This window comes from Delphinus delphis, chromosome 9, assembly GCF_949987515.2.
Source record: "Delphinus delphis chromosome 9, mDelDel1.2, whole genome shotgun sequence".
Classification (NCBI taxonomy): Eukaryota; Metazoa; Chordata; class Mammalia; order Artiodactyla; family Delphinidae; genus Delphinus; species Delphinus delphis.
This window is the reverse complement of record NC_082691.1, coordinates 100,110,675-100,168,465: the sequence shown is the minus strand read 5'-3', so window position 1 is coordinate 100,168,465 and position 57,791 is coordinate 100,110,675. Positions and strand designations below refer to the sequence as shown.

General features: G+C 44.0%; 2 protein-coding genes across 2 annotated transcripts; one reads left to right on the top strand and one right to left on the bottom strand.

The window, feature by feature from the left end:
* Nucleotides 1-1,995: 1,995 nt before the first annotated feature.
* ZNF398 (zinc finger protein 398) lies at nucleotides 1,996-26,752 on the bottom strand. Its single transcript, XM_060021062.1, has 6 exons — nucleotides 26,484-26,752; nucleotides 22,912-23,307; nucleotides 16,392-16,518; nucleotides 15,730-15,843; nucleotides 5,789-5,902; nucleotides 1,996-4,389 (listed from the first exon to the last, which is right to left on the bottom strand). Exons 1-6 carry the CDS (start codon nucleotides 26,505-26,507, stop codon nucleotides 3,245-3,247), a joined length of 1,920 nt encoding a protein of 639 aa, XP_059877045.1. The 5' UTR covers nucleotides 26,508-26,752; the 3' UTR covers nucleotides 1,996-3,244.
* A 15,164-nt stretch (nucleotides 26,753-41,916) lies between these two features.
* On the top strand, nucleotides 41,917-53,581 carry ZNF425 (zinc finger protein 425). Its single transcript, XM_060021061.1, is given in 6 exon segments — nucleotides 41,917-42,005; nucleotides 45,783-45,909; nucleotides 49,061-49,171; nucleotides 51,399-51,752; nucleotides 51,755-52,671; nucleotides 52,673-53,581. Coding segments are annotated over 6 exon segments (2,148 nt in total). The 5' UTR covers nucleotides 41,917-41,987; the 3' UTR covers nucleotides 53,294-53,581.
* Nucleotides 53,582-57,791: the final 4,210 nt, after the last annotated feature.

The window sequence follows — 57,791 nt, the reverse complement described above, 5'->3', positions numbered from 1 at the left end:
AGGAACTCGGGCCCTCTTTCATCATCAACAAGACCGTTGCCAACTGAGACAGTGAACGTTTATTACTCCCTAGTAAGCCATAAGGTCTGGTCCTGGTTGAGATAGGCATGGACACCCAAATATTTAAAAATGCTCCAAAGAGAAGCCCAGCAGAGTCCCCCAACAGAAAGTCCGCAGACTGTTACTAATGATGAGGGAAGTTATGTAAAGCACTGCTGGGAAGTTACGTAAAGTAGCTAGAGCCCAGCCATGGTGTTCCAGTAACAAATATCCAGCAGAAAAGGTCAGAGTCTTCTTTCACTTTCTGGACAATCAACTCCATTTATGTTCACATCTGTGGCTGAGCCAGAGGTTCATCTTACGGTGATAATGAAAAATCTAGTAAGCAAAGAGTGAATCTGGTTACAGTCAACAGCTGGATCCACTCCAAGGAGATGCTGCCTATTTATGTGATAGTACAGACTTCCCAGCCCAGCGGGCAGACTGATGAAGGGCACGTTTCTAGGTTTTCCTCTTTCCCACTGTGTCTGGTCAGGAAGACCAATCCTCAGTTACTGTTAAGTGTATGGTTTGTCTCAGGAGCCCTTGATGGACCACGTTTCTCCACACACTGGAACCCCTCTGTTGGACTTATCTTTTCCACTGGTCTATTTTACTTATCCACTTTTGAATCTTAAGCAAACAAACTCGAATTAAGAGCTGGCCTGGAGTTCTACCTGGTAGAGGACTGGTGGAGGGAAAGGAGACCAGAATGTACAGTAGCTGAACCCCAAGTTTGTTCAAGGGCTGAGGACTGGATAACATCTACTTCCATCTTTCTGGCATGATGCTGCCCATTCTTCCCTCTCATTCAGCTTCACGGCTCTTGCCTCACTGGTATTTGAACTCTGTTCACTTCTTGCCAAAGTACGGGCCCCTGCTGGCTACAGTTCCTTGCAAAAGGGACTGTGGGACCTATCTGCAGCATTTTAATCCACAGGTCTCTTTCATTAATAAGCTCTGTGTCCTCAGTAAACCTCTGAGTAAAGAATTTCCATCTCATCCGTCATCACACCTAGTGTAGGAGTGCCTTCTCCAGCAAACCCTGGCGAATGCTCAAATCCATCTGTTCAGAAAAGGGACCTCACCACATAGAGATCTGACTCTTCTTCCTTTTCATTAGGAAGATCAGGATACAAACCAGAGCTGGATCTCACACTCAGGTTCCTAGTGGGTCACCAGGAAAGCTGGAACCCTGGTTTTGGGACCCCCAGAACCCCCCAATTTCCCATGGTATGGGTCCAGATTCTAGCTAGAAAACTCTTAGTCCCATATGCCAGGGTTCTGTTTATCATCTCTCTTGGTTTGTCCCATACCCTTGCCTTTAGACTATAAGTTATGACAGTGGAATAGGTCTCATACACATTTCTTAGGCCTCCCATGATGCTTGGTGTTGAGAATGTCACAGATGTTCTGTAAATGTGATTATCCTAAGGAGCAGCATGTTCAGACAGAGCATTCCCAGGAGCAAAGCTAGCTGGGGGTGACACTTTTTTCCTAGTGTAGTTACACATAACTAGGCAGGGTGAGGTTTGGGCTGGGTGATAAGGGAAAAAATGGGTCCTTCCCTTATCATTTCATCAAGAAAGTGTCTTGTCTAAATACTCGCAGACCCTGTCACAGCCATCTCAGGAAGATTCAGGGGAAACAGGAGAGTACAGGTACAAACAACTTTTCTGCCCAAGACTTAGGACTTCTGCATTCTCTGTCTTCTACCTCAGTCTCCAAGCAAGAGTAAAACAACAAATCAAACTGATTTCAGTCAAGTTTCAGCAAGAATGTCGCTTTGATTTTGCTGTCTTATTTTGCTTTGCCTGGATAAAAGCCAGAGATAGAGATAGGATTTTGGCAGGAGAAGGAATGCACAAATTTTTTTTTTTTAATTCTAAAGGTTCACTTTTTTTCCTTTCACCAGCCTCATTTTGCAGATGAAAATCTGAGATCTGTAAAGGGAAAGGGGCCCAACTGCAAAGCCACTTGGGAATGGGACCAGGCTCAGATGCTCCCAGGTGACTGACTGACCCTGACAAAAGAACACACGGCAGCCAAGGTCCCCAGAAGCAAAACCAGCAGGAAGAGGCTGTCCTCACCCACGCCTCGTGCTTAGCTCTCAGGGGCCTACGAAGTCCCTCGATCTGCCCATCGCCGGGGGGGGAGAACAGACACTCTGCTGGCTCAAGAAAGCGGCATTGCAACTATCATCTCACTACTGAGGAAGTGAAAGGTGACAGTCCATTGGCACTTTCCAAAACTCTGTAATGCTTCTGGAAAGTGCTGTGACCTTTCCTGCTGATGACTGTCAGAATATCAGACACCGGGAATGGAAAAGCCAGCTTGCTTGCTTGGAAACAATAAGGAAGAATATGACATAAGTGACTCTAAGAAACATGGTTCAGGCACAAACTCTAGGCTCTTCTGTCACTTCTCGGGGATCTCTAGCTTTTAAAGCTGGGGCTGAGAATCCTGCTCCCAAATTTTTAACCAGGACCCCGGCAAAAGTTTCTAGCAGTTTAAATGACAGTAAAAGCCTGAATGCTTCAAATTAAGCTAGTGAAAGAACTGTTCTCCTTAAGAAGGTTTTAAAGTCAAATTTTTTGCTCATCCAGTATTAAACAAAATATATTAGAAGAATTAATCTAGGAGACCTAGGAAGGCAGTCTTGAGTCATCATTTCGGGAGAGACAGTACCCAAGCACGTGAGCCAACTGGAGCCACTGTCTGGGAGGAACAGGAGTGGTGCCCAGGCTTGGGCACTTTCTTCCAGAACCATCCTACCATCAAGGAGGTGATGAAAGGCTCAGTTAAACATTCTCTGCCGCAGAATGGGCTTCAAGCCTTGGAGGCTCTTCCACGCACCTGACTCTACCTACTGATGGATCACCAGAGGCCGAATTACCCTGTGATGGACCACCAGAGGCCGAATCTTGCTTTCCAACCTCTCTGCAACATTCTTATAACTTCTGCTTAGGTAATGTTTTTGAAAAGATGAGGAAGCTGGGCTCTCCTCCAGGTCTTCCTGGGTTTCACAATGTGCTGCTCTTGTGAAGTTCCGAAACTCAAGCACGCCTCTAGCCAAGTGCACAGGACCCCAAATTCACTGACGTGCCAGGCAGGCATTACCACCGGGTTAGCGGGGTGCAGGAGCTTCTGGGCTTGCCTCTTGCCCCGCTGCCAGCACGGCTAACCCTGAAAGGAGAGAGATTTACTAAACCCCGCCTCCAGTCCCTTCCCCATACCACTGATTGGCCTCTAGACCTTCGGTGTTAACGCCCAGGCCAGCGGTTTCGAGCCCAGTTAGGAGGGGGCCCGGGGGGTCCGGCGGCTGTCCAGAGGGGTCACTATGCCCACCACAGCCGCCACCGTGGCCCGAGCGCAGGTGGTCCTTGAGCGTCTGCTTGTAGCGGAAGCTCCTGCCGCACTCGGCGCAGGGGTAGGGCCGCTCGCCCGTGTGGATGCGCTGGTGCTTCATGAGGTGGTGCTTGCGGATGAAGCTCTTGCCGCAGTGCGCGCAGCTGAAGGGCCGCTCGCCCGTGTGCAGCCGCCGGTGGTTGAGCAGGTGCTCCTTGCGCATGAAGCTCTTGCTGCAGTCAGGGCAGGGGTACGGCCGCTCGCCCGTGTGGATCATCTGGTGGCGGATCAGGGCCGAGTGGCCGTTGAAGTCGATGCCACACTGAGGGCAGGAGAAGGGCCGCTCCTGCGCGTGGCCCCGCTGGTGGAGCAGCAGGCTGATCTTCAGGCTGAAGCTCCGGCCGCACTGCGCGCACCGGAAGGGCCGCTCGCTGGCGTGGGCTCGCCGGTGGCTGGCCAGGCGCGCCTGGTCGGCGAAGCGCTTGGGGCAGTCGGGGCAGGGGAAGGGGCGCTCGGTGCTGTTGTGGACCCGAAGGTGGTAGGTGAGTCTGGACGGGTGAGTGAAAGTCCTGGCGCAGTGCGGGCAGGTGGGTGGCGTCTCGCTGGCGGGCGGCTGCGGGCCGCGGTCGGCGTGCGGGGGAAAGTGCCTGGGGCACTGGGCACAGGGGGCCGGGCGCTCCCCCGCGGGGCCGCATTGGTGGGTCAGCAGCATGTCCTGGCTGAGGCTCTTGCCACAGTGGTGGCACGAGAACACCTGCTCCCCGGCCGGAGGCGGGAGGGGGTAGCTGCCCAGCTGAGTGAAAGTCACTTGTCCCTCAGAAGCTTCGGCCAGCTCGGTGGCTGGACGTCCAAACGGCGCCATGGGCGCAGACTGCGGGCTTTTGAAGGCCACGTCCGGAAACGTATCCTTAGCTGCTGCTGGTGGAGAAGAGAAGGTGACGGGCACCTCGGGGCACAGGGAGGCTCTGGCGAGGCCTTCAGCTTTGATGACAAGCTCTTCGTCTGAAAGAAAGGACTCAGAGTCACACCTGTCGACAACAGGTGTCCCAGCAACTCTCCTGTGTCCCTGCCCAGCTCTGACAGGCTGCTCTGAGCTCCCATTGGCCCAGATAAGGAAGTCAGTGGAGGGCTGAGATAATAACCAGGGTGTCTGTAGTCCCTGAGGCCAATGTCGGAGAATTTACTACCGAACCTCTTCAGCGCTCCCCGTTTGGACAGGAAGAACCCTGGCATCAATCTTCCCAGCATTACTTTCATTATGATTCACCTCTGCTCACAGGCTCTGAAATGCTCTCTGTTGCCTATTGTGATTAGGCCTAAAATCATGTATTTATCTAATCTTGTTCCTTTGTATTCTGCCAGGTAAGTCCTTCACTATAGTTAGCTGTCTCTTTACTTTCCTGGAAAATAAAGTACACATTTCTGCTCATATGTCTTTAATCATTCTGCCCTCCCTTTTGTAGAATGCATCTCCTCTCTTCCCATCTTCCCAGATTATACCCAACCACACAGTACCAATTTTCTAAGGCCAATTCTAGCTTCACATCCTAGCTTGCGGGGATCTTAGTTCCCCAACCAGGGATGGAACCCAAGCCCCCTGCAGTGGAAGCGCAGAGTCCTAATCACTGGACCGCCATGGAAGTCCCTTTGCATCCTTCTTTAGGCCTTATCTAAATACCTAAACTAAAACTGATGTGATGTTCTCCAAACTTCTTATTTCTTGTATACAAGTCATCCATCCCACTCACCCTTGACATTTAATAATAGGCATGCCTAGCACTGATATGTGTGTCCCCAATATAAACTTCTTGAAGAGCAGAAACTGTCTTTTTTTTTTTTCCCCAGGGTCTAAGCACAGAGCATAGAAGTTAAACAGGTTGCATTAAGTTGCATAAACGATCATGTCTCTTCTGACCTTGAGATTCTCTTCTGGTTCAGATGGCAAAATATAGATGGTGCTAAATGTCTCAGAAGACGCGTGTTTCTTCTCATGTCACTGTTCTTCCTGAGGGAGAGCTCTTCATTAACATTCCCATTTGTGCCTCTCCCAAGACACTGCTGTCTCCACTGCTTGTCTCCCCCACCCCCTAGCTTTGTTCTGTCCTTTCTGCATGCTCTTCAAATGTTCTGTCCTTCCCCATCCTCATATTTCTGGTGCATCTGTATGCACTTGTTTTTCTTCCTCGGACACTTCTAATTTGTCTTTACACTTAAGAGTATGTTTTCTCACTTAAAATGTATCTTGGTTTGATTTCCGTTTCATTTCTAACTTACTTGAACATGCTTTTTTCCCCCTTTTCCTCATTCCTCACCCACTTCCTTGCATCCACAACCCGACTTCCTCTGCCGTTTCTTCTCAGTGGTCCTGGCATGAGCTGGGTCTGGGCGCCTCAGTACTCACCGGCATAGGTGCTTTTGCACACGTCACTCTCCTTGGGCTCCTGTGGGGTGCCGACCTGGGTCTCTTCCTCTTGTTTAATCCAAGACAGAATATCCGATGTTGAAATGCCAGGCTCTGTTTGTGGGGAAGAGAATGGCCTTCAGGGCTTGACTCAGAAAGTGGAAATAATCATGTTGGTTTGCTGAATATTACATTTTGCCCAAATATTTATCTCTAATTAACTATAACAACAAAATGAAACTAGCCTTTTAAAAAATGCATATAACATCTAGAGAACCAGTTCAAAATGAAACCAAATTTATGAATCTTTACATGATAGACTCACCTTGATTCACTATTTTCGGTGAGCCCATTTCAAAACAAATCAAAATTTTTATAGTAGAGATGACACTCTGAAATAATCTAGATTCAATAGTACCTTTCATTTCATTAGCACACTTTCAAAGTATTTTCACCTTTTTCTCTCACAGCTTTTTTACGAAATAATGAAGCAGGGAATATTTTCTCCATTTAAGTAGGGGGGGCCCTCAGGGGTTAAGTAAACTGCCAGTAAGGAAGTATTTACAGTGAAAAGCTATATTATCAAAGATTTGCTTTAGGGGCTTCCCTGGTGGCACAGTGGTTGAGTCTGCCTGCCGATGCAGGGGACACGGGTTCGTGCCCCGGTCCGGGAGGATCGCGGCTGGGCCTGTGAGCCATGGCCGCTGGGCATGTGTGTCCAGAGCCTATGCTCCGCAACAGGAGAGGCCACAGCAGTGAGAGGCCCGCGTACCACAAAAAAAAAAAAAAAAAAAAAAAAAAAAAAAGATTTGCTTTAAAATACACACACACACACACACACACACAAAGATGAACCGAAAACTTTAAAACAATGTTAATTTGAAAACAAATACAGGGACTTCCCTGGTGGCACAGTGGTTAAGAATCCGCCTGCCAATGCAGGGAACACCTACAGCCCGTGCTCCACAACAAGAAAAGCCATCACGATGAGAAGCCTGCGCGCCACAACAAAGAGTAGCCCCCGCTCGATGCAACTAGAGAAAGCCCGTGCACAGCAACGAAGACCCAACACAACCAAAAATAAATAAATAAAATTGATCCTTTAAAAAAAAATACATTTCCAGAATTACAAAGTTAGGTTTAAGCACAGATCTGACTGCTCAGAAACATTTTTCAGGTTCCCAATTCTGGGTTCTTTCCAAGAGATCATATTACTTCTACTTATTAATGATATAGATTATTGTTTCCTGAACACTGGGAGTGGAGAGAATAGTATTTGCAAGGCCCTCAGGCCTTGGAGATTCTTCTGGAAAGAAAAAAAGAACAGCCTCTAAAGGCTTTGCACATAACATGCCTCATTTGGTCAGTACAGAAACAGCTGTGCTTGCTATTCCAGCCGAGGTCTATATAGCCTTTTTTGGCCTAAAAGGACAAGCTGGCACGCTGACAGGGTCCAGAGAATAAATTCAAGCTCTCTATATTATTTATGAAAAAAGCCTTGTAGGAAGGTTATGGTTTTATTCCTAGCAAATGAACAGAAGTCAGTGTTTTGTTTATTTTTAGAACTCAGTGTTTTGCTCAATGCCTTTCAAATCTGTTAGAGACCACTGAAATCTAAAGTCACCCCCAAAGGAGAAATAAGAGGTTGGACAAGACTAAGGCCCAAAAGACTGTCAGCTTATGCAGAGAGACGGAAAAATACAGGTTTTTGCACACGTGGCAGTCTGTCTTTCCAACTTCCTACTTTGAGCTACAAGGCTGAAGTGTATTAACCATAATCCAACCTTATCTTTTTTTCTCCAAGATTTTATAAACACACACATATATAAACAGGCAGTGAGAGACTGAGTGTAAGGAAGTGGATCTTTTAACAGACATCCGAATGATGAACTGTCTATTCATCAAAAATATGAGACTTTTAAAATGCTTAATTGCTTCATTTGTCAATTTTCTGAATAATGAGTTAGTGCTCTAGAACCTCCAAATGTGATTCAAGTGGTTTTGACTTTTTTCTTTAGTTTATCATTATGAACTCACAGAATGCTATACACTGGATGAGTTTCAATCCATTGCAGCCATTATTTTTTTAACCATTTTTTAAATTGAAGTACAATTAATTTACAATGTTGTGTTCGTTTCAGGTGTACAGCAAAGTGATTCAGTTATACATATATATGTATATATTTTCAGATTGTTTTCCATTATAGTTATTACTGAATATAGTTCCCTGTGCTATACAGTAGATCCCTGTTGTTTATCTGTTTTATATATAGTAGTGTGTATATGTTAATCCCAAACTCCAAATTTATCTCCTCCTCCTCTCCCCCTGCTATCCGTTTGGTAACCTTAAGTCTGTCCGTGAGTCTATTTCCATTTTGTAAATAAGTTCAAGTCATTATTCTTTTTAACACTCAAATTGTCCCTTTTTTGGCCAGCGGGAGCCCCTTCAGATCAGTTCTGTATCTTTTCACATCATCAAACATCTAGTTTCCTTTATTTCTAGTATGACAAACTAGAGCAGGTTCATCTTGTACATTTCCTGCTCCAAGCACACAATCAATAATCTCTCTGAGAAACGGGATTTAGAGACAACAATCTGGATGATAAGGATGCTAACTGCTAATAGGTTGTCACTGCTTCTAGGTCTTTTCAATGGGCAAAGCTATAAAATACATACCTTTTAGAAAAAGGAAAGGAGTTTATATTAATATTTATGATTCATATTTAAGATTACAGGGCTTTAATTAAATCCTTTGATTTCATGCTTGTATCTTTTCCCTCTTATCCTGAGAATCTGGGTTCCTAACGACACTACATAATCTTTGCTTTATCTGAATGTACATTTCAAAATAATACTAATATTATTAACAAAAATATGGACTCAATTTAAGATTTTTTTGTGGTATACAGTTTAGTTATTTCAGTGTGTGTTTGATTTTTACTTTTTTTAATGTAAAATATTTACAAAGTTCCAAAATCAAAACTATAAAATAAGGTACATTCAGAGAGGTCTAGCTTCCATCTCTAATCTCTCCCTCCCTGTATAGGCAGCCATTCTCATTAGTTTTTGTTTTAATCTTGCATTGTTTCTTGGAAAAATATAAGCAAACATATGTACATCTTTGTATTTTCCCTCTCCATGAGGTATACTACACAAACTGCCCTGTACCTTCATTTTTTACTTACCAATATATTGTGGACATCTGTCTGTAGCCGTATACAGAGAGCTTTCTCATTCCTTTTTGTAGCTGTACCATTGTTTATTCAAGAGTCTCCTACTGATAGGCATTTGGATTCCTTCCAATCTTTTGTTACAATATTAGTCAGCAGCCAACCATAAAAGCTATGGAGGACTAAAAGAACAAGCCAGTTCTCCAGAAATGCGAGTGGCTATTGTTATTACAGCCACTGGCTCAGTATGTCTTCACTGAACTTGGGGAACCCCAGGAAGGTAACCCTTCTTTTTGAATAATGATGCTAAAGTTCCTCTGGTCATTTAGCTTACTAGATCAGTAAAACTAAGTAAATATTTATTTTATCAAATAATTGGGTCTTAGCACTGTTGTAACTGAATGCATATAATATGGTTGTGTCTACTACATTTGGTGGGGGTGGTGGAGGTGTATAACTGAGGACCTTTTGGAAGTGAAATAAAAGGAGCAGGAGTACTGGAATACTCAGGTGGCCTCATGCAGTCACCTGCCTGGTGACGGTAGGGCAACTACTGGCCCAGTCACCACAACAGCACTCAGAGCACATCTGCACAGGCCTGAGGAATCCCAACAGTGGATACTTAAAGAGACACAAATGAAAGTAAAATCATTGGTTCCTGCAAGCAGCAGGCTCTGGAGAAAGCCACAGAAGAGAGAAAAACTGAAAATAGTGATCAGGTAAGAGGAAGTCGATAAATGCTGAGGTTTTAGGTTTGAGGGGTAGTTCAAATAGAAAGGCTGATCCCAAGAAAACATAAAATTTTAATATCTACACTGGTTGAATGTCATTTTAGCTATGAGAAAATCTTATTGTATGTGTGTGTGTGTGCGTATGTTTTAAACAGGTAAGGCCCCACACTGTCTGAAAAGCAGCTGGAACCTTGAGGTTCTGGGATGTATACAAAGGCATTATGAACTAAGTGAGTTAAAACAAGTGCTGAGGGACTTCCCTGGTGGCACAGTGGTTAAGAATCCACCTGCCAATGCAGGGAACATGGGTTCGAACCCTGGTCCAGGAAGATCCCACACGCCGCAGAGCAACTAAGCCTGTGCGCCACAACTACTGAAGCCCGCACGTCTAGAGTCCATGCTCTGCAACAAGAGAAGCCACCGCAATGAGGAGCACGCTCATGGCAATGAACAGTAGCCCCCACTCACTGCAACTAGAGGAAAGCCCACGCGCAGCAACTAAGACTCAATGCAGCCAATAAATAAACAAATAAATAAAATTAAAAGAACAAAAAAAAAACTGGTGCTGAGATTTGCAGCAACATGTATGCAACCAGAGATTATCATGCTAAATGAAATAAGTCAGAAAGAGAAAGACAAATACCATATGATATCACTTATACGTGGAATCTAAAATATGGCACAAATGAACCTATCTAGAAAACAGAAACAGACTCAGACATAGAGAGCAGACTTGTGGTTGCCAGGGGTGGGGTGGGGGAGGGGAGGGGGAGGGGGAGGGGAGGGGGGAGGGGAGGGGAGGGGAAGGGATGGGGGAGGGGAGGGGAGGGGGAGGGATAGAGTGGGAGTTTGGGGTTGGTAGATGCAAACTATTACATTTAGAATGGATAAACAACAAGGTCCTACTGTATAGCACAGGAAACTATATTCAATATCCTGTGATAAACCTAATGGAAAAGGATATATAAAAAGAATGTCTGTATCTGTATAACTAAGTCACTTTGCTGTGCAACAGAGACTGGCACAACATCGTAATTCAACTATACTTCAGTTAAAACAAAAACTGGTGCTGAGATTTGAATTCTTAAGCAGAAAATAAAAATACTTGACAGGGCCTTCCCTGGTGGCGCAGTGGTTAAGAATCCACCTGCCAATGCAGGAGACACGGGTTCGAGCCCTGGCCCAGGAAGATCCCACATGCTGCGGAGCAACTAAGCCCATGAGCCACAGTTACTGAGCCTGCGCTCTAGAGCCCGTGAGCCACAACTACTGAGCCCACGAGCCACAACTACTGAAGCCCACGCGCCTAGAGCCCGTGCTCTGCAACAAGAGAAGCCACCACAATGAGAAGCCCGCGCACCGCAATGAAGACTAGCCCCCGCTCACCGCAACTAGAGAAAGCCCAAGCGCAGCAACAAAGACCCAATGCAGCCAAAAATCAATCAATCAATAAATAAAATTATGAAAAAAAATACTTGACACATGAAACTACCATTGGTAAAGATATAAAAACTTTTTTGCACCTTTTGTGAAATAGGTATAGAACTGTAACATAGCAGGTGAATATATTGAGTATTTGTGTAATAAGTTAAAACCTCTAAGTTTTATTTCCAGGATAATTCTTGTTTGCAAATAGGCTAAAATAAAATAAAATAAAAGGACTATCATATTTGGATGTGCTTTAGTCGCTGATTTTGTTTAGGAAAAGGTGGCCTTGCTGGATTAGAGTGAACGGTGATAAAGGAGATAAGGGTGATGCACCCAAAACAATGATGATCAAAGAAGTCTCCTCAGGACTACAAGGTTTGAGAATGAATTTATTTTACTTATAGGTCATTCTAGAATCTTGGCTCTAGTCCATGGCTTCCAAACTAGAAGAAGCGCTAGATAATGAGCTTTTGGTAATTATTCCATCTGAACTTCTTAGTTAAGGCTTTTCTCCAAAGAATTCTAAAATATTGGAGTTCAATATTAAAACTATCAGCAACCAAATAATGGCCACACGCACACAGAGCTGGTCTGTATTCTGGCCCTAGTAACAGAGTCAAAGACGAATTTCAGAAATCTCAGGTTTAGATCTCTGTATTCTCCCATTCATTACTATTTTCTACTAACTGTAAGCAGTTTTATCTAAGATACTAGATAGCAATGACTGTTCCCTAGGAGGAATAATAATTTCTCTTTTCCTTCATCAGATTCAGATGATGGCGATGGAGACAGAGCATAAAATTAATTCTAAGATATCTGGACATAAAAAGGAGGGGGTGCCACATGGCACTATTGCTATCCCCAAATCTAGTCTACCTATGCATATTTTTTATTTAATTACAATGCATAGTTCTTCCTAAAGCTCTAAAATGGAATACGATAATAAATTATGGGTGTTATTTTATAAGAAATATGGATAAATCCAAACATAATTTTAGAAAATTGTTTCTAAACGTTCATCAAAATTTTAATGTAAACACACTGGTCTAATAAAAATTACAAGGTGTATTAAAATTAAACAAAGATGGGGAGTTCCCTGGCGGTCCAGTGGTTAGGACTCCAAGCTTCCACTGCTGGGGGCCCAGGATCGATCCCCGGTCAGGGAACTAAGACCCTGCATGCCCCGCAGACGGCCAAAAAAAAAAAAAAAAAAAAATTAAACAAACATGATGATGTTAAAGAAGAGAGAAGCTGCTTGCTCAAAAATGAAAAGTTTTGAATCTTTTTTTATAATAACAAGATGTTAAAAATGATATAAACGGTTAAAGTGAAGAATAATCTATGAAAAAAATACTTTATTAGTTCTGTCACTAAAGTGGCCCAGCATTAGTATCTACCTGGCATCCGTGTGGACAGTCTGTTATGCACCTTGATGACCAGACAATTAATACTATTCTCTGCCGAAAGGAACCAAGACTTTTTTAATGTGTTGGGGGAAGGAAAATCTAAAATAAGCTCCTGTTAACACAGCAGTCCTGAGACTGCCTATCCTCAGGAGGCCTGCTTGCAAGGTTGTCGCGTGGCTGGCAAATAGCTCCCTATGCTGATATCAAACTTTCCTATATGTTGAGTGCTTCACTGGACCTAAGCTGTTTGTACAAACAGTGTGGTTTATGTTGAACATCCACTTTCCTTCTGGGAGTCTGGAATCTTGGTACATGCCAGACAGAGGGTGCCTACGTGACCAGCCTTGGGTGCTGAGTCCCCAGAGAGCTTCTCTGGGAGACAACACACTGCACGTGTTGTCACAACTCATCGCTGGAGGAATTAAGTGTGTCCTATGAGACTCTACGGAAAGGGGACTCTGGAAGCTGGCCCCTGGTTCCCTCCAGACTTTGCCTTGAGTGCCTTTAACCTTTGCTGATTTTGCTTTGTGTCCTTTCACTGTAATAAATCTCAGCCCTGAGCGTGACTATATGCCGGGTCCTGTGTGTCCTCCCAGCAAACTACTGGGCCTAGGAGAAGTCTTGGAAATCCCAACACAGCCTGGAACATATTTTTTTAAGAAAACGAGTACTGAGGCCGTACTAGAAGGACACAGGAGACACAGCAGATAGTTTAGAAGTCCTCTCACTTGTTGACAATTTGAGCAACCAAAAGAAAACAACTGAATTAAATGAATAAAAAGGCATTAAAATATAATCAAACCTAAAAGGAGGAAAATACTAAGGGTTCTAAAGGTTAGAAACATATGAATTTTTTAAAGGCTATATACTGATCAGTCCAAATTATATGACTTCTATCCTCAAGTTCTAGTAAATATCTAGGTTGGTAATCACCAATGCAGGCTAAAACTCTAAATAATAAAACCAGAGTACTAAATAAATGCAATGCTTACACTGTTAACTCTAAATAAAAATGTATTAAAGTATAAAGGGTGACTACCCACAAATAGAGTCTTTTTTTTTTAAGATTTTTTTTTTGATGTGGACCACTTTTAAAGTCTTTATTGAAATTGTTACAATATTGCTTCTGTTTTATGTTTTGGTTTTTTGGCCCCGAGGCATGTGGGATCTCAGCTCCTCAACCAGGGATCGAACCCACACCCCTGCACTGGAAGGCAAAGTCTCAACCACTGGACCACCAAGGAAGTCCCCCACAAACAGAGTCTTAAAAACCAAGGTAAAAATAAATTGACAAGATGAAAGCTAAATCAAACTTTCATATATAACCTCAAAACCAAATTATTTATACCTTTTCCATTCATCCCCAAACAATAAAATGATACACTCATTCTTTCTCACTGAGGACTATGTCATGTACCTAACAAAGGTGACCAAGGAGCCATTTCCAATAATGAATTTTTCTGCAATCAAATAACCCACCTTTACTTGTGATATGATTTTAGACTCATTATTTATATCCATGATATAGAGATTAATAAAATTCAACCTGTTACATTGCCTAAATACAATCACCTACACATTCTTAAAAATAGTGGGTAGCAGATATATACATTCCTCAAAACTCAGAGAATGGGACTTCCCTGGTGGCACAGTGGTTAAAAATCTGCCTGCCAATGCACGGGACACAGGTTCGAGCCCTGGTCCAGGAAGATCCCACATGCCGCGAAGCAACTAAGCCCGTGTGCCACAACTACTGAGCCTGTGTTCTAGAGCCCGCGAGCCACAACTACTGAGCCCGCAGGCCACAACTACTGAGCCTGCGCTCTAGAGCTCATGTGCCACAACTACTGAACCCCGCGTACCTAGAGCCCGTGCTCCACAACAAGATAAGCCACCACAATGAGAAGCCCACGCACCACGATGTAGAGTAGCCCCCACTCACCGCAACTAGAGGAAGCCCACGCACAGTAACGAAGACCCAACGCAGCCATAAATAAATAAATAAAATTAAAAAGAAAAATTTACATCAAAAGAAAAAATATAGGGCTTCCCTGGTGGCACAGTGGTTGAGAATCTGCCTGCCAATGCAGGGGACACGGGTTCGAGCCCTGGTCCGGGAAGATCCCACATACCGTGGAGCAACTAAGCCCGTGAGCCACAACTACTGAGCCTGCGCGTCTGGAGCCCGTGCTCCGCAACAAGAGAGGCCGCGACAGTGAGAGGCCCGCGCACCGCGATGAAGAGTGGCCCCCACTTGCCACAACTAGAGAAAGCCCTCGCACAGAAACGAAGACCCAACACAGCCAAAAATAAAAATAAATAAATAAATTTATTTAATAAAAAGAAAAAATATAAACAAATATTGAACTCTAGGTAAATGATATTCATGCTGAACTAATTAGGGGGAAATGTATTGATATCTGTACTGATTTTAAAATACATGAAAAATAAGATGTATTGATGCAGGGATACAGGGATGCAGGGATGGATATATATGTAATAGGGAAGTACAGTAAAATGTTAGTGATAGAATCTAGGTGATAGGTATCTAGGTGTTCATTGTAAAATTATTTCAACTTTTCTGACTGTTTGAAAATTTTCATAATAAAATGTTAGAAAAAATAACAGTGTATGGGGCGGGGGTGGGTTGTCAGAGAAGTTCATCTAATAGACACGTCTGGAGGATGAATTCTCTGTGAGCTTTCTATCTATCAAAGAACAAAAATTGCATGAGATTTTTCTGATAACAGAGGTGGGACTTGAGAGAAATAATACAACTGGACTTTGACTAGCAGTCTTCCCCACACAATATCAAGGAGCTGCCAACCGAAAAAACTAGGGAGAGTTAACTAATGATAGCTGGCTCCCAAATTGGGCAAAATCCACTTTGCCCAGGCGGATGCCATCAGGGTCTGCCAGTTAAGTGCGTCCCCGAGGGACCAGGCAGACTCCCAGCCCCTTAGCACTTCTGAACAGCTGGGCACACATTCCCTCGATAGCCCTTAGGTGTGTGGTACTGATGAGCGAAGGCCTTGGACAAGGTTATCTCTAAGCTCTATTTAAATGCCTGACGACCCATTCGCAGTCTACTTGCTTTAGGACTGAGAGGCTCTAGAAGGCCCAAGCCCTGCTTACCTTAGTTCTGAGCCATCATCTCTGACCAGGAAAGGGAGACAGGGAGTGGATACTCTCTTCTCTCACTCACCTTCAGTGGGATCTGTGGGAATCTCACTTTCCTCTGGCCCTGCTTGGTCCTCTGTATTATGGTCCCCTTCTGGCTGAATCTGAGATAAGACATCAGGTTGATTCATGGCATAATCTAGGAGAGGAAAATGGGAAAGAGGGTATGACAAAGTGATAAATGAGGATGACAACTGATGGCCATAAAAGCTGAACTGAAGGCTGTGAGGTGCAGGCCCAGGGAATTTCTTTCAGAGTCTAGATCACCTCCCCCCATCCATTCACCTCCAACTATGGACGCTATCTATTAGGAAACAAGTAAGAGGAGAGGTGAGGTGTGGGAAAGGCACATGTGCTACCTGGGCACCGCCTGCTACTTCCATGGAGTAAGAGTGAGTGTGCCTCAAGGAGGAGAGGCAAGGCCCTTTCAAAGTGAGGGATACCATGGAAGCCACTGCAGCTGGCACACCCATAACCCATAACCTTGAACTTCATTCTCTGTCCCATGATTTGGCAGAAGGAGAGATCACGATTGCCTATTTAGCAAGGGTGAACTGGAAATCTTTCGCTTGGAACCAGAAGTGTGTGAGGACAGAGTGAAAATGAGGACACTGGAGGAAAAGGGACCATTCTGAGACTTCATGGAGCTGCTGTCACCTCATTCAAAAGATGCCAACTTAGCCTCACCCATGGAAATGAGCGACTCGTAGTTGCCCTTCATGATATTCTTATAAAGTTCCTTTTGCCATTCTTCTAATTTTTCCCACTCTGGAGTGGAAAAGTAGATGGAGATGTCATCAAATGTCACAGGCACCTGAAATTACAACACTGGGGTTAGTTTCTCTCACTGCAATTTAACCATTCAATAAATCTCTACTAAATGCCTACTAGTTACAAAAAAACCTAGGTGAGATGCTGAAAGGATACAGGCAATATTTAAGACACAGATCTAACCTCCAAGAGTTGACAGTGTTTTCACTGTGATAAACTTTAGGGCTATGAGTTCTAGGAGAGTGTAAACAGTCACTCATAGAGGTAGGTACAAATGCAAAGCAGGATTTCATTCACAGAACTCTACATATTGTGAATATCCGTCAAGTACAAGGCTTATCCTAAGCACCAAGATTATAAATATATCGTTTCTGCCTAAAAGGAGCATATGACTATACTCAAATTAATGACATGGACAAGAAATTTTGGAAACAGAGCTATAATGCGGTTGGGATGAGTCTAGAAAAGATGGGACTTTGGCCAGTCCTAAAAGATAGGTTATAAACAGGCCTAATGTGAATGGGAAAAACATTTAAGCATGGAACACTGGAGAGTGCATTCAGAGAACAGTTATAGATTCTGCCTAGTTGGAGTCAAGGTTTCATGAAGGAAATGGTCATATACAGGACAGAATCCTCCCACCTTCCACCACAATTCTGTCTAAAGCTAGGAGCTTATCCGCAGGCAAATGGATATGTTTCTCTGGAAAGAAATACAAGAGTTGCCTGGGGAATTCAGGCACCAAGTATGGGCACTATCGCCTAGTGTGAAGCTCTTCTCCTTCTGCCATCGTCATAATGGCTAGCTCTTCCTTTTCCTGCCTGACAGCTTTCAGCAGTTTTATTCTTAAATATGAGCTTATTTCTAAGTATCAGTGACCATTTAGAGAAATCCTGCCACATGATCAAGAAAGACTAAAATAAAAGGAGGGAAAAAATAACTGTGGAAAAAATAGAAATACCTAGGCAACAGAATTTTTTAAAAAACCTTAATTAGTAATCCCATAAAGAATCGAGAGATATTAAACCCATAAAATAAAAACAGGATGCTACGGGAAAAGAAATAACCAAGAGCAAGAAAGACTCCGTGTAACTAATATATACACATATACTTTTTTCCCCAAATTAAAAAATTCAATAAAAAGATACTCATCTTCATAAACTTAACATATCCTTTAAAATACAAAGGTCTGTACAATTCTATGAGGCAATTAATTTCTCTCTAATTGCTTCATTTGTGCCATCTTTTCTTCCCCAACCATAAATTTTGTTCCGTAGGAGCTAGAACCATAAATTACTCATTTTACATCCTGCTCAGCATCTAAAACCAACTGAGGCAAACGTAGATGCTCAATAGTTAATTTTTTATCTAATCTCACTACACAAAAGATTTGTGATCGCTTACAACAGAAACACATGTGATAAAATAATGACAAAAATAAAGGATTGAGATGGGCTTCTGGTTCAAGATTGTGAACTAAACACACATGTACTTCCCTTTCCACCCAGAGTTCCATTGAAATGACAGTAAATAAGAGCAGGAGGGACTCAATACCAGTACCAAGAATGAGAAGGAGAGGCCGTCACTAGATCAGAATTTCTGATGAGTTTCTCACTGAGACCTAGAGGATGCGCCTGTGCTGGGGTCTAAGCTATGAGGAAGCTGCATCTCTGACAACACACAGGAAAAGACTGCAGTAAGGAATCCAGAGAATTCCAAGCTCAAAGCTGGCAGAGATGCTGAGTAGGGGTTACTGGTTATAAACTGCAGTCTGGAGGTCGACCTCTGGAATAGCGGGGCCCCCTGCCTTGTCCTCATCAGCCCTGGGAAAGCAGCATTTACCCCAAAGCTGAAACCCAGACCTCAACTCTAAAGAAATTAAAAAACCCGCTTGGAGGGCTTCCGTGGTGGCACAGTGGTTAGGAATCCACCTGCCAATGCAGGGGACACGGGTTCGAGCCCTGGTCCGGGAAGATCCCACATGCCGCGGATCAACTAAGCCCGTGTGCCACAAGTACTGAGCCTGCGCGCTAGAGCCCTCGAGCCACAACTACTGAAGCCCGCGCTCCTAGAACCCGTGCTCCGCAACGAGAAGCCACCGCAATGAGAAGCCTGCGCACCACAACGAAGAGTAGCCCCCGCTCGCCACAACTAGAGAAAGCCCGTGCGCAGCAAAGAAGACCCAACGCAGCCATTAAATATTTTTAAAAAAACAAAAAAACCTGCCTGGAGACAGCACCCGGTCCCAGTGCGGTGCTGACAACTTAGAGTACCACCTTACTCCTGGCCTCTGGGTGGCCCCCCGCACTGCCTGTTTGCTCCTTGCACAGCACCTTAAAGTGAAGCCCACCTATATCAGGCACCTATGGAGAGAGCCTCTCCTGCAAAGCAAAGATCCTTTGGTTAAACAGACTTACATGGTGGCAGAGAAAACACGCCAGCTTCCTCAAATTAACCTCTTAATTAACCTACTAGCAACCAAGGATTACTCGATATTGAAAAAGTAAAACTAACAGCATCAAGATGAGCACACACTACAAACAATCCTAGAGAATTAAAAAAAAAAAAAGCTCCAATACATATTCTCAGAGACATTCAAGTAGATACTGCATCCATTAAAAAAAAATTCAGGCTGCTTTAAAAAAGGAGAAAATAAATATTCTGGAAAATTAAATATATACTTGTTAAAATAAAAGAAAGGCTGGAAGGAAACGTCAGAGAACTCTAGTTTAAAAGGTGAAAAATATGAAGGAAAAGTTAAAGACACAAAGACAATAATCCATCATCTGTCAAACAGTAATTCCAGAAAGAGAACAGAAAAAAATGTGAAAGGGGGAAAAGAAAAATTATAAAAATAGAATCACAGAAGAAAATTTTCCAGAGTGGAAAACATATCAGCCTTCTGACTGAAAGGTCACACCGAGTGCCCAACAAAAAGTTTAAAAGACCTACACCCAGATACATCCTCAACAAATTTTAGAAAAACCAAGTACAAATAGAAGATAAAATCTTCCAGAGAGGGAAAAAAAAAAAAAAGAGATTTCTTACAAACGAATGAGAATTGATTTGTTATTAAACTTTTCATCAATGGCATTTGATGTTATGAGACAAAGAACCAACGCCTTTAAAATTGTGAGAGAAATGGAATATTATTCAGCCTTAAGAAGGAAATTCTGACACCTGCTCCAACATGGATGAACCTGGGAGAGGTCATGCTCAGTGAAATAAGCCAGTCGTACGGGGACAGATGTCATACTGCATGACCCTACCTAGATGAGGACCTAGAGCAGACAGATTCACAGAGACAGAAAGCAGAAGCGGGGTTGCCAGGGGCTGGGGGAGGGGGGAATGGAGGGGTTCTATAGGTGCAGCATTAAAGTTTTGCAAAATGAAGAAGTTCTGAAGATGGTTGGTGGTGACAGCTGCATAACAACGTGAATGTACTTAATGCCACTGGACTGTACACTTAAAATGGTAAATATTTTTTCTTTTTTTCTCTCCCCCACAAAATGGTAAATTTTATGTCATATATATTTTACCACAATTTTTAAAATTAAGAAAAAAATTCTGAGGGAAAATTATTTTGAGTTTGGCATTCAAAAGTAAGGGCAGAATAAGAGCATTTTCAACAAATCAAGGACACAAAATTTCTACCTGTGTGGCCCATGTTTCAATCTAGTAAATCTTCGATATATTTCAATTTCATGAAGAAATCTTTGAGAGAAATCACATTATTTTACATATGACTTTGGAGTTTAAGATGGACAGTTTAGGGCTTCCCTGGTGGTGCAGTGGTTGAGAGTCCACCTGCAGATGCAGAGGACACGGGTTCGTGCCCCGGTCTGGGAAGATCCCACATGCTGCGGGGCGGCTGGGCCCATGAGCCATAGCCGCTGAGCCTGCGCGTGCTGAGCCTGCGCGTGCGGAGCCTGCGCGTCCGGAGCCTGTGCTCCGCAACGGGAAAGGCCACAACAGTGAGAGGCCCGCGTACCACACACACACAAAAAAAAAGATGGACAGTTTCAATGTTATCCACTCATCCAGGTAAGACAGTAAGTAACTTTATGGCAAATATTATGTTTAAATTACCCAAAAACCCTTCTGGAGGTGCTCCAGATACACAAACAAAACACACTGTGGGGAAGGTTCTCTCTAAGAAGCTGACTCTGAGCCCTCCGCCGCCTGCTCACCTCTGCTCCCCGCCCCCGCCAGCCTTAAAGGAGCCTCCATCGCCTCTCTTCCCGTTCGCCCTTCAGCCTGCTCCACCCAGTCTTCTATCCCCGCCCCTGCACTAAAACAACTCTTGCAAGGTCCCCAGCGAGGCTGTGTTGCCAAGTTGTATTCACCATCCTCATCCTTCTAGCCCGCTCAGTAACACGTTAACCCACACGACCACTGTCCCTTGACCCTGTGACCCACACACTCACTGGCCACCACTCCCACTTATGGCGCTTGGTCCTTGGGCTCTTTCTGCTGCTTCTCCACATTCTCTCCCGAAGTAATCACCTCCAGCCTCATGACTTAACAATACAATCTGTACGTCAGTGATTTCCAAATATTTCTCACCTTTGGGCTTCGAAGATCACTTAACATCTCTCCTGAACGTATCCCAGTCATCTCAAACCAATGCTGCCAAAGGAGAACTAATTCTTTCCCACCCTGAGGCATCCCCACCTCTGTAAGTGCCAATACCATCCATCCAGTCCTTCAAGTCAAAAGCCTAAGAGCCCGTGGTTAAGAGCATACTCTCTGGAGCCAACTGGGTCACAGTACAACTCCAGCATTTATACTTACTGACTGTATGAGCTTGGGCAAGTTAGGAGTCTTATTAAAGCAACTAAAGCACTTACAACAGTAAGTGCTCAGTAAATTATCACAGTTAATTTACAGCTCTTGTTCTTAATTCCTCATTCCCTAATTCCCATTAGTAAGTCCTACCGTCAATTTTACCACCAAAACAGCCTGAATCTGTCCACTTGTCTCCATCTCCACTACTGCCACCCTCACTCAAGCCACTCTCGGCCCTCCTACCATTACAGTTGCCTTATTGTTTTCTCCTTGCTTCTGTTCTTACCCCCATGACCCATTCGGCCCAGAGCGGCCAAAGAGATTCTTTCAAAATACAGACCAGATATAACTCCTCATCTAAAAAATCCCCCAGTCTTCCCATTACACCCAAGATAAAGTCAACATTCCTTACCTCGGTCTCCAATGCCCTATGTCAGTGGTTCACAACCGTAGTTGCATATTAGAATTATCTATGGAGTTTTAAGATTAATGATTAGGCCCCATCCTGAACCTGTTACATCAGAACCTCTAGATGTGATGCCCATCAAAATTTTAAAAGCCCCCCAGGTGATTCCTGTACAGCTAGGGCTGAAAAACACTGCCCTAAATGAGCTGCCCCCTGCTTCTCTAGCCGTGCTCCACTTACTCACTGCACACCAGCCAACTGGTCTTTTTCCTTCCCCTCAGTGTTTCAAGGTTGTTTGTGCCTTTGGGACATTGCACCAGGTATTCTTTACACCTGGGAAGCTCTTCCTCAGATCTTCTCCCAGTAGGTTCCTTCCTGTCATTTAGTCTCAGCCTAAAAATTAGCTACTTTATGAGAACTTCTGTGACATCCAATCTAAAAAATAAATCACCAGATAGCACTTTTATTTTTATCAAAGTACTTAAATGGATTTATTTTGTTTGTTTATATTATCTTTCCCCCTAAAATTTAAGCTCCAGGGGAGCTTACAAGAATTGTTCACTGCTGTGCCTTCAGGAAGTAGATATCAAGCAAATACTAAGTGTTCAAGAAGTATTTGTTGAATGAATGAATAAATAAACGGGCATGTTTGGAAACTAGCTGCCTCCAGGCTGTCTTCCATAGCTCAAGAATGATGTTTATTTCCTGTTGTTTTAGGGACTATTCCCTTCAGAAAGGCCGGGCCCTAGCACTGTGGCGCACTCTGTAAAGGATGCGGAAGGACAGGATCCATGTGGATCCTAGACCCACAGACAGCCCCAAACCTTATATTAACCACTTAACTCCACACCCCTTCCTCTGTCCTCCTCTTTTTTTTTTTTTACCAGAATTGCCAACAAATTCAAATTCAAATTCAAAATTCAATATTTACTTTTGTTTCCAAACAAGACTGTAGCAGACAGGTTAATAAAGAAAAAAGTGACTTGGGGGGTAATGGGCGGGAGAAAGCAAAAGAGAAAAAAATCCATCTGCCGGATAGCCAACTTTGGATTGGGAAGAGTTTTCCAATCTGAAGTCTGACACTTCACATGATCACTAAATTGAACGTGGAATGCTTCCAAAATAGATAAAACACAAAACAACTTCTTGGTTCCTTCAGCCAAACTGATTGACCAAGACTACCCCTTGCTAATAGTCTAAGGTCTAGTGGTAGCACTGCGCACGCAGAAGTGGAGGTGTTACCTTTGGGATATCTCCTTTAATACCGGGGGGCAGCCGCAGGATCCAGAAGTTCCTGTTCCTCAGCAGGTTCTCCAAGTTCTCCAGCCGCCTCTGCAGCAGCCCGTACTCCTGCAGCAGGGTCCCCAGCACTGCCCACTTGCCCTCCAGCTGGTTCCCGAGATCAGCCACTGTCTTTTCGCAGCTGGCCAGCTTCTTTTCGGCTGTCCCTGTCCGTCCTTCCAGGTGCAGGAGTCGCCGGCTGTGGACCTCCACCTTTCTCTCGATAGCCTGCACGGCCGCCACTACTGTCCACAAGGAGATGGCCGCAGTCTGCAGGTGTGCTTCATTTGCTGCTGGGGGTGTGGGAAGAGGAAGCGCCTGCAGGGATGTAAGGCATTCGGAGTCCCATTCAGAAGTCTGTGTGCAGTGGAAAGAGGAGATGAGACATTGAGTGTTAGAAGGAGCCCTGATCCGAACTAAAATGAGATAAGCGCTGCTTAAGTGGCCAGCGGAGATTAATCTAAATATAGTATTAGTAGTGCCTGCATAAGCCTCATCTTTATGGAGCTCATTGACATCAAAAGCCAAGAGAATTGCTTTGGTGGTTGAGGGATGGAGTAGGTAAGACAGTGAACAGGTGAAACTGGATCAAGAAGCAGCCTGGCACAGAGCCAGCCACCCAGAGGCCAGGTTGCTGCTGCATCCTCTGGCTCTGGAAAAGCTCTAAGTGCATCAGGATCTTTCCAGGTTTCAGTGAGCTCGGTGCCCTTCTGATAAACCCCTTATTTATTGACTTAGGCTCTGGCCCCATCCATCACCCTGCTGACAAGCCACAACCATATCATTCAGTAGCAGCTGAAAAAGCTGAGAATGTCAAGTGTGGAGAAAGCATGACAGCTATTTTCAAATATTTGAGGGTTATAAAACAGAAGGCAGGACAGACTTGTTTACTCCTATACTGTGTTACTCCAGAGGGCAGAACTAGAACCAACATGAAATTTTCAGGAACGTAAACTCTGGCCTATTTGAACTAGATCTTTCCAAGAACATAACAGGCTGCCTCCTCACTGAACATACCTTGGAACAAAGAGTGTATAGAAAATGAAACTCCTACAAGAAACGGGAGGTTGGGTGAGGATGACCTCTGCAAAGCCTTCTGACTCTACGAGTTTGATAACCGGCTCTTTGGCCGTAACCTCCGGTCTCTGCAGCTCTCCCACCACCTTTTTCTCCTTTCACCTGCTCTGCGATCCCACTGAACCCTTAACTGTTCCATTTGCTCCTGGTTTACCGGCCTGCTCCGGGCTTTGCTTTCTTCCTTAGGTGATCATTTCAGCTAACTTCAACCCCTTCACTCGTCTGCCTTTCTGCCTCACCTGCTCCGCTAACCTCCGGCTTTGAATCAGTTCAATTGTTCTCATTCTCTGTTCCTGGAAGCAGGCTGGTAAGCCCTACGAAATGAAGTCACACAACCAGGTAAACTGGTGTCACCACACACCCACGGTCTCTAAGCTCAGCAGGGACTCAGCACTGTCCTGTGCCCCACACTCCGCTTCCCATTCCACAGCGTGGCCACCACAAGCCCCTGGCCCTCTCCAGCTTTTAGGCTCAAACTAATGAGCCTAAGTATCATCTGGAGGCCCTGCTAAAATGCAAGACTCTGCTTCAGTAGGTCGGGTAGGAAAACTGGGAGTTTGCATTGAAAACAAGGTGATGTTGCTGTTGCTGCTTCAGGGAGCGCAGGCTGAGCGGGAAGACTCCTGTCCGCTGCGGGCCCCTCACTCTCAGGAGATGACGCGGCCTCCTACTTTGAGAAGAGGGTTAGAATTATTAGACCTCAACTCTCTCAACGTTCTCCTCTTTCTCTTCTTTTTCTTCACCCTCCTTCCCACTTCAAACTCATCAGTAGCTTAGTCCATGCTTTTTTCTTTCCTTCCCTCAGGAAAAAGGTGCATCCTATTTAAAATGAATCTCTCCACTTAATGCTCTGAATGCCACCTCCTTCCACATTTTTAGGTACACAAATCTTTCCTCTTGTTTATGGTCAATGTTTCAATCTCTCCCGGGTCTTCTCCATGGGACAGACCTGCACTGTTCAATATGGTAGCCACGTGTGGCTACTGAACACTTGAGATGCATTTATTTCCATTGAGATGTGCCGTGAGTAAAAAATACACACCAGATTTTGAAGACTGAGTGTGGGGAGAAAATGTAAAACCTCATCGATAATTTCTTAATACTAATCACACACTGAAATATTTTGTAAGCCTTGGGTTAAATAGAACATATCATTAAAGATCATTTCATCTATTTCTCTTTACTTCTAAAATGTGACTACTGGGAATTCCCCAGCATCCAGTGGTTAGGACTCCCCCCTTTCACTGCCGAGGGCTCAGCAGGCCACTGGGCATAAATAAATAAATAAATAAATAAATAAATAAATAAATAAAAATAATAAAATGTGACTGCTAGAAAGTTTAAGGTTATATACGTGGCTTCTATTATGTTTCTATTGGACAGGGCTGGCATACAGACACATGATCATCTCTACCATATTGAAAAACAAGATCCAAAAGGGAAAAATAGGTCTGAGGGCACAGATGACATTCCCTCTGCTCGATCCCCCACCCCCACTGCTGCTGCTCCCTTTTTCCTCCTCTTCTTCCCCCCTCTCACTTTCGGGTCACTACTCTGTAGGCCAGTCTGGCTCCTGATCCACTACAATGACTCTCTTTGGGGTGAGCAGAGGCTTCTTAGCTGGCAAATCCAAGGCATCGTTTCCGGTCCTGTTACTTGACTAGTCCCTGCTGGTTCTGCACGGCTCTTGTGTGCAGCGACTGTCTTGGTCAGCTCTGCAGGCTTAGCAACTGCCGGAGCGGGCTTGGCACGCGGCAGGCCTGCAGTAAACATCCGCGTAACGAATAAAACACGCAGAAGGTAATCCCGCCCTCCGAACCTGCACCGCTAGTTCACTCTGCAATCCCGACAGAGGGCCTCCTGCGTGTCCGGCATCGTCACGGGCTGGGCACTGGGGATCCCTGTCCTCCGGCGGTCCTTCAACACACCTAAGTGTTGCCGTCACCACGGCATCTGTGGCTGCGCGAGGCTCACGGAGGCGGCAGCGAGGGTGACTGTGGGGTCGGCTCCCAGGGCTGGAGAATGGCTGATGAAAACCCCAAACCAAGCCAACTCCACTGCCCCGCGTCCGGCAGGCAGGAGCGGGGCTGGCACCAGGCGAGGATCGCTTCACTCATTCCTCTTCCATTGGTGTAAGAGGCTCTCTCCGCTGGAAACCTCCAAACGGGATGGGCGAGCCGGAGCCTCACACCCAGGCGCAGGGACCCAACGATGGGGGAGGGCGAGCTGTCCCAGACCCGCGCTCGGCGTCGGGGTCCCCCCCCCAGGCCCCTCCCCTGCCGGCGGGACCCCGGTGGGTGTCTGTGCTCGGCCGTCCGGGCTGCGCCCCGCTCCGGGGCCCCGAGCCTGACAGGCCGGGCTCCCCGCCCTCCTCCCTTCCCTCGGGTCCGACCGCAGAGCCCGAGGCGCCCCGACCCTCCCGGGCTCACTGAGCTCGGCGCGCAGGCCGCCCTTACCGGAGCCGGGGCTGCCTCGGCCATGGTCCTGCGCTGTCCGGCCCGGGCCGGAGTCGCCGCCGCTGCCGCCGCCTCCGCGCTGCCCCACGCAGGCCGACCCCCGGCCTCTCCGTAGGCGGCACCCGCCCGGCCCTGCCTTCCCGACCCGGCTCTCGCACTGCCGTCGGGCCCGGCTGCTCGGGGCGCGGCGACGCGGCAGAGGCGCGGGGCAGCCGGCCGGTGGAACTCGGGTGGCGGGCAGGCTCAGCCGCGCTCAGCCCGCAGCGGCCCCTCAGCTGGCGCTTTGTGGGCACCGAGCGCACCCCAGGGACCGCTCGGGCCTAGACGCGCCGCCCGCCCGCCCGCCGCGGCAGCGCGCCCCCTGCCGGCCCCGGCGGCCACTTGCGCCCCACCGGCTGGCCAGGCTTCGCTTGGCTCCGCTCGCGAACGGTTTGTTCTACGGAACTAGGTGGGTCTTGTTTTCTCACAAACCCCGAGAGTGCTCAACAGATTGGTGCTTAGGCCCCAGCCACAAACCAGGACTCATTCTGGGAAGCGTTTTTCTTTCTGGAGGCCCAATCAGCAGGCCCCGTCTGAAGGGAGGCGCCAGGGGGAGGGCAGCCCGATGCAGGAAGGTGGAAATGGGCGGAGTGCGAGGTCCAGGTGCCGGACAGGGCGTAGGGAGACAGTGGGTTAGAATCAGAGACCATGAGGCACAGATATGTGATGAAGACGACGTTCATCACTTGCTGAAATTGCAAATGTGGCTCCCAAGGGGAAGCGGTTCACATCCCACGTGGCCGGTGTTAGGACCAAAACTACAGTCGTCCTTATATCTCGGATTATTGAAGTTGGGGTTTGCTGGGTCTGTACTAACGGACAGCAAAGAACCAAGTGCTATCTACGGAGGTTGTGTATCTAAGGCTGACAGAGCGTATGTTACAGTAAGACAACCACATAACCCTGAGTTTCCAGCAAGGCCCTCCTTTCAAACAGGCTGAACGTGACCCAAAGTCCTCCCAAACCTGTATTTCAGCAAATGAATCGTCAATGCCCATAACAGTTAAAGAAGCTATAAATCACAAAAGTATGAGAACCGTCCTGTTGGGCCTGCTCTTGAGCCTACTAAGCTATTTTTAGACTGTAGCTACACCTGCAGTATGTAATTTGAGGTCTACCTCAAATTAATATATATTTTGGTCAAATGGTGAATGATGGTAAAAAATTGTCATTGTAAAGCAATTATACTCCAATAAAGATGTTAAAAAAATTGCTATTCTCTGAATCAGAATATCACCATAATCGAATGAACTTCTAGAAAAGAGGGGGGAAATCTGAATTTTCTTGGAAAGGAAATTCATTTTTGTAATTTTATTATTAAAATGTAGTAATTAAAACTTTAAAAAATTTAAAGTTTGAACTTATAAGGCAAGAACAGCAACTGCTGGACACTCCTATGACCATTAAATAGAAACAATTGTATTACTAAATAAGATACTTTCAACTGAGCTTCTTGGGGCATAGGTCTAGTTCTGCCAGTATAATATGGTAACATTACCATTAAATATTCTTTCTTCTAATAGGAGCTTATTAAGGTAAAGATTTTCTCTTTTTTAATTCTTAGCCTTGAAAATTTGGGGGGATGGTGATAGCATTTCATCGAAGCAATTTTGCTGACTGAAGTTTTGTGCACTGTTTCAAGAAAATACATATTTTCAGAAGCAGATTTAAGATGGCCATCCTCATATTTTTAATTTCTAATTCCTTTTTTTAATATCTTTTTATTTTATTTTTAATTTTTGGCTGCATTGGGTCTTCGTTGCTGTGCATGGGCTTTCTCTAGTTGCTGCGAGAGGGGGCTACTCTTCCTTGCGGTACGTGGGCTTCTCATTGTGGTGGCTTCTCTTGCTGCGGAGCACGGGGCTCCAGTAACTGTGGCGTACAGGCTTAGTTGCTCCGCGGCATGTGGGATCTTCCCGGACCAGAGCGCGAACCCGTGTCGCCTGTATTGGCAGGTGGATTCTTAACCACTGTGCCACCAGGGAAGTCCCTAATTTCTAATATTTTAGCCTGTTCTTGCCACTATACATACTCACTGGAGAAAAATTTGTTCTTAAACTTTGGATCTAGAAATGGGACAATGGAGCAATTTAACTGGTTTTCAAGTTAAGAAAATAATTGAAGTTTCCACCTGCATCTTGGCTTTCCTTGTATGCACATCAATTTCAGCATCTTCCTTAGAGTAGAATCAAAAGGAAATCTTTTTTCAGCAGCAATGATGTAGGAAATACTTGCATTCTCAAGGGACATCAATTTATTCAGCAAGTTCCAGCAAACAAACTGCTTTCCATGTAAATCACCATCGGTTATTAGTAAGTCTTGCTACGTTGGTAACGTTCTCTGGAAAATACAGAATTAAGGCCTTCTTTATTCTATAAGCCTTTGACGGATGTAATAGCTGTTGTTCTATCTTGTTGAAAAATTTTGCATATGTACACGACAAGACAATTTCAAAGGTTCTTGTTTAACAAAATTTGTTATTGGTTGAAGAAAAATTGTGGAAGTAGTCTACAATCTTTCTGCTTGAAGCCACTCATTTTCTATTACATCTTTTTAAGCTATAACCATTTTCTAAACATAGAACTGAAGGGAGTAAACAAATTATATGCTTGTACCCATAGCCTTTACCATATTTGCTCCGTAGTCAATAATTTTGTGCATTTCTCTTTACAGATTTTACATTCCATAAATGTTTCTGAAAGTCAAATTCACTATGTGTGTGAGACCCGGGAATCGTTCATCAAGTAAGGAAAGAGGAAACAGTTGAATTAATCATTAATCCTCTATGTTGTCAAACCTAAAAAAATTAAGGTTGATTCTTCATGTCCAAATGTCACACATACCATATACGTACTGTGGTAGCATATTTCATAATTTCAATCACCTTTTTGTGTACAACAAAATATAAATCAGGAAAAAGTTTTTAGGAATGTTTTCTAAAATAAATCAATATTTGGAATTCATAGCTTGGGCAAATCTAAAAAAAATCCTTTCTCTTCAACAGCTTAAAATGGTTATAAGTCTACAGTAATTATTTCTACAAGCTTTAAAAAATATTACCCTTCACAGATCCCAAACCACAAGGCATTGTCTAATTAAAAGCATTCTTGTAAAGTCCGTTGTTTAGAGAGAAGAAATGTATTTTGGGTGTCTCATTTTATCTCCTTTCTCCTTTTTTTCCAGGCTCTCTCTATATTTTTAATCATGTCTCAATCAAAGATGATTAATCATATATGTCTTGTACATGACTTTTTTTGTCCTTGTGAAATTTTGAGATAGCCATGTTGACATTCTGCATTTAATTTTACCCTCCTAATATGCGAAAAATTACCAAATAGGGCTTTTTCTTTTTTAGGATTAACAGACCAAATGGAATTTAATTAAACATTAGTTTCTAAAGATTACTTAGTGTTATGAATGCAATTGCACCAAATAATTCTACAGTAATTAGAATTGTGATACAATCTAATCTTTGTTAGTTTTGCCCTGTGGTCATATTTATATTTTTATGAACATCTGTAGGTTCAAAAAGGATATATTGTTTTTTTTAAGTTATCTGGATGACGTTCTCTCAATATTCACATTAACTGTTAATATTTAACTATCTGAAAGTTCTCATTTATTACATAAAATCAGCACCTTTCATAATCCGCAATAATTATTGTAGCATTTTACTATTGCAATATTAAAAATGCATTCATATATACCTCAATTGTTAGCATTTCAACATATAAAGCACATCATCGGATTTTGCACTTCTAGTTACATCTAGAATTTCAAATATTTAAATTTGAGAGCAAATATTCATATACTAACAATGACTGATATGCCATGTTCTTTTTAAATTACGTTTTATTTTAGTATAGTTGCTTTACAATGTTGTATTAGTTTCTGCTGTACAGCAAAATGAATCAGTTATACCTATACATATATCCACTTTTTTTAGGTTTCCTTCCCATTTAGGTCACCACAGAGCAATGAGTAGAGTTCCCTGTGTTATACAGTAGGTTCTCATTAGTTATCTATTTTATACATAGTAGTGTATATATGTCAAACCCAATCTCTCAGTTGGTCCCATCCCCCCCTTCCCCCCTTGGTAACTGTAAGTTTTTTCTCTACATCTGTGACTCTATTTCTGCTTTGCAAATAAGTTCATCTGTACCATTTTTCTAGATTCCACATATAAGCGATAGTATACAATATTTGTTTTTCTCCTTCTGACTTACTTCACTCTGTAGGACAGGCTCTAGGTCCATGACATGCCATGTTTATGTTACTGAAGATTGGTGCACTGATGGGATATGATGGAAATCTACCCAACAGCACAGTCTTACTCATGTACAAGTTTAAGGATGCCAGAAATGGCATTGAGTAAGCATTCAACTATTCCACTTTGCAGTGGCCAAGGCTGAACACCACAGCTGAACAGCAGAATTTGGCCAAACACTGAACTTGAAGCCAAATAGAAAATAGTGCACCCCCAGTACATGTGCATGTAGTTCTCATCTGGGCATATGTGAAAGGCCTGGCAGTTGTGCAGTGACCAGATTACTGTGATTGTAGATGGAAATTTCCAAGTCTATTATCCATCTCGATTGGAAGTATGGATGTTATTTTTTATTTAAATATTTTTATATTTATATGATGTAAATAGGTTGAAAATATTTTCTATTTTTACTACCAGTGGCCACCAGAATTCTGAGGCTGACGCCTTTACCTTTTCTTTTTGTCTTTCTCCATTCACGTTTATTATTCTTTTTCTGTGCTTTGCAGAATATTTGAAGTATACAGCGATTATAAAGAAGACAAAAGCCACCTATAACTGCACTATTCAGAGAAAATCACTCAGCATTTTGGTGTCTATCCTTCCAGGCCTCTTTCTTCTATGTATATTTGTTTGTTTATTTAACATAGTTGGAACCGTAAGTACTGTTTTGCAAGCTGCCTTTATTACTTAATACACTTGAATATCTTCCCTAGCATTAAATATTCTTCTAAAACATAAATGAAATGTTTACATATTACTTCACTGTACAGGTGTTTAATAATTTATTTATACATGTAGGTTCTAATTTTTGCTACAACATAAATTTAAGATGATTCTGCTTATCCATAATTTTTATAAGCTTTTTTGATTGTTTTCTTAGATGCAGTTGCCAGGAGTGAGAGATTACTGGGCAAGGGCATGATTATTTTAGACTCTTGAGATACGTGGCTATCCAGAGAAGTTATGCCAATTTACATTCCCACCAGCAATACATAACTCTCACTTTTGTTTTTGTTGCTGTTGTTGTGTCTTTTAATGTTCCAAAGTTTAGCTTTTATTCATTTATTATTTTAAATTTTTTATTTTATTTTTTATTTTTTGGCCACGCCACGCAGCTTGTGGGATCTTAATTCCCTGACCAGGGGTTGAACCTGGCCCCTCAGCAGTGACAGCATGGAGTCCTAACCACTGGACCACCAGGAAATTCCCCAAGTTTATTTTTATGTAGTCAAATCTGTCAGTGTGTTTCCCTTTATGCCTTCTAAATTTGTGTTTTGCCATGTTACTCCAAAACTACAAAAATAGTTTTACATTTTCTTCTAGTTGTGGGAAAAATTATATTAACGTCTTTCCCTTTCATGATCTCTTTATAGCAATAACAACTAACATTTATTGAGTACCAAATGTCAGGGGCCATGCTATGCTCTTTACATGTATTATATGATCTAATCTTCTCAACTATTCTATAATAGAGATAACATGCCTTAAAAGTCAAATAATTTGCCCAAGGTCACAGGACTAAGAAGTGGACAAGTAGGGATTCAAATACAAGTTCCTTTGACTTCCCAGTCCAAGTTGTTTTTTTTCTTTTAATTTTATTGAAATATAGTTGATTTACAATGTTGTGTTTAATGTCTGCTGTACAGCAAAGTGACTCAGCTATACATCTATATATTCTTTTCCATATTCTTTTCCATTATGGTTTATAAAAGTATAGTGAATACAGTTCCCTGTACTATACAGTAGGGCCTTATTGTTTATCCACAGCCCAAGTTCTTGACTACTCTACTGCACTACTTCCCCACGTATTTTTTTTTTAATATTTACTTATTTGTTTATTTGGCTGTGCAGGGTCTTAGTTGCGGCCTGTGGGATCTAGTTCCCTGACCAGGGATCGAACCCAGGCCCCCTGCATTGGGAGCGTGGAGTCTTAGCCACTGGACCACCAGGGAACTCCCCATATTGCCTTTAAACCAAATATTAATGTGAAATTTTTACCTGAATGAGGTAAGAAGAGAGAGCCCACCAATCAGAGATGGCTGAGGATGGTTATAGATTTTTCACTGAGAAGACATTACAATTTGAAACATTCAATGATATGCAAGATTGTCTTTTCACTGCCAAGTGTAAACTGATTAAGAACTTTTGGGTTTTGGAAAAGTCAACAAGGATCATTGACACTATAACGTTTCTTTCACGTTTTACAATCATTTATGAGTGCCTCCATGTGCCAGATATTGTACAGGGGATAAAGAGTGGAATAAGGTAAACTTTCCTCATGGGGCTGTAGCTTTACTTAGCAGTGGGAGGTGGCAAGAAAGTAAATAATTTCAACTCAATGCATATTGTGTAATTATGTGACGTCGTATTCATTTCCTAGGATTGCCATAACAAAGTACTACAAGCTGGGTGGCTTCAAACAACAGAAATTTAGTTTCCCACAGTTCTGGAGGCTACAATTCTGAAATCAAGGTGTTAGCAGGGCCATGTTCCCTCTGAGGCTCTAGGGAGAGTCGTTCCTTGCTTCTACCTAGCTTCTGGGATTTGCTGGCAATCCTTGTGTTCCCTGACTTGCAGAGGCATCACTATCACTCCAATCTCTGCCCCCATCAACTCATAGTGTCCTCCCTGTGCCTCTGTGTTTCTGCTTCGCTTCTTATATGGACACCAGTCATATTGGATTAAGGGCCCACCCTACTCCCATATGACCTCATCTTTTTGTTTGTTTGTTTTTTGTTTTTTTTGTGGTATGCGGGCCTCTCACTGTTGTGGCCCCTCCCATTGCAGAGCACAGGCTCCGGACACGCAGGCTCAGGGGCCATGGCTCACGGGCCCAGCCGCTCCGCGGCATGTGGGATCTTCCCTGACCAGGGCACGAACCCGCGTCCCCTGCGTCGGCAGGCGGACTCTCAACCACTGCTCCACTAGGGAAGCCCGGGAAGCCCCCATACAACCTCATCTTAACTAACATCTTAATCACATCTGCAAAGAACCTATTTCCAAATAAGGTCACGTTCACAGATACCAGGGGTTAGGACTTCAACATGTCTTTTGTGTGTGTGGGGGATATAGTCCAGCCCACAACAGATATAAACATGAAATAAAAGCAGCTATAGTAAGTAGCATATAGGAAAGAAACTTTTTCTGTGTCCTGGGAGTTTCAGGGAAGGTTTCCTGGAGAAGTTGACATGATAGCTGAGTCTTGAAGGAAAATAGAAGTTATCAGCTGTCCCGGGAATGGGAGATGGTCATTCCAATCAGAGTGAAGAGCCATGCAAAGTCCCAGAGGTGTGCTCAGCATGGGATATTCAGAAAAGTACATGAGGGGCAGTGCTGTTGGGTCTTAAAATGTGGTAAAGTGGGGAGCAGAGCGCCGATGCAGAAAGTTAGGTTGGCAAGCTAAATGAAATCATAAAAGAAGCTTGCCAAAAATTTAAAACAGCAATTAGGTAAGGAAACTGAAAGTGAACTAGTGATTATTATTTGTTTACACAACCATCAGGTTTAATCCCTACGTCAACCATATGACATACATGTTTTTTACTCCATAGTTTATGTGAATTTTTGGTGGGCAATTCTCCATTGTGTTTCTACATGTCTTGTAACAGTTTTTATCCTGGACTGGATAAAACTGTTTCATTTCAAGGGAATGTGTATGCAAACAACCTGGGAGGACAGAGACCATGTCTCCCCCTGGGGGAGAAGGCAGATTTTTTTCTTGACAAAGATAGTAAAGATATTGTCTTCCTCCAGGTCAGAGGTTGGACAAGTCAACTAACATCCCCCTTACAAGATTAACATAGGATTGCTAGATTAAATATAAGATGCCCAATTAAATTTGAATTTCAAATAAACCACACGTAATTTTTAGTGTCACTGTGCCCTGTGAAACATTTATATTAAAAATTATTTGGGGGGACTTCCCTGGTGGCGCAGTGGTTAAGAATCCACCTGCCAATGCAGGGGACACTGGTTCGAGCCCTGGTCCAGGAAGATCCCACATGCTACGGAGCAACTAAACCCATGTGCCACCACTACAAAGCCGGAGCTCTAGAGCCCATGAGCCACAACTACTGAGCCTGCGTGCCTAGAGACTGTGCTCTGCAACAAGCGAAGCCCCTGCAATGAGAAGCCCGCGCACTGCAATGAAGAGTAGCCCCTGCTCGCTGCAACTAGAGAAAGCCCGCATGCAGCAACGAAGACCCAACACAGCCAAAAATAAATTTTAAAAAATTATTTTTTGTTTATTTGAAACTCAAATTTAACTGGACATCTGTGTTTCTTCTTGTTAAATCTGGCAGCCCCAGCTGGGGGCTCCTAGGCTCGCTGTTCCTTGGCACAGGTCCGTTGTGTGTGCCTTAGCCACCTGGGCCATATTGTGTCACCCCCAGGAGTGAATTGACTGGAACACGAAGCTCACACTGCCTCCTGCTCTGTGAGTAACAGAGTCCTTTGTCTCTGACCCAGGAATCTCCTGTCTTGTCCAGCATCCATGGAAACTATGGCAGGCTAACTTGGGAACTTGCAAATAGGGTAAAACCCTGTGTAGTTCCTTACTTGACACCAATCCCCTATTGAGGCACACTTAGATTATTTCTAGTCTAAATAGATAATATTGCTTTTATAAGCAATATAGTAACAGATATCCTGGAACATAATTCTCTGTGCATAGGTACAAAACCATCTGTTGGAAAAATTCCTAGAAGTGGAATTGCTGGATTAAAAGGTGTGTACATTTAAAATGTTGGAGTAGGGACTTCCCTGTGGTTCAGTGGTTAAGACTCTGCACTTCCAATGCAAGGGGTGCTGGTTCGATCCCTGGTTGGGGAACTAAGAGCCCAAATGCTGTGCGGTGCAGCCAAAAATAATTAGAAAATAAGACAAAATGTTGACATCTATCAATAAATTGTCCTTCATAGAGGTCATGTTCACAAATTCTCACCAAGATGTATGAGAGTGCTTTTTTCTTCCATATTTGTAGCCCAATGTATTATGAACTTTTTTGATCTTTGCCAACCTAAGTAAAAAGTGGAATCTCATTTAATTTAACTTTGTATTTCTCTTATTATGAGTAAAGTTGAACATCTTAAGCTTAAAAGCCTTGGGAATTTCCTTTTCTGTGAACTGTTCACATTTAAAATATTTTTCTGTTGAGTTGTTGATGTTTTCTTGTTGAGTTGCACAAACTCTTTATATAACACAGCAATTTTTTATGTGTTATATATACTTTCCCTAGTTTGACATCTGCCATTTGGCATCTTGCAAAACAGAAATTTTTTAGTTTTATGTAATTGACATTTTCAGTCTTTTATGATTTTGGGGTTTGGTACCTTGCTTAGCAAGGCCCTCCCCGCTCTTGAGTTTTTTCTTTCTTTCTTTCTTTTTAATCCCTCACATTTTTGGAAGAAGTCTTCATGAAAGAAACAATAACTCAGAGACTTCCCTGGTGGTCCAGTGGGTAAGACTCTGTGCCCCCAGTACAGGAGGCCAGGGTTCAATCCCTGGTCGGGGAACTAGATTCCACATGCATGCCACAACTGAGAGTCCAAATGCTGCAACTAAGACCTGGAGCAGCCTAAATAAATAAATAAATATTAAAAAAAAAAATAACTCAAAACTTCAACCTCGCTTTCGGTGCATTTTGCTATCATCTCTGGGGGACTTCTGGTTCATTGACACTTTCTTTCTTTCTTTTTTACGTAGGTGGTATGACTTTATTTTCTTTATACTTTTGCATTTCTTTACAGAGACCTTCTTTTTTTTTTTGCGGTACACGGGCCTCTCACTGTTGTGGCCTCTCCCATCGCGGAGCACAGGCTCCGGACGTGCAGGCTCAGCGGCCATGACTCACGGGCCCAGCCGCTCCACGGCATGTGGGATCTTCCCAGACCGGGGCACGAACCCGTGTCCCCTGCATCGGCAGGCGGACTCTCAACCACTGCGCCACCAGGGAAGCCCGAGACCTTCTTTTTTATGATAAAAAATTATATTTTTGTTTGTGTAGGTTATACAGAGTTTTCTGACACTCAAAAAACTTTCCTTCTTATATTGTTCTCAAGCAAATTTTCAGACAATTGCAATGCTCTCAGATTAAAGCTTTTGGTAAAACTCATTATGGAAAGTGATCCAGATCCCAAGTCATTTAAAGAGAAGAGTTTTACTTGTTCTTTCTAGTCTTGCTTAAAGTGGCAACATATTTTGATTTTAATATTCTTTCATACAACAAAGATGTGTTTATCTACTCTGTATCAGATTTTGTACCCTGGCAATACAGCAGGGAACAAAACAAATTCCTGTCCCTATGAAGAAGGACATCTACATTGATCTCTCTCTTTTTTTTTTAATTGGGGTATAGTTGTTTTACAATGTTGTGTTAGTTTCTACCGTACAGCGAAGTGAAGTAGCATTCCCTGTGCTATACAGCAGGTTGACACTTTCACAGCACAAAGCACTCACTAACTTGGCACACTTGTGGGATTCCTCAGCATGGACACTGCAGAGACTACCTTGAGATGCATCAGAGGAAACTCTTGACGTATGTCTGGGGTGCTGCAAGTCCCAGGGGAGCTCGCTCTATCATTTCCAAAGTGAGACTATGACACTGGATTTCTCCAGGTTTCATTCCCGAAGAGATAGAAATGGTCACCATCACCAAAACACAGTATAACTGCAACCACAGAACATTTAATTTTGACAAGACAATGAGTAAGCAACAGGGTCCCAAGTCTTCCCCATGGCTACTTCCCCTGAATCCACATTTTATAAATTTATAGATGCCTCCTGGGGATTTATTTCAGGAACTCCCCATCTGTGTCATTGTTACACTTTCTCCAGCTCTTACGGGGGTAGAGAGCCTCGAACATATATTTTTTCCTCAGTTCACTACAGCTCATGGAAACGTTTCCTCAATGTAAGACTAGGAGGGCCAGATCTTTAGAATGGAAAGGGTGGACTTCCCTGGTGGCACAGTGGTTAAAAATCCGCCTGCCAATGCAGGGCACATGGGTTCGAGCCCTGGTCCGGGAAGATCCCACATGCCATGGAGCAACTAAGCCCATGAGCCACAACTACTGAGCCTGCGCTCTAGAGCCTGTGAACCACAACTACTGAGCCCGCGTGCTACAACTACTGGAGCCTGCACCCCTAGAGCCCGTGCTCCGCAACAAGAGAAGCCAATGCAATGAGAAGCCTGCGCACCTCAAAGAACAGTAGCCCCTGCTCGCTGCAACCAGAAAAAAGCCCGCGTGCAGCAACGAAGACCCAATGCAGCCAAAAATAAAATAAAATAAGTAAATTTAAAAAAAAAAGAAGGGAAAGGGTAATCTGTTAGGTGATGCATTTTGCCCCATACGGCAGGTGGGAGTGGCTAATACGATTCCTAAACAAAATTCTATGCCAGGCATCTGTTAATATGCAGCTGGGGACCAGACTGCCACATTCTTCCAGAATTCCTAGATTCAATACAGCCTCCCCCATTCATTCCTGCTTAAAAAACAAGAATTTTTCTCCTGCTAATTGAGGAGGAAACATCAGCGTTTGCTTGTAAATAGTGATTCAAATCAGAGTTCAAACTTGACAAATGCAACTTTACAATCTAAGCTGCAGGTTAGGATATGGTTTCTCTTTGGGGGTTGACAGGCACCTTCCTCCTCATTTCCAGCACCATACCAGAAAAAGAGCAGTGAACAGTGAATCCCAGTAATTTAAACAGATCCTGGCTTAGCCCCAGAAAAGAAAAAATAAAACAGAATATTATAGGTAACGTTCTTCCTCCGTGTGTGTGTGTGTGTGTGTGTGTGTGTGTGTGTGTGTGTGTATGTGTGTGTATAATTTTTCAGAATCTTGGGTTTCTCTAACCAGATATTTTAAAAGAACTGGTTCATGTATTTTCATTTAAGTGTATATGATGCTTCTCAGTGAAATGAGAAAGGGAGTTTTCCATCTGGTTCTGGGATTTTTAGATCTTTTATCTGCTCCTTTTAAAGAAGGTAATAACAACAGCTGACTTACGTTGAGCGCTTACTATACACCAAGCGCTGCTGGAATAAGCACATTGTAGCTTTTAGTTCTCATAGCGCCCCCATGTGGCAGATACTTCACATCTTGTGTGCCTCCAGTATGTGCTTAGTGGAATGATGGCACTCAAGTCTACTGACTGTGGAAAGCTTATAGAGGTTTAATATTAAAGAGGACTAGAGGAGTCCCAACAGTCACGCAGCAACACTTTCCATTTCCCCACTCGTTGCTTCTCCACCTCCAGAGATTCGATGATTATCTCAGAGGCAGGATGGTTTGAATGTGCAGACATCTATAACTGGACTTTCATTTCCTTCCTGCCTCTGGTCTAAGTTACTGGTTCTGAAACATTTGTGTGTGTAAGAACTGCTGTACATGGGCTTCCCTGGTGGCGCAGTGGTTGAGAGTCCGCCTGCCAATGCAGCGAACACGGGTTCGCGACCCGGTCCGCGAGGATCCCCCATGCTGTGGAGCTGCTGGGCCCATGAGCCATGGCCGCTGAGCCTGCGCGTCCGGAGCCTGTGCTCCACAACGGGAGAGGCCACAACAGTGAGAGGCCCGCGTACCGCCAAAAAGAACTGCTGTACAGAGTTGTATGAAACCATTAGGAGCAAATTGGAAGATGTTTGGGGTAATTTTGACTGTATCTGATTTTTGCCTAATATGCTGGATTTTATGCTGAATTCTTAGCAGGGAAATAACACAGGACTGGGAGATTCAGGCTAGGAGAGAAAATAAGACTCGAGAGAAGAAAGCCAAGGAGACTTCCAGGTAGGGTGAAGGATGTGCCTCTCCGCATACCAGACAATCTGAGGCCGAGGGAGGTGGGAGAGGGGCGAGGCCAGGAGGAATGAATGCCAGGTACTGTGATAAAACTGCTTTATCTATGTTCTCTCACTTAGTTTTTATTTTTATTTTTTATTTTTTGCTTACATATATTTTATTTTTAATTTTATTGAAGTGTAGTTGATTTACAATGTTGTGTTAGTTTCAGGTGTACAGCAAAGTGATTCAGTTATACATATACATATATTCATTCTTTTTCAGATTCTTTTCCCATATAAGTTGTTACAGAATATTGAGTAAAATTCCCTGTGCTATACAGTACTTCCTTGTTGGTTACCTTTTTTATATATAGTAGTGTGTGTATGTTAATCCCAAACTCATAATTTATTCCTATCCACCCCTCCCCCACCAACATTTCCCCTTTGGTAACCATAAGTTTGTTTTTGAAATCTGTGAGTCTGTTTCTGTTTTGTAAATAAGTTCATTTATATCATTTTTAAAATTAGATTCCATATATGAGTGATATCATATGATATTTGTCTTTCTCTGACTTACTTTACGTAGTATGGTAATCTTGAGGTCCATCCATGTTGCTGCAAACGGCATTATTTCATTCTTTTTTATGGCTGAGTAATATTCGATTTTATGTATGTACCACATTTTCTTTATACATTCCTCTGTCAATGAACATTTAAGTTGCTTCCCACTTAATTATTACAGTGACCCTTCAGATATGGAAACTAAGGTTCCAAGTGTCAAGTGACTTGCTTGGTGTCACAAAGATGGCGGACGGTATAGCCTATATCCAAAGCCAGGTCTTTCTCACATTAAACTCAAGCTCTTTCCACCATAGGTGGCTTCCTTGTGTAATAGGACTCCCTGAAGTCAGCCAGAAAGAACTCTGGGGAAAATGGAGATGTGCAAAGTTGGTTTGGGGTGGCCTAAAACTTGGGACAGGATAGTTGTGAGGCCGTGTAGGGAAACACCTTCCTCATTCATGGAGAACAGAAGGGCTGACCTGTACAGATGGTTTAGGAAGCTAAGCAGAATTTTACAAAAATAGCTGTATTCATGCCTATTTGTGATTTCTTTCCTTCTGTGTAAGAGACATCCGGAGACTGGGCAGCCACTTACACACCAAGTGTATAATAGGTAGGGGTGTCCTTCAGGTGCTCACCTTTCTGGTCTCCTGGGAATATCATTTGAATGTCCCAGTAAAAGACATTGTAAGCCCAGAAACTTAATTAGGCTGAAAACTGTAATCATTTGAGGAAAATCCATACCCCCAACTTTGAGGCCCCAGCAGCAGCTTTAGGAGAAATAATCACTGGCTACCACAACAACAGTGACATGCTCATTGGCAGCAGCAGAGGGACAACAGTGGAGACACTACAAGAGTCACTAAGGAAGTCACTCCAGACACGCATAAAGAGGAAGGGGTTTCAGTGGCTTTGAAGTCTCAGGAACACTACTAGTTAAGGGCATAAAGCAAATTTCACTGTGATAGAGCAAAGGCTGTCCAAGTAGTACAGATGGATATTAGAATAATAAGAACTACTTTAGATCCATATCTAACACCATAAACTGGATAGTTTTACATAGTTAAATGGTTTATCAGAGAAAATAAATTTGTATTTACTACTCACTGTATATACAGAGAAATTCTAAATACTTAAGTATCAGATTGCATCAAAGACAAAAATAAGTGAATTTGAAAATATACATTTGAAAAATCTTATAAGTCAAGCTACTGAATAAGAAATGTATGAGAAACATCACTGGATTATGTGATGTGACCGTGATGTGATATGGAATTTATATAAATATGTAAGATCATTTTCTAGGATCAAATAGGGAATGAAGAAAAACAAATGAGGAAAAACAAATTAATGCATAGAAAAGCCTAAAGCCTCATGGAACTAAATACCCACACACACAAATTAATAGAAGTGAAACATGGGACCTCTCTGCATTATTTCTTATAACTGCATATAAAACTACAATTATTTCAATAAAATTTTTAACTTAAAAAAGTCTATAGCGTCAATAGTAATTAAAGAAAGGTAAATCAGAACAAAGTTAAAATAAGACTATTTGACGTGAAGAGATATTTCACCGAAGAGGGTCTGTGGGTGAGAATTAGGCACATGAAAATGTGCTCGAGGTCCACTCCTGCGGCCGGCACAGCGCGGGCAGCTCCCGCGGCCGGCGTTCGCGCCTCCTAGCCGCAGGGGGCGCTGTGGGGGCGGAGCGGCCGCCTGTCCCAGCGTGCACCGCGCCCGGGCCGGCCCGGCTGGTCTGGGCGGAGCGCGGGACCGCCGTAGGGGAGGTGCCGCGGCGTCGCCTGGATTCCCGGGTAGCTGGGGGGCCGGGGTCGGGCGGGACCGCGAGGGGACATGGCCGAGCCGGCTCCGGTAAGAGGGGCCGTGGACGATGCGGGCCCCGTCGCGATCTGGAGTGGGCTCCCGGTTCAGAGAGTGAGGCGGTGGGAGCCCCGGCCGGGGATTGTCTGTAAGCAGGACTGCGCTCCTACCCCGGGCCGGAGAAGGCGCGGTCTAGGTGCTCGAGTTGTTGTGAGGTTGATCTGGGAGAAAGGGGTCCGTGGAGAAACCCAGGGTCACGCTTGTGGTCCGTTCAGTTCCCCTGCTGTTCCCGTCCTGTGCGGGGGTCTCTGAACGTCCCGGTTTTTCTTGGGCTCACGTTCCGAGCTCTGCTGACATGGAGTTTCAGAGAAGCACATCTTCATCAGCAAGTGAGGAAAAGTTGGATGGAGACTGCTCCCTCTAGGAAAAGACGGAAAACTTAACCAGTTTGGGTGGTTATCCTAATTCAGATTTACCACGAATACTCTAGTGATTTAATGGAAAATTTGAACACTGGTTTTAGAGTTTGAAAGACATATCCCAAGCCTAATCCAGGAAACTCTACATTCAATTAAGTTCTAAGTATGCAAGTTCTCCTTGTATCTCCACTGAGATTTCCTATCTAATAATCTCACTAATGTAATGCATTTTCTTTCCTTCTGCTTCTCACCCCTCTCTCCCAGCATTCCTTGGCAGGTACCAATTCTGTTCAGATTTCTTCAGGCCGCCTCTCTTCAACGTCCTGGAATATCTCTCTCTGTTCTGTGAAACTTGGTGGTTTGTAATAGTTCTTCTTTGACTATAAGTTTGAGTCCACAGAAAAAGCTCAAGTGATGTCAGCTTCTTGGCTGTTGTGTTATTGGGGGTAGGCAGGGAGAAATCAGCATTTTTCTGGTTGATTTTCCTTTTCACTGGAGCAGTTCAGTGCTAATTGTGAGAATGCTCACAGAAAAAGTCTTTTGTAGGTGGAAAGCACGTGGGTGAGTTGCAAGTAAACAGTAGAGGAATTTCTTTGAAAGTCCCACCTTAAATGCAACACCGAGTTTTAACTTGTTTGTTATACTAGCTGATACTTCAGCTTTGGGCGCCTGTAATAGTTTTGATGATGGAATTTTATCTCTGCAACTTTTCTCTTCAGAAAGTGTCGAGTGGCCCTGGTTGTGGAGTTTCCTAGATTCCTTTATTGGGAGAGTTTACTTTGTAGCATTTGGGACCAACATTTTTCATATACTTGCGAAGAGCCCGAGCTGTCTTGTGAGTTGCCCAGCACTTGCCTTGGTAGGCTCTCATCTACATTTGTAGTACAGAATTTGAAAGGAGTGAAATGGAATCTTCACAAGCTAAATTATATATCTTCTCTTCCTTCCCTATTGTCACAGTGCATCTGTCCTTCGAACCTCCAGGAAGAGCGGTCCTGGTTAGTCAGTCCATACCAGAGGTTGTAGATTAAACGTCCATGAACAAATTGTGGCTCGCAGCTGTGTGTTTTGGGTGTTTGTTTGTTTGTTTGTTTTTAACTATTCCTTGTTAAAATTGTGAATTTTAGTTGCCAAAATGTAAAAATCAGGAGAGTTCACATAAAACTGTCACATCCAGGGACTTCCCTGGTGGCAGTGGTTAAGACTCCACACTCCCAATGCAGGGGGGCCCGGGTTCGATCCCTGGTCAGGGAACTAGATCCCACATGCATGCCGCAACTAAGAGTTTGCATGCCACAATGAAGGAGCCCACGTGCCGCAATGAAGGAGACTTTGAGCCACATCTAAAGGAGGCTGTTTGCCACAACTAAGATGCAGTGCAACCAAAATAAATAAATAAATATATATATATATATATGGACTGTCACATCCAAATGTAAAATGTTAAGCTCTAAGATGACATTGGAGAAAACCTTTGGGACCTAGGGCTTGGTAAAAAGTTCATAGATGTGGCACCAAAAGCACAATCTATAAAAGAAAAAAATGATGAGTTGGATGTCATCAAAATTAAAAACTTTTGCTCTGGGAAAAATTCTGTTAAGAGGGTGAAAAGACAAGCTACGGATGGAGGAGGGCATATTTGCAAACCACATATCTGACAAAGGACTTATATCTAGAATATATAAAGAACTCTCAAAATTCAACAACAACCAAAAAAAACAGTCCAATTAGAAAATGGGCAAAAGACATGAAGAGACAGTTCACCAAAGAGGATATGTGGATGAGAAATAAGCACATGAAAAGATGCTCATCATCATTATTCATTAGAGAAGTGCAAACTCGAATCCCAATGAGATCACTGCACAACTATTAGAATGATGAAAATAAAAAATAGCAACATTGGGAATTCCCTGGCAGTCCAGTGGCTAAGACTCCACCCTTCCAAGGCAGGGGGTGCGGGTTTGATCCCTGGTCAGGGAACTAAGACCCCACATGCTGCGCGGTGCGGGCAAAAAAAAAAAAAAAAAAGCAACATTACCAAATGCTGGTGAGGATGCTGAGAAATGATCTCTCATGCATTGCTGGTAGGAATGTAAAAGGGTTCAGCCACTCTGGAAAATGGTTTCTTAGAAAACAACATATACTTCCCATATGGCCCTGTAGTTGTAGACCTCGGCATTTATCCCAGAAAAATGAAATGTATCCCCACCAAAAACTTGTACATGATTATTTATAGCAGATTTTTGGTAATAGCCCCAAACTAGAAACAACTACATTGTCCCTCAATAGGTAAGTGGTTAAGCAAACTGTGGTATACCCATACCATTGACTACTGCTCAGCAATAGAAAGAAATGAAATATTGATAAGCAATAAACACGGCTTGGATGGATCTCAAGAGCATTATGATGGCTGAAAAATGTCAATTTCAAGAAGTTGCATACTATGACTTTTTTTTTTTGGCCACGTTACATGGCATGCAGTATCCCAGTTCCCTGACCAGGAATTGAACCCGTGCCCCCTGCAGTGGATGCATGGAGTCCTAACCACTGGACTGCCAGTGAATTCTCTGACTTCATTTTTGTAACAGTCTTGAAATGACAAAGTTACAGAGACGGGTAATAGATTAGTGGGTGTGATTAGGAAGGGGTAGCCCAAAGGAGATCTCTGGTCATGGAATAGTTTTGTTCATGATTGCAGGGTGGTTATATGAGTCAGCACATGTGATGAAATCACGTAGAATTACACACACACTACCAATGTCAGTTTCATGGTTTTGACAGTGTACTATAATGATGTACCGTGTGACCATTGGGGTAAACTGAAGGGTACAGGGAACCCGTCTGTACTACCTTTGAATCTATAATCGTTTCAAAATTTAAAAGTTACTTTAAAAATTGACATATCTGGGGCTTCTCTGGTGGCGCAGTCGTTGGGAGTCCGCCTGCCGATGCAGAGGATGCGGGTTCGTGTCCTGGTCCGGGAAGATCCCACATGCCGCGGAGCGGCTGGGCCCATGAGCCACGGCCGCTGAGCCTGCGCGTCCGGAGCCTGTGCTCCGCAACGGGAGAGGCCGCAACAGTGAGAGGCCCGCGTACCGCATTGACATATCTGGCGACACTGGCCCAGTCTTACACTGCAGTAATTGTTTGCTGCTGTGTGAAGTATCCTCCTTGAGACGGGACATGTGCTCAAAGGCCTGCTATTCATCCATTCACTTTACTTAGTTCCAACAGACCTCTGTGACCCCTTTATTATGTTCGTGGCACCATCCAGAGATAACTACTTTAATACCGTTCCTTCCTGTCTCTTCTTTTTTTTTTTTTCCTTCCTGTCTCTTAAAGACACGGATGTTGAAAAACACAGTAGCCTTGAAATGAAAATATATGTATGTACTGTTTATGATTTCAGTTTCCCGTGGCATTTGATGATGTGGCCTTGTACTTTCTGGAGCGAGAGTGGGAAATCCTGGAGAAGTGGCAGAAGGACATGTATCAGCAGGAAATGAAGACCAATTATGAGAGCCTTGATTCCCTGGGTGAGATGCGTTTCTAAGGAATCGCTTTTTGGGACCCAACCTGATACTAGTAGGCTTTCTTCCCTTTATTGGCTGTTGGCTGGTTGAATATGATACTGTGCCCAATCCACATTCAGAATGTCTCTTCAACTTCCTGTAATGGCCTGGGAATTTTGTCCCTTTTTATCCGGTTATATCTGTGCCCCTCAGCCTTGTTAACACTCTGCATTCTCTATCTCCCACTCCAACCCTCCCCCTTTTCTCCCACAGTTAGAATTACAAAATAATCTAATTGCCTCTCTCTTTTTTAAGTGTGTTGTTTTATTTCTTTAACTGATACTTTAGTGCCTGCTTATGTTGCCTGAATGAGATGCATCCTTATAAGAACTAAGTCTCTCATGAAGGGGCCATAGTTATTATATTAGAATAAGCTGAGGACCCAACACATTGCAGAACGTGGATACGACAGGGATGAAAGTTTCCCTGGTAAAGGGAGAGAGAAGAGAGCAGGGGGATGGGATACTTAGGTATCTCCAGGGAAGTACTCAGGAAGTGGATTGGAAGAGAAATTTGGGGAGATTGTACCTCACTGCTTACTCATCTTGCTCTAACTCAGTCTTGTGTCATAAAGAATAGTTCTCCTCTTATCAATTTAATAGGTGATCTCAGTATACCTGAAGAATTCTTTCTCTCTTTGGGGGTTTATAATTCTGTCTGAGATATGAATGACAAGAGGGAGTCAACCATGTGAAATCATGGGGAAGAAAATTCTAAGCAGAGAAAGAACTAGTGCAAAGGCCCAAAGGTTGGAGTGAATGAGCTCAGTACATGGTGGGAACCACAGTGAGGCTATTGTGGTATATGCACAGAGGGTTAGCACAAGAGTGATGGGAGAAGAGGACAGAAAGCGCAGCTATGCCGAATTGTGAAGGGCCTCTAGGCTGAGGCGCAGGGTTGGATTTTATTCTAAAGATAAAGGGAAGATGATAGGGGGATTTTTTTTTTTTCTGCCACACCACACAGCTTGTGGGCTTTTAGTTCCCTCACCAGGGATTGAACCTGCGCCCTCGGCAGTGAAAGCACAGAGTCCTAACCACTGGGCCACCAGGGAATTCCCATGGGGGATTTAAATAGAGAAGTAATATGATATCTTTTTTTTTTAATGATTACTTGGGTTGCTATGTGGAAAATAAATTGTAGTGCGTAGAAATAAAGGAGAGAGACCAACCAGGAGCCTTGGCAGTACTGGTGAACCTTTGTGGCAGCTGAACCAGGTATGTAGTAATGAAGGTAGAGAGCAGGAGGCAGTCTCCAAATATGTTTTGGAGGTAGCATCGCAGATTTTGCCAGTGGCTTGCAGTGGAGTCCAGTGAAAGAAGAACCAACTTCTAGATTTTTGGCTTGAGTATCTTGATGGCAGTGTTTGTTTTGTTTTGTTTTAAAGAGCAATGCCTTTTGTTTTTTTAAAATTTATTTAATTTAATTTATTTTTGGCTGCGTTGGGTCTTTGTTGCTGCGCACAGGCTTTCTCTAGTTGCGGCGAGTCAGGGCTACTCTTGGTTGCGGTGCGCAGGCTTCTCATTGCAGTGGCTTCTCTTGTTGCAGAGCATGGGCTCTAGAGCGCAGGCTCGGTAGTTGTGGCCCACAGGCTCAGTTGCTCCGCAGCATGTGGGATCTTCCCGGACCAGGGCTTGAACCCATGTCCCTGGCATTAGCAATGCTGATTCCCAACCACTGCGCCACCAGGAAAGCCCCGATGGCAGTGGTTTTATTCACTGACATGAGGAAGGCTCGGGAGAGAGCAGGTTTTGGCCACATTAAGTTTGAGATGCTTATTAAACATTTATATGGAAATATAAAGTAGATAATTGAGTATGCGAGACTGGAATTCCAGTGAAATCAGGACTGGATTCACACGTTTGGGGTCATTGTATAAATGACATTTAAACCACAGGGCCAGTTGGGATCATTTAGGGAGAATTTGTCAATAGGACAGGACACCCCCAGCTGTCCCCAGGATACCCCAACAGTTAGGGTCAAGCTAAGGAGACTGAGGCCAGTAGGGTAGGAGAAACTACAGCCCTGTGCTGATCCAGTGTTGAGTTTTGAGTTATCACAATCCTTGGGCTTGGAGAATCCAGTGTGATTTTCCCAAATTTTAAAAAGCAAACAGTATTATTTGCAAATGGTTTTCTTTACAGGATGTCCAGATCCTAACTCCAGAGATTAGGATTTAGCAGGTCCCGGCTCAGGCCCAGGCATCTACGTTTTTAACAAGTACTTCAGGTGCTGCTAATGCTGGTGGTAACTAGGTCACTTTGAGAAACACTGATCCAAGGGCTGAGCCGTAGGTGACACCACTGCAGGGTATCTGATGCATCTTTAAAATCCCTCCACTACTTTGTAACAACCCCTCCTCCCTTCAGGCTGATGTCATTAGACACATTACTCTCCACTTCTTCATAATCACTGTCATTTAACAGCCTCCTGGTTCCTTCATTACGTTGATCAAGAAAGAATGTGGGCGGGACTTCCCTGGTGGCACAATGGTAAAGAATCCTCCTTCCAATGCAGGGGGCCCGGGTTCGATCCCTGGTCAGGGAACTAGATCCCACATGCATGCTGCAATTAAGAGTTCGAATGCCACAACTAAGGAACTGGCGAGCCACAACTAAGGAGTCCGCAAGCTGCGACTAAGGAGTCTGCCTTCGGCAACTAAGACGTGGCACAACCAAATAAATAAATAAAATATTAGAAAGAATGTGGGCACCTCAGTAATTGGTTCCTTAGATGTGCAGAGTCTAATCAGAAAAGTTTAGTCACCTGGGTTCCCTCCTTGACCCCCCCCCCCCCGCCTCCCCGCCCCCGACTACTCTTTATTTTACTCACATGGTTCTCATAATGATCCCTTTTGAATACTTTCTGCCTGGATCCTCATCATCCCCAACCTCGCTGTTTCCTTTAATTTTGTGAAATATTGTCGGGAACATTTAACAGTTATTCATGTAATCAAGAGTTTCCATTTTTTTTTTTAAACTAACATTGATCTCATGTCTCCAGGAATCAAGGTCAGCCATGAAACTAAAGTTAAAATTAAAAATTAAAAACTAAAATTGTTTTTAGTCAAGTACTCAGGAAACCCAGACTGAGTCTGTGTGGACTCTCTCTGCAGGCTGTATTTCTTCAAAGCCAGATTTGATCACCTGGATGGAACAAGGAAGAATGCTGTTAATCAGAGACCAGGGACACTTAGAGAAAACACAAATGACACTTAGCCTTTCTGGTGAGTAGATGGATTTGAGAGCCTGACTCATTTATTCTCCTAGCCTTGTTTGCTAATCTTTCTGCAGAGTCAGCAGGACGTAGTGAATAAGAAATATTATTTTGATGGAGAATGTTATTTTTTTTCACTCAAGTTGGTAGCAAATATGTCTTACTTTTATAAAGAAGGAAGTTGTATATATTTCATTAAAAAAAAAAAAGCAGAAAATGGAACTGCCTTTAAGAGAACAGTAAAGGATCCATTTGTCCAGTCCTGAGGAAAAACCGTCTTCCCCATCACATCATCATGTCCATTTGTGTACAGAGAAATGAGAAGCCTTCCAATTTTGTACAGTATATTTTTTTATTGTACAGATTTTTAGAACTTGGGATTTTTTTATTCCTTTTGAAGGATTACTTTTTAATTCCTTGTATCATAAGGAAAACATTTTAAATATATTAATACTTTAAGTATTTAAGAGAATGTGTCATTTTTTAGAGTATGTTAATGCTTTACTAAATGGAGATCTACTAAGTCTCTGGGTATCAAGGACTCTCCTGAAAAAGAGGGAATTTAAACCCAGGAAGTGTGTGACTAGCTCCATCGGAGGATAAAAGAATTCCCAGGGGCTTCATTTCACTGCTACTGTCTATTAATTCACTCATCTAATCAGTGTTGTCCCTACCATGTTCATAGGACTATGTCACATATTATTTAGGCCAGGGGTTGGGAGAGAGATATATATATGTGTTTTCCCACTCTAAGAGTTATTGTCTGTCTTACTGACCTACTGACATGGCAGTTAGGTTAGTCAATTATATTGAACTATTGGATTAGTCAACTATAAAATAAGACTGTATACACTTATAAATAGTAAGTGGCAATGATAATAAAGCGCTATAGGGATTTAGAGGAGAAAGCAGAGAAGAGACAGCAATATCCCAGGAGGACTTCTAAAGGAATTAGGATTTAAATAGCATAGAATGGGCATATTTGGTAAGGCAAAGAAGATTCAACAGGGGTCATACATGAGCTGAGGCTTAGAGGTGGGAACAAGCCTGTTATATTTAGAAAATGGAAGGTGCTGAGTATAGCTGAATGTTATTTGTGGGACATAGTGGAAGATGGGGGGTGGCAGTGGTGGCACATAATTGGTATCAGAGACCAAAAATGCCATGGTGGGAGTTTAATTTCATCCTTTAGAAAGGGCCTGGAAAGGTTTTTGAGTACCAAAGAATGAACGACGTTTGTGGCTGTCCCTAAAAACAAATGTTTCCTTTGTACCAGGTGGTACTCACCCAGTAACACAACTACTCCCCTGCCTGGGATAAACAGTAAGTGATGAGAAATAGGATTCAAGGAGACAGGCAAGTATGCTCTTCTCATGGTCCAGGCAAAAGCTGTGGGTGCTAACTTAGTAAATGACATCATCTAGTTGGAAACATCTGTGTTGTTGAGATGACCTCAGAGCAGAATCAGAGTCCTGCTCTGGGGCAAGCCTGATAGGTGAGGTTTGCTCCCAGGTTAAGAGATTTAAAAAAGGAGAGCTACGTGACCCACTGCAACAGCATGAGGGAGAAAAAGATGTTCTGGAACATAGCAGCTCAGATGATGGTCGGGAATTGTCCTCTCCAGGTGTGGTGGGTGAGAATAAGGTAGCAGCTCAGCTCCCTCTGTACCCTGTCATCATGGCTTTTACTTTGGGAACAGCAGTGACTTTCTTATAATTCGGAGTTCCTTGGGAAAGGGAATTATTTCCACAGTGTTCTTTGTGAATTCAGTAAATTGCCATTTGACATTCCTAAGAAATATATGTCCTATTAGCACTTTTTCAGAAAACTTTTCCTGAAATGTGTGGTGGAAGGGTGCAAGAATATGACCCGAAGCCTTCCTACTTAAATATTGTGCTATTTATTTCACAGATTTAAAGAAATATTATAATGAAATGGTCAGATTCTCAGAGTAACTCATTTTTATTTTCTTGCAAGTTCTGCTTAGCCTCTGAGGGTCCTCATAGGCTCACAAAATGTATTTGCCTGCCAGTTTTTTCACGCTAAGCCTTTTGTTAACAAATGATGAAAGGATGTGCACATCCAAGTTAAACTTCAATATAATTCACCTGTGGCAGGCAGATTCGCAAAGTCATGGGGACAACGGGAGTCCCTTTCCCACGTTGTCAGTGATGTGAAGACAGTCCTTGACCCCGCAGGCCCATCACTGATGAGGGAGGGCCTTTTTGTCTCTCCAGGTGACCAGGGAACTCTCGGGGCAAAAGAGGAGGAATGCCATTTAAATGGTCTCCAAGAGCAGGGCTTCTGTGCTCCCTTATCCAAGGAGGAAAGAAAGATTTTATCAGATCAAAGAGCCGCCTTACAACACCCAAGTCTCCAAGAAACAGAGATTCTAAATAATAAAAGCCTCGACATCACAGCATCTAATCAGGACAAGAACGATCCACGGCATAAGCCAATGGGAAGCCCAGATCGCCTGGAAATTCCACCAGGTCTGAGACTTTATTCCTGCTTTGTCTGTAGGAAGGTCTTCCAGATAAAGAGAGCCTTTGTGAAGCACAAAAGGAACCACCGCGAGAGCCAGTCCTGTCAATCCCGAAGCACAAAAACAAGTCCAGGGGGAAGGCGGAGCTCAGGTGGCTCCGGGCGGTCCCGTGTAAGCAGCCTTTCTGGCGCGGCGCGTGCGAGCAGAGCAGCTGTCTCAGGTGCAGCCTGGCCCTGCACCAGGTGGCTCGCCCGGGCCCGTGGCCCTTCCAGTGCCCCGAGTGTGGCAGGGCCTTCCGGTCCAAAGCCGCCCTGAAAAAGCATGTGTGTTCGCCCAGAGGGGAGAGGCCGTTTTCCTGCCGGGAGTGTGGCCGGGGGTTCACCCAGCAGGACGAGCCGGCCGAGCACCTGCGGGTGCACAGCGGAAGGACACCCTTCCAGGGTCCGCAGGGCGGCAGAGGCCCCTCGCGGGAGGCGGCCGCGAGGGCCCACCAGCGGGCACACCGCGGGGAGAAGCCATTCTCCTGTGACGACTGTGAGCGGAAGTTCACCCACCGGAGCAAGCTCACCGAGCACGTCCGAGTTCACACGGGGAAGAAGCCCTTCCGGTGTCCGGAGTGCCAGAGAAGCTTCCGCCTCAAGAGCAGCCTGCGGGCCCATCTCTGTCGGCACAGCGGGAGGAAGCCCTTCCGGTGCCCAGAGTGCGGCCGCAGCTTCTGCTGGAGGAACGCCATGAAGGCGCACAAGCGTCTGCACAGCCAGGAGAAGCCCTTCTCCTGCGCCCAGTGCGGCCGGGGGTTCACCCAGCCCTCAAAGCTCGCGCGCCACCGCCGCGTCCACGCCAGGCAGACGGCGTTCCCCTGCGAGCGGTGCGGGAGGACCTTCCCGCGGCGCTCGGGGCTCACGCGGCACCTCCAGGTCCACACTGAGGAGAAGCCCTTCTCCTGCGCCCAGTGCGGCCGGGGCTTCCACCGCCGCGCGCATCTCGCCGAGCATTGGTGACTCCACGGCGGGGCCGAGCCCTATCCGGTGCCCCGAGTGCAGCCGGAGCTTCTCCTTGAAGGCCTCCCTGAATCTGCACCGGCGGCAGCACGCGGGCGAGCGGCCCTTCCCGTGCGGCGAGTGCGGCAAGGCCTACGCTCAGCCGTCCCAGCTCGCCGAGCACGCGAGGGTCCACAGCGGGGAGAAGCCCTTCCGGTGCCCCGAGTGCGACAGGGGCTTCCGGCTCAGAGGGAACCTGAAGAGCCACCTGCTCCAGCACAGCGGCCAGAAGCCCTTCTCCTGTGCGACGTGTGGCCGAAGCTTCGCTCAGCCGTACAGGCTCACGGAGCACGTACGCGTCCACAGCGGCGAGAAGCCCTTCCGGTGCCCCGAGTGCGGCAAGAGCTACTGCCTCCGGGGAAGCTTGAAGGCGCACCTGCACACGCACAGCGGCGAGAAGCCCTTCGGGTGTCCCGAGTGCGGCAAGGGCTTCCTCCAGAAGAGAAGTCTGGAGACCCATCTGCACCGTCACCGCGGGGAGAGGCCTTTTTCTTGTGCTGAGTGTGGAAGGGGCTTCACCTACCTGGGGGCGCTTAACACCCACATTGCCATGCACGCCAGGGAGCAGCCCTTCAGTCTCGAGGTCACTCCACTCAGAAAGCAGTGACAGCTCTGCGGTGGGGCCATTGGCTCTGTTGGCGCTGGCTGAGGCAGGACGAAAAATTCAGCCAACATGCTTCAGCCACACTGGCCAGCACGGAGCAGGCGGCCGTGAGGGCTCCTTGACGAAGGTTCCAGATAATCCAGGCACAGCGTCTAGAGACTGGAGGAAAGCAAGCTTTTTGTGGAAGGCGCTGGTCATCCTGATGTGAGAGTCAGGTTAGAGCTCCTCCTTTAGCCTTTTCCCCCTCTTTTTTGTAATAAAGTTTCTTGTGACAGAAGTTCCTTACATTATGGGTGTTTTAGTCTGCTGGGGCTGCCACAGGAAAATGCCACAGACTGGGTGGCTTGAACCACAGAAATTTATTTTCTTACAGTTCTAGAGGCTGGAAGTCCAAGATCAAGGTGCCAGCAAGGTTGGTGTCTGGTGAGGGCCTGTTTTCCTGGCTTGCAGATGTCACTTTCCCCCTGTGTCCTCACGTGGCTTTTTTCTGGGTAGGGGTGGGGTATCTCTGGTAGTTCTTCCTTTAATACGGACACCAGTCCTATTGGATTAGTACCCCAACCCTGTGACCTCATTTAACCGTAATGAATTAATTTTGGAGAACCTGATGGTATAGCCCTAGACCTGAACAAAGTGAATGAGGAGGCAGAGACTAGGAATGATGTGCTGGTGGAGCCTCCTCTAAATGGAGAGAAATGCCAAGAATGGGGAAGAAGCATGCCCCCCACCAAATCCAACAGCCGGCTGTTCCTGTCCATTCGCCTGTCTGGCTCTCCTGAGCCACACCTTGTGCAGCAATTTTCTCTTGTTCTCTGTGAGGTGATGATGACTTTTAAATCTATAAATCCATGTTCATATTTCCAGATTCCTCCTGATTGTTTCTGACTTCCACAGACATCTCAAACACAGAATGCCCAGAATAAGACTCCTGATCAGTACGAGCCCTCACTCTACCTCTTTTCTTTACATTCCCGTTTTTCTCACCTCAAAATTATAACTAATCTCCAGAGCTGTAAACTTGATAATGATCCTAGATTTTCCTACACCCAGTCTACTAAATTTCTCTCAAATAAAAGCCCTTCTCTATCTCTGCTGACACCATATAAGCTCACTTTTTTTTTTTTTTTTTTTTTGCCGTATGCAGGCCTCTCACTGTTGTGACCTCTCCCATTGTGGAGCACAGGCTCCGGACACGCAGGCTCAGCGGCCATGGCTCACAGGCCCAGCCGCTCCGCGGCACGTGGGATCCTCCCGGACCGGGGCACGAACCCGCGTCCCCCACATCGGCAGGCGGACTCTCAACCACTGCGCCACCAGGGAAGCCCTAAGCTTACTTTTGAAAAACTTTTTTTTTCTTGCGGTACGCGGGCCTCTCACTGTTGTGGCCTCTCCCGTTGTGGAGCACAGGCTCCGGACGCGCAGGCTCAGCGGCCATGGCTCACGGGCCCAGCCACTCCGTGGCATGTGGGATCTTCCCGGACCGGGGCACGAACCCGTGTCCCCTGCATCGGCAGGCGGACTCTCAACCACTGCGCCACTAGGGAAGCCTGAAAAACTTTTTTTTTCAAGTGTTTTTCCTAACAGATTTCCCTGCCTCTGGCTTTTTCCAGTAATACATTATCACTCTTGTGACAAATTGGTTTTTCTAAAATGCAACTCTAATGTTATTCTCAAAAGATATTTTTAAGAAGTTTCCAATTTTGTTATAAGTGAAAACTCATTTCTCCAAAGAAGACATGAGGATGGCACATGAAAAGATGCTCAACATTGCTAATCATTAGAGAAATGCACATCAAAACTACAATGAGGTACCACCTCACACCAGTCAGAATGGCCATGATTAAAAAGTCTGCGAATAAATGCTGGAGAGGGTATGGAGAAAAAGAAACCCACCTACACTGTTGGTGGGAATGTAAATTGGTGTAGCCACTACGGAGAACGGTATGGAAGTTCTTTAAAGAACTAAAAAGAGTTATGTGATCCAGCGATCCCACTCCTGGGCATATATCCAGAAAGATCTCATTTGAAAAGATACATGCACTCCAGTTTTATAGCAGCACTACTTACAATAGCCAAGACATGGAAGCCACCTAAGTGTACATCGACAGATGAATGGATAAAGAAGATGTGGTATATATACACAATGGACTATTACTCAGCCATAAAAAAGAATGAAGTAATGCCATTTGCAGCAACATTGATGGACCTAGAGATTATCATATGAAGTAAGTCAGACAGAGAGAGACAACATATGTTATTGCTTACATGTGGAATCTAAAAAATGATACAAATGAACTTATTTAAAAAACAGAAATAGACTCACAGACATAGAAAACAAATTTAAAAAACAGAAATAGACTCACGGACATAGAAAACAAACTTATGCTTACCAAAGCGGGAGGATAAATTAGGAGTTTGGGATTAAAATATAAAATAGATAGCCAACAAGGACCTACTGTATAGCACAGGGAAGTACGCTAAGTATGTTGTAATAATCTATAATGGAAAAGAATATTATGTATTTATATTCAGATATATATATCTGAATCACTTTGCTGTACATGTGAAACTAACACAACATTGTAAATCAACTGTATTTCAATAAAATTTTTTAAAAATTAAAAATAAATTAGGGACTTCCGGTGGTTGGGACTCTGCGCTTCCACTGCAGGGGCGGGACATGGGTTCCATCCCTGTTCGGGGAACTTGGATCCCATGTGCCTCGCAGTGCGGCCAAAAAATAAATAAAAATTTAAAAATAAATGCAAACTCATTAACATGACATAAAAGAACCTCTGAGCTGAACTGGACCTGCCTTTTCAGCCTAATCTTGTTACCTATTCAGTATGAATTTCACTCATACCAGATGACTTTCATCTTTCCCCAATGCATCATATTCTCATGACTGCTTCCTCTGGAATGCCTTTTCTGTCTCTTCTGAACTCCTTCATATCCACCATTCACTCTCAACACCAGGAACATTTTGGGCACGTGCTCATCTCTTCATAGCATCCTCTAAATACCTCTCTCTAATAGCACTCCCCACATTCAACTGAAACCTTCCCTGCTTCCCCTGCCATGCCCCCTGGTGGGCATGGATTTGATCTTGGTTTTACATTTTCTCCATCCAAACCAAGACATTCTCTGGCTTAATGCGTGGATCTGTGATATACCCAACAACACCGTGGTGGAGAAGCACTGAACCGCTGACAGTACTTGATTGTGGATTTGAGGATCCCAGGAGAGGCCACTGCAAAACAGCTGGACAGGAATAGTGAACTGCACACATCTCACACCTACATGAACTGAGTCCCACAAGATATCCATCCTCTGGGTGATTGGACATTTAAATTATCTTCCTGTTTTTACTTTTAAAACGGTGCTGCTTTAGAGATTCTAGGATATGGCTCTTTGATATGCAAAAATAGCTCTGAGATAAGAATTGCTGGATAATAGGGTATGTGCATTTTCATAAACAGATATTGCATTTGCCTGACTAACAATGAGATGGAACATCGTCATGTGTTTAGCACCTATTCGGTTTTTTTTTTCCTTTCTGTGAATTCATAATTTTGCACATTTTCCTCTAGGGCAGTCTATGATTTTTAGCAGTTATTTATGTTTATTTAGATGCTATTCCGTGTTGTAAATATTTTTTCCCAATCTGTGACCTAGTTTTGGTTACTCTATCATGTCTTTTGATCTCAAGTTTTAAATCTTGTTTTTAAATTGAAGTACAGTTCATTTACAATATTATATTAGTTTCAGGTGTACAGCATAGTGATTCAATATTTTTATAGGTTATACTACATTTAAAGTTATTACAAGTTAATGGCTATATTTCCCTGTCCTGTACAATATATGCTTGTTGCTTATTTATTTTATACATAGTAGTTTGTACCTCTTAATCCCTTTCCCTTATCGTGCCCCTCCCCTCTCCCCTCTTCACACTGGTAACCACTAGTTTGTTCCCTATATCTGTGAGTCCTTTTCTGTTTTGTTATATCATTCATTTATTTTACTTTTTAGATTCCACATATGAGTGATAATATAGAGAGTATTCGTCTTTCTCTGTCTGACTTATGTCACTAAGCATAATACCCGCTAGGTCCATCCACACTGCTGCAAATGGCAGATTTTCATTCTTTTTTATTGCTGAGTAACATTACAGTGTGTGGGGGGGGTGTGTGGGTGTGTGGGTGTGTATCACTTCTTCTTTATCCATTTTTCTGTTGATGGACACTTACACTGCTTCCGTATCTTGGCTATTGTAAATAGTGCTGCTGTGAACATTGGGGTTCATGTATCTTCTCCAATTAGTGTTTTCATTTTCTTCTGATATATACCCAATAGTGGAACTGCTGGATTATATGGTAGTTCTATTTTTAGTTTTTCTTGAGGAATCTCCATACTGTTTTCCACAGTGGCTGCACCGATTTCCATTCCTACCAACAGCGTAAAAGGTTTTTTCTTTTTTCCACATCCTCACCAACATTTGCTA

Coding starts and splice junctions, on each gene's coding strand:
- ZNF398 (XM_060021062.1), bottom strand. CDS start 26,507: ATGGCCGAGGCAGCCCCGGCTCCG. Junction 16,519..22,911: donor TTAAAGGAGATATCCCAAAG/GTAACACCTCCA, acceptor TTGTAATTTCAG/GTGCCTGTGACATTTGATGA. Junction 5,903..15,729: donor TCCCACAGATCCCACTGAAG/GTGAGTGAGAGA, acceptor CCCCACAAACAG/AGCCTGGCATTTCAACATCG.